Source organism: Microtus oregoni, unplaced genomic scaffold (genome assembly GCF_018167655.1).
Source record: "Microtus oregoni isolate MIOR12 unplaced genomic scaffold, Mior012 000045F_ref0000178, whole genome shotgun sequence".
NCBI classification, from domain to species: domain Eukaryota; kingdom Metazoa; phylum Chordata; class Mammalia; order Rodentia; family Cricetidae; genus Microtus; species Microtus oregoni.
The window spans coordinates 7,919,012-7,984,702 of NW_024543219.1; the positions used below are offsets into that span (position 1 = coordinate 7,919,012).

General features: G+C 50.0%; 4 protein-coding genes across 9 annotated transcripts in view; 3 read left to right on the plus strand and 1 right to left on the minus strand.

Annotated features, from left to right (window-relative positions):
• Positions 1 to 22,130: 22,130 nt before the first annotated feature.
• On the plus strand, positions 22,131 to 33,562 carry LOC121434866 (dehydrogenase/reductase SDR family member 4). Its single transcript, XM_041633888.1, has 8 exons — positions 22,131 to 22,441; positions 23,489 to 23,666; positions 28,397 to 28,498; positions 30,662 to 30,732; positions 30,825 to 30,876; positions 31,139 to 31,273; positions 31,704 to 31,759; positions 33,289 to 33,562. Exons 1-8 carry the CDS (start codon positions 22,311 to 22,313, stop codon positions 33,401 to 33,403), a joined length of 840 nt encoding a protein of 279 aa, XP_041489822.1. The 5' UTR covers positions 22,131 to 22,310; the 3' UTR covers positions 33,404 to 33,562.
• Positions 33,563 to 34,366: 804 nt separating this feature from the next.
• Carmil3 (capping protein regulator and myosin 1 linker 3) lies at positions 34,367 to 51,570 on the plus strand. Of its 6 annotated transcripts, none has more exons than XM_041633886.1 (40): positions 34,367 to 34,716; positions 36,250 to 36,344; positions 36,615 to 36,665; positions 36,769 to 36,828; positions 36,912 to 37,027; positions 37,216 to 37,313; positions 37,540 to 37,610; positions 37,710 to 37,783; positions 38,011 to 38,086; positions 38,165 to 38,253; positions 38,779 to 38,873; positions 39,100 to 39,186; positions 39,396 to 39,505; positions 39,637 to 39,714; positions 40,185 to 40,261; positions 40,339 to 40,443; positions 40,534 to 40,603; positions 41,118 to 41,199; positions 41,294 to 41,390; positions 41,574 to 41,628; positions 41,702 to 41,874; positions 42,072 to 42,140; positions 42,322 to 42,415; positions 42,506 to 42,604; positions 42,929 to 43,057; positions 43,215 to 43,328; positions 43,727 to 43,902; positions 44,630 to 44,717; positions 44,855 to 44,989; positions 45,222 to 45,285; positions 45,641 to 45,849; positions 46,310 to 46,404; positions 46,987 to 47,302; positions 47,585 to 47,713; positions 48,510 to 48,576; positions 48,680 to 48,769; positions 50,207 to 50,325; positions 50,481 to 50,655; positions 50,829 to 50,939; positions 51,053 to 51,570. In XM_041633886.1, the coding sequence occupies exons 1-40, from the start codon at positions 34,677 to 34,679 to the stop codon at positions 51,076 to 51,078; spliced, it is 4,104 nt and encodes a 1,367-aa protein (XP_041489820.1). In that variant the 5' UTR covers positions 34,367 to 34,676; the 3' UTR covers positions 51,079 to 51,570. The 6 variants fall into 6 exon arrangements, with proteins under 6 accessions (XP_041489820.1, XP_041489816.1, XP_041489817.1 ...); XM_041633882.1 differs by having other exon boundaries at positions 50,829 to 50,948; positions 51,050 to 51,569; XM_041633883.1 differs by having other exon boundaries at positions 34,368 to 34,716; positions 46,307 to 46,404; positions 50,829 to 50,948; positions 51,053 to 51,569.
• A 1,820-nt stretch (positions 51,571 to 53,390) lies between these two features.
• Cpne6 (copine 6) lies at positions 53,391 to 60,637 on the plus strand. Its single transcript, XM_041633887.1, has 17 exons — positions 53,391 to 53,865; positions 55,114 to 55,305; positions 55,653 to 55,832; positions 56,251 to 56,325; positions 56,486 to 56,560; positions 56,715 to 56,798; positions 56,889 to 56,978; positions 57,316 to 57,420; positions 57,625 to 57,711; positions 58,200 to 58,259; positions 58,520 to 58,653; positions 58,731 to 58,785; positions 58,868 to 58,919; positions 59,229 to 59,362; positions 59,482 to 59,718; positions 60,147 to 60,321; positions 60,439 to 60,637. The coding sequence occupies exons 2-16, from the start codon at positions 55,138 to 55,140 to the stop codon at positions 60,282 to 60,284; spliced, it is 1,674 nt and encodes a 557-aa protein (XP_041489821.1). The 5' UTR covers positions 53,391 to 53,865; positions 55,114 to 55,137; the 3' UTR covers positions 60,285 to 60,321; positions 60,439 to 60,637.
• A 2,296-nt stretch (positions 60,638 to 62,933) lies between these two features.
• The window catches only part of Nrl (neural retina leucine zipper), a 2,859-nt gene continuing 101 nt past the window's right edge, over positions 62,934 to 65,691 (minus strand). Inside the window, exons 1-3 of the mRNA XM_041634174.1 lie at positions 65,261 to 65,691; positions 63,864 to 64,236; positions 62,934 to 63,203 (exon numbers count right to left, since the gene is read on the minus strand). The exon at positions 65,261 to 65,691 is cut by the window's right edge and continues 101 nt beyond it. Of these exons, the coding sequence (XP_041490108.1) occupies positions 63,904 to 64,236; positions 65,261 to 65,641 (714 nt within the window). The 5' untranslated portion in view covers positions 65,642 to 65,691 and the 3' untranslated portion in view covers positions 62,934 to 63,203; positions 63,864 to 63,903. The remainder of the gene's footprint in view (positions 63,204 to 63,863; positions 64,237 to 65,260) is intronic.

A 65,691-nucleotide genomic window follows, 5' to 3' on the forward strand; every position in this document is an offset into this window, starting at 1 on the left:
AGCGTGCTAGAACCTGCATCAAAGTTTGAGAGATCTCAAGCCAGAGCTTGGCCAAAGAAATGGGGGCTGTCCCAAAAACCCTGAGGGAGAACAGTCCATGTAAGCTGTCTGGAAGTCTGGGAGTCAGGGTCCTCCCAGGTGAAGGCAAAGATGAAGTAGAGTTAGGGTGTAAAGGGACAGTAAAGAAGGCATCTTTTAGGTCCAGACAGTAAAGTGTGAGGTGGTCGGAGGGATGTTAGACAGGAGATTATATGGGTGAGCCGGAATGACTGCCTCATTTGTGAGGCCGAGGTCTTGAACCAAGCAGTAATCACCAGAGGGCTTACACAGAGGAAGGATGGGAGTTTTGTGGGGTGAGTTGATAGGAATTGAAAATCCTTGAGATAGGAGATGGGTGATGATAGGCTTAAGGCCTCAGGAGTAGGTTTCAGAAATAGGAAGCTGGAGTCTGGAAGGGAAGGATGAAGGGTCCTTATGGCAAACTAGGACTGACTGGTGGTGAGTAGCAATCACAGGAGTGGAAGTGTCCCATACTTGGGGATCTGCTGGATCAGGGAGAGTAGGGACAGGACAGTCTGGGGTAGGAACCTGTGAGGTTGTTAAAGTGAAAAGAAAGTGAGACTCAGGAAAGGGTGTGGGAATCAAAGTGAGTGTGGCCGCGAAGCAGCTGAAAATATCTCAACCCAGTAGAGGTGCAGGGCAAATGGGTATCACTAGGAAAGAATGAGAGAAAAATTGCCCTGCAAGAATTCAGGTCAGTGACAGAGTTTTAGGTGGGGAGGAACGGGTCCCATCTACCCCCATAACTGAAATGGGTGAGGGGAACCTAAGGGGAACCTGAATGAAATGTTAAAACAGAGTAGGTAGCTCCCGTGTCCAAAAGAAAAGCAATGGACTTACCTGCTACCTATAACATTACCCTAGGCTTGGAGAGGGTTATGAGAGTCACCAAGTCTGAGCTGCATCAATCTTCTGCAAGGCCAAGAAGTTTGAAGGCTGGCACAGTCTCACTTGCCAATGTTGGCAAGGCTGGACCTCCATGGCGTGTCATAGAGGATGAGCCCACATGGAAGCATTGTGATTTTTAGTGTCCATGCTGCTGGCAGATAGGGCATGGCCCCATAGGCAGCCCATGGCAATATCATAACAAATGGCCATTTAGACCACATTTGAAGCAACCTGCTGGTGAGGTTGGCTTAGACTGGGCTCCAGCAGGATGGAGCCTGGTGGTTGACTTCCCTTATCCCCCTTCTGAGAGTCCCAGTGGCCTTAGGGCAGCTGCTAAGGCTTGAGCCTGAAGCATTACTACCTGTTACAGCCTTGTCTATCGGGAAGACTCAGCTGTCTCTTCTCAAGCATTAAAAACTTCAAAGGCCATTTTCACCAATTCCTGTATAGGAGTTTGGAAACCTTCCTCAGCCTTTTTAAACTGTTTTTCTAATATGCTGACTGAGAAATAAATTGAGTAGCCAGGATGGTGACTCCAGCCTAATATATTGAACCATGGTCTCTTGTAACCGATTTTTAAAAATGGCCGGGTTTTTGTCAGCTAGCTGTGTGATCTCTAAAAGTTTGTCAAAATTAACAAATTTTTCTGAGACCATTTCCATGCCCTGAAGGAGGCAACGAACCATGATGTCCCACCACTGTCAACTGCTTTGGCCAGATTGGTAGTCCCAGTGTGGTTCTGTAGATAGCATATCCACTTTCCCCACAGGGACCATACTGTCTACCAGATGAGTCTGGTCTGCATATTGTCTAGCTGCTGCCTGAATTCTACTTCACTCCTCAAGAGTGAGAGTAGAAGCTTGGATGACATTGTATTCATTCCAGGTTAGATCATAGGCCTGGGACAGATAGCGAAACTCTTTAATGTAAACGAAAGGATTAACAGAAAAGAAGCCTAGCTGCTTTTCTATCTGAGAGAGATCTGGAAGAGAAAAGGGAACATGGACTTTAATAATGCCATCAGCTCCTGCTACTTACTGGAGAAGGCAGGGTTATGATGGGATCTGGTATGGGAGGAGATGGGGGAGGATTGGGAGGGGCTAACCCAATACATAGAGGGGATCCAAGGGTAGGGAGATGCAGTGGGGGTAAGAGAGGAAGGTAGGTAAGGGGAAAGTTAACCTTGAACTTCTAATTTGGCTAGGGCGGGAGTAGGTGAGGATGGGTAAGGAGAGGATGTGGAGAATGTTGCTCCACAGGAGGGTGTTGGGTAGTAAGGTTCCAGGGAGTGGGGGAGAGCCCAGTGCATCTGGCTGCATGGTCAAGGATGAACTATCTCGATCCCCATTCCCAGATGGCCAGGAATCTGGAGGCACTGTTTATAATATTTTATAATATCCTTCCCAGAAACATGAGTTTTGCGGACTGCAAGAGTGTTAACCTGGGTATCCCATTGCTGCAATAGGTCACAGCCCCATAAATTCACTGCAATATTAGCTACATATGGTCTCAGCCTTCCTTTACGTCCTTCTAGCCCTATGCATTTAACCCACTTCATGCTTTGTTTTACTTGAGATATGGTTCCAATTCCTAGGAATTGAATGTCTGCCTCTTGAAGAGGCCAATCTGGATGCCAAGATTCTGGAGTAATGATAGTCACATCCACACCTTCGTCTAGTAATCCCTCAATTACAATGTCATTTATACGTACTCTGAGCTTCGATCTTTGATCATTTATAGAAGTCTGCCAAAATATGTTTCCTATTTCCTATTCAAGTTTGGACTCATCCTCCAGGTCTATTCCATCATCCATAACAGTATGCTTTTTACAGTAGGCACTGGATTGTTTAATTTTCCTGGTGAGGCATGTTCTCCATAGTGACCGGAAATGACTGGGCCTTGTTTGACATTGGGGCCTGTAAGAGGCCCCCAAAGGGTTTCCCAATAGTATTGGGTTGCCTTGGCTGTCTCTTGTCGACCTACATTCATTAGTCCAATGTCAGCCTTTCCCATGCCTCCTACATATACCAGAAGGCTGAGTGTTCCTATTCTTGCCATTCCTAGCGGAGATATTATTTCTAAGAATTACTTGTCTACAGTCCCTTCTTAGATGTCCTATTCTTCCACAATTAAAACATTTGGCATTTTGGTGTCTCCTCATACCATTGGAAATTGCTTCTCCTACCCAAGCTTCAGTACTATAGTCAAATATTTCAACTTTCATTGTATGCAAGATCTATTCATCTATGGGTGCTGATCTGACCTTTAAAGGTCTAAGGATATTCTTACATTCTAAGCTGACATTTTCAAAATCCAAGGATTCAATTAGTGCACATCTAGCTTCAGGGTCTGTCACTCCTAATTGAACAGTCAATCTTTGTAAGAAGTCAGTAAAGGGTTCTCTCTGGCCCTGTTTAACCCTAATATATGACTCAGTCCTCTTTCCTAGTTCCTGAATCCTGTCCCTAGCATTTAAAGCTGTTGTACTACATATGGAGGAGGTACATTCATCATGGCGAGCCTGTCCCTGGGGATCAGAGTAATGACCCTCACCAAGAATTTGATCTTGGGAAGTCTCAAACCCTTTTGCTTTCCCCTGTTGTTCTAAAATTTTTGCCTCTTCTCTCAAATAACACTTCCAAAGCAGCTGAGGTCCATTTTCTAGGACTCCTGAGATTAATTAAAGCCAATTGTGTGGGGCCCCTTAGTGCTTGAAGCCCACATTTTCACCATTTCCCTGACAAATGGTGAATGTGGCCCATAAAAAACTATTTCTTGTTTTTATTTCTTTTAGATTGCTCATACATATTGGTTCCCATGCATATGCTTTGACTACCTTAGGGTACTTTGTGCCAGATGGTCTTTCTGAAGAAACTACCGGATATGCAGTTGAAACTCTGTGTAAGTCACCCAGGGGGTCTAGCCCATTCTGATGAGGCTAAATCCTGTCCTTGTACCTTCTGTCCCTGCTCATCAATTTCAGTAAATTCCTCAAGCTTTTCAAATCTTTTTACTACTGCCTTTTTAAAGTCTAAATCTCCTGTAATGTCTCATCCTTGGACATATTATAACTTTTTAACAGATTTAGATAGTTAGATCAACAGCACAAAATCTTTCAAATAATTTGTCAAATTGATGCTCTCCTTAGTATTAAGCCATTTTTAATGAGATAATGTTGAAAACAAAGCTAATTCCTAGAATCAAATAAAGGGGAGGAAAATACCGTAAGTCCTGCACAATACCTTCCATAATATAAACAAAATAATTACTGAACTCCTGAATCTTATTTTTTGTAGTTTTTCAGATCTTACCTGTTGTAATCACAATGAACTGGAATAGGTGTAATCATTGTTATTGGCCAGCAGGTGTCGCAGTTGCAGCCCTGTGGCCGAGAGATGCTAGCAGCAGAGAATAGCACGTGTTGCTTACTTAGGTACTGAAAAACATGCTTTGTTTAAGAAATTAAGAGCAGTTATTAAAGTAATCAAATGAGTCTGAGAGTTGGGGCCCCGGGGTGGGGCGGGGGAAGAAAACCCAAAGTTTTCTGTCAGTGCAAGTTGGGAACTTGCAGATCCATGGGGATTGCAGGCAGCAGTGTGTGTTTAATGCACAGAGAGGAGCATGTGGGTCATGAGCTGGACTCTGAGCAACAGCCTGCTGCATCTGAGGGCTGGCTAGAGCCATTGGCCAGAGAGTCAGTGCCCAATGTGCCACGTGGCTGGCGGACCCATCCATCCCAAAAAGTGTCCCAATGTTCAGGCACCAGCCAATGATGGAAGTTACAAAATAACCCCACACTAGTTCAGAACTAAGTATAATAAAGGGTTATTTATTTAGGGAAAACTCACAGATCACTGTCCTAGATCACAGTCCTCTGCATGAATGGGGAACAGGAACAGAGTCTAGCAGCCAGAAGCAAGAGAGTGAGTGCAGGCTTTACAGCTGCATTTATAGTATAAAAGACCATGCCCAAGTGGGCTGGTATCTTGAAAGCTACTGGATGAAAGAGTGGAAGGAGCCCCCACAGAGGCTGTGTACAAGATTAACTCAAAAAACAAATCAGTAGCCCTCATTTACACAGATGACAAATGGGCTAAGAAAGAAATCAGAGAAATATCACCCTTCACAATAGTCACAAATAGCATAAAATATCTTACAGTAACTCTAACCAAACAAGTGGAAGACCTTTATGAGAAGAACTTTAAATCTTTGAAGAAAGAAATTGAAGAAGACACCAGAAAATGGAAAGACCTCCCATGATCTTGGGTAGGTAGAATTAACATAGTAAAAATGGCAATCTTAACAAAAGCAATATACAGATTCAATGCAATGCCCTTCAAAGTCCCAGTAAACTTCTTCAGAGACCTCAAAAGAACAATACTCAATTTTATGGAAAAGCAAAAAAAAAAAAAAAAGCCAAAACAATCCTGTGCAATAAAGGATCTTCTGGAGGCATCACAATCCTTGACTTCAAACTCTACTACAGAGCTACAGTACTGAAAACAGCCTGGTATTGGCATAAAAACAGGAGGACCAATGGAACTAAATCAAAGACACACACCTACGAACACCTGATTTTTGACAAAGAAGCAAAAAATATCAAATGGAAAAAAGAAAGCATCTTCAACAAATGGCGCTTACATAACTGGATATCAACATGTAGAATAATGAAAATAGACCCATATCTATCACCATGCACAAAACTCGAGTCCAAATGGATCAAAGACCTCAACATAAAGCCAGCCACACTAAACCTCATAGAAAAGAAAGAGGGAAGTATACTAGAATGCATTGGCACAGGAGATCACTTCCTAAATGTAACCCCAGTAGCACAGACACTGAGAGAAACAATTAATAAATGGGACCTCCTGAAACTGAAAAGCTTCTGTAAAGCAAAGGACATGGTCAACAAGACAAAATGGCAGCCTACAGAATGGGAAAAGATCTTCACCAACCCCTCATCAGACAGAGGGCTGATCTCCAAAATATACAAAGAATTCAAGAAACTGGTCATCAAAAGAACCAATAATCCAATTTAAAAAAATAGGGTATAGACCTAAACAAAGAACTCTCAACAGAGGAATCTAAAATGGCTGAAAGACCCTTAAGGAAATATTCAACATCCTAGTCATCAGAGAAATGCAAACAAAAACAACTCTGAGATTCCATCTTACACCTGTAAAAATGGCCAAGATCAAAAACAAGATAACAACTTAGGCTGGAGAGGTTGTGAGCAAAAGGGAACACTTCTGCATTGCTGATAGGAATGCAAGCTGGTACAACCGCTTTGGATGTCAGTGTGGCGATTTCTCATAAAATTAGGAAACAATCTACCTCAAGACCCAGCCATACCACTTTTGGGTATATATCCAAAGGATGCTAGATTGTACCACAAGGACATGTGCTCAACTATGTTCATAGCAGCATTGTTTGTCATAGCCAGAACATGGAAACAACCTAAATGCCCCTCGATCGAAGAGTGGATACGGAAAATGTGGTACATTTACACAATGGATTACTACACAGCAGAAAAAATGACATCCTAAATTTTGCAGGCAAATGGATGGATCTAGAAAGCATCATATTGAGTGAGGTAACCCAGACCCAGAAAAACAAATATCATATGTACTCACCCATAAGTGGCTTTTAGACCTAAAGCAAAGAAAACCAGCCTACAAATCACAATCCCATAGAACCTAGACAGCAATAAGGACCCTAAGAGAGACATATATAGATCTAATCTACATGGGATGTAGAAAAAGACATGATCTCCTGAGTAAATTGGGAGTGAGCATGGGGACCATGGGAGAGTGTAGAGGGGGAGGGGAGAGGAAGGGAGGGGAGCAGAGAAAAATATATAATAGCTCAATAGAAACCAACATCTGAAACACAAAAGGGTTTGTACTTTTGACCTTGAACTTAGTCTAAGAGAGAGAGAGAGGTGTGTGTAACCATCACTTTCCAGGATGTGTCCTGGAGAAACAGAATGAAGAAATACGAGCAAAAGAGACATTTAAGAGACTAATATCAAGCCCACTCCCACGGAGGACAATTCTGACTCCTTCCTACGAAAAGCACGGGTGTGCTTATGAGTCACAAGCCCAAGTCAACCCTGTGAGTGCAAAAAAAAAAAAAAAAAAAAAAAAAAGTTGACAGTCTGGTCTACAAGAGCTAGTTCCAGGACAGGAACCAAAAAAGCTACGGAGAAACCCTGTCTCGAAAATCCAAAAAAAGAAAAAAAAAATTAAAGCATGCCTGTGTAGTTCTATGCTATAGTCAAGGGAGGCTAGTGCCCAGGCGTTTCCAGCTCTTCTGCACCACCCAATACCTGGATTTGGAGAAACACAGAGATGAGAAAGTGACCAGCAGAAGGGAACAAGCCCTGCCGCAAGTACCCTAATCATGGCAATGGAGCAGGTGTCCTCTAGTTGCATTTTTTGAGATTGGTTGCATAGATTTTGATTTCAGCCCAGTCACTTACAGTTGTTCTTTGACCTACTTGGATTTTTTCTTCATTCTTTTTTTTTTTTTTTTGAGACAGGGTTTTTCCGTGTAATTCTGGCTATCCTGGAACTTGTTCTGTAGACCAGGCTGGCCTCAAACTCAGAGATCCACCTGCCTCTGCCTTCCAAATGCTGGGATTAAAGGTGTGTGTCATCACCTCCTGGCTTTCTCCTTCATTGTGGTAAAATACTAAATGACACTGATATTTCTAGAAAATTATAAATGCTCAATGATTGATCTTACTGTGAATGATAAAAGTATTCCCCAAATGCCACAAAAGATTGTAACTCAGCTGGTAGAGTGCTTGCCTGATATCTCAAGGTCCTGGATTCTCTCCCCAAGGCTGCATCAAGCATGTTTGGGGCAGGCACACCATGGGTCTATCCCAGCACTCAGAGCCGAAGGCAGGAAGGAAATAAGTTCCAGATCATCCTTGAATAGAGAATTCAAGGCCAGCCTGGGCTACATGAGACCATGTCTCAAAAACAAACAAAAATTTAAAAGAGTAATACAAAAATGTATGTATGCTTCCTGCATTAGTTTGCTCTCCACTATTGTATAAACACCGTGACCAAAAGAAATCTGGGAAGAAAAAGGCTAGCTTAGCTTACACGTCTCAGTCCCAGTCATTGAGGGAAATCAGGGCAGAGGAAGAAATTGTGGGGTAAAGCTGCTTGCCAGCTTGCTCCCTGTGGCTTGAACACCTGTCAAGGTGGCACCACCACCGTGGGCTGGGCACCCCCACATCAACCATTAATCATTTGAGGTTCCCTCTTTTAGGGTGATCATACTTTTTTGTCCAGTTGACAGAAACTAGCCATCACAGTTTCCCTTAACTATGGTCACGACACTGGAACACTCACAAGGATGGAATGTGGGGTCTCGCTCAGAAACCTGTGCAAGTATCTGGCCCCCATTCCCCCTCTGTCTTTGTTCTTTACCTCCTTCCTCTAAGGCTGTTCAGAGTTCAGGCTTCACACAAACGGCCTTTTCATGAGCTTTCCCCAGACTCCTCCAACTAAATTACCCTTTTACCTCCGCATTGCCGTGCCCCTATATTTTATTTTCTGGCAATTTTACCACTCTCTTCTTTCTTCTTTGAAAGTTCTACTGAAATATCGACTTAGAAACATCTAGATAAAGCAACTGAATAAAATAACTCAAATACATAAGAGAAATTAGGGATGAGGTCCTCAAACAGTGCCCAGAAAATTAAGTATTTTGGGGAACCTGGAACTGTATTCCACATAAAAACAAACATCATGTGATTCGAAGTTGAGAGGTGTGTGTGGGGGGGGGGGGGTGGGTGGGAGAGAGAGAGAGAGAGAGAGAGAGAGAGAGAGAGATTACAAGTGTGGACCACCATGCCTGGCATGACCCTAAAATTCTTGAAGCAGAAAGCCTCTCTAAGCATGCCACAAACTCTGAAGGCATAAATGAGAAGTATTTTTTTTAATTTCCATAATGGAATTAAAATGGCATAAATTCAAAACAACTAACAAAAATATTTTCATATGTGATAATTGTTATGCCCAGATTCTGGAACCTAAATCACCACCATAAGACCAACTCTGATGCAAAAACAAAGAGTCTTTATTCGGGTGTTAACTCGGGTCCCTCCATCCATCTGAAGCAACAACCGCAGCAGCAGCAGCCAAAACAGGGCAGGTGAGACCCAGAGCAGCAATAAATGGGGGTTTATATGGGGTAGAGGCTCAGAGAATTCCAAGTCTCAGGGTTTGTGATTGGCTGCCCCCTAGTGCCAGGAGGGGGAATTCCAGGCTTGGGATTGGCTGCCTTCTGATGACATAAGGGGCATGCCAGGCCTGAGGGGAACTCCCAACTGCCAGTAACTGCCTGAGGTTCTGATTGGTCCGTTTTCCCTGCTCAGGGATTGGCTGGTTTTGAGTTGGGGCAGAGACGAGATGGCTCTGTTTCTAGAGCCAAACTGTGTTTCTTTCTCTGGTTCTTTCTACCTTTTTAACCCTAATTTTGGAGCCAAGGCAAATATTTTTTATGTACTGAATCTATAGACTCAGTGCATCTCTTGGTCCTAGTTTCAGGGTTCAGAGGCTTCTCTCGGGCTCTAGGTTTGGATAGTGTCTCTTCCCCTGGCCTTCAGGGTATGTTTCTTTCTCTGACCCTGAACCCAGAACCAGGCTGTTTGGGGGTTGTGCTAGGACTGAATCTGTGGGGGCCTGGGCCTCTCAATAATGAAATGACTAGTCATCTTTACAAAGAATTTATAAACATAAACAATCTGTAAATAATCCAGGCATGGTGGTGCACACCATTAGTTCCCACTGATAAAACAGAAGCTGCAGAGGATAAAAAATAAAAAAAAGAAAAAGAAAATGTCACACAGTTAGTTTCTCTTAAGGAGCTATATAGACTGTGGCTTAGGTTAATGATTTAAAAAAAAAATAGAGTCCCGGAAGCCCAGCCAATTCAAGTTCTTTTAATCTCGATGTTCACAGACGTGTTTGCAGGTTTCAGTGCACATCATAACTAATAAATAAATAAATAAATAAATTTGACTTAAGGTTAGGCTGAGATGTTTTTTCTAATGGTTTTTAGGTAAAAAAAAAAAAATCTTGGAAAACAATTTAAAGGCATACTTAGCAAGAGATTCATTGAGGCCAGGGAGCAGGAACAATGGTAGCCTGGCTATTGCTGGCTGACGTATCTTTCTTGCTAGGATGGGTTGTTGATCAAAGATGGTGATTAATTCCTTGTATCCATTTCTGCCCTCAGCTTCCTGATATAAAAACTACTGATGAGTGGGTATGCTCGCTGAGGATTTATAGTAGAGTTGACTGGGTTTTTTCTCATAGGGAGAAGTTTAGGTTTGTGATTCTTCTAAGATTTCCTATAAGATTATCTCTTGAGATAAATAATAAATTAATTGATTCTTTCTTTATAACCACAAAATGCAGTCTTCCAGAAAAATAACTGGCTGAGAAAATACCTTGCTTGCTTGCAGTCTGTTAATCTATAACAAGTTGCTTGGATATGACTGTATGTGGGTTCCTGGAACCACTCGCTTTTCTCCGTAATACGTAAAATATTTAACCATGTAATGGATTTGGAAAACATGTTGTTTTTTGCTTGTATTCATTGTAATATTTCACTTGAAAAATAGAATGTAGCCACATTGCAATTTTTACATTGCTTGAAAGTATCTACAGGGGTAGATAAGCTGTATGGGGAAAAAAGACCTGAGAGAAGAAAAACACCAGGAAAGACGCAGAAGGAAGACATCAAGAGAGACAGAGGGGAGACATCAGAAGAACAGAGTAGAATTAGCAACAGGAAGAATAATAATGAAGAACTAAGCTTTGCTTCCCCAGAAAAGTCCTCGTGTGTCTGTTTGTCTGTCTAGGAGTTAGCCTGCTCTGCATCTCTTCTGCGGTTTCCCTGACCTGCTGAAGGCTAGGTGAAATCCTGACATGTGCGAGATGACTGTGTGTTTCCCTTCTTTGCTGGCCCCAGAGAGTTACATTTACCTCCTCTCACCAGCCCTAGAGAACTGCTTCAGATGGAAAAGTCAAATTGAGTGATTAATTTGTCAACTCCATGGCTCCTCCTCTAACCCTGAGCTGCTGGAGGCTGGTCCTCAGGGCAGTGGAAGTATGGGGTTATGTTTGGTGTGTGTGGGTGTGGGTGTATATGTGTGTGTGGTATGTGTGTAGTGTGTGGTGTGTGTGTGTGCCTGTGGTGGGTGTGGTGTGGTGTGTGTGTGTGGTGTGTGTGCTGTGGTGTGTGTGTGTGTGGTGTGTGTGTGTGTGAGTGTGTAAGTGTGTGTGGTGTGTGTGGTGTGGTGTGGTGTGTGTGTGTGGTGTGTGTGTGTGGTGTGGTGTGTGTGTGTGCTGTGGTGTGTGTGCTGTGGTGTGTGTGTGTGGTGTGTGTGAGAGTGTGTGAGTGTGTGTGGTGTGTGTGGTGTGGTGTGGTGTGTGTGCTGTGGTGTGTGTGTGTGTGGTGTGTGTGTGAGTGTGTGAGTGTGTGTGGTGTGGTGTGGTGTGTGTGTGTGGTGTGTGTGTGTGTGGTGTATATGTGTGTGGTGTGTGTGTGTGTGTGTGTGGTGTGTGTGTGTGGTGTGTGTGTGGTGTGTGTATGTGGTGTGGTGTATATGTGTGTGTGGTGTATGTGTATGTGTGTGGTGTGTGTGTGTGGTGTGTGTGTGTGTGGTGTGTGTGTGTGTGGTGTGTGTGTGTGTGTGTGTGTGTGGTGTGTGTGGTGTGTGTATGTGGTGTGGTGTATATGTGTGTGTGGTGTATGTGTATGTGTGTGGTGTGTGTGTGTGTGTGGTGTGTGTGTGTGGTGTGGTGTGGTGTGTGTGCTGTGGTGTGTGTGTGTGTGGTGTGTGTGTGAGTGTGTGAGTGTGTGTGGTGTGTGTGGTGTGGTGTGGTGTGTGTGGTGTGGTGTGGTGTGTGTGTGGTGTGTGTGTGTGTGTGTGGTGTGGTGTATATGTGTGTGTGGTGTGTGTGTGTGTGGTGTGTGTGTGGTGTGTGTATGTGGTGTGGTGTATATGTGTGTGTGGTGTATGTGTATGTGTGTGTGCTGTGGTGTGTGTGTGTGGTGTGTGTGTGTGTGGTGTGTGTGTGGTGTGTGTGTGTGTGGTGTGTGTGTGAGTGTGTGAGTGTGTGTGGTGTGTGTGGGTGTGGTGTGTGTGTGTGGTGTGTGTGTGTGGTGTGTGTGTGGTGTGTGTGTGTGTGTGTGATGTGGCATGTGGAGAGGGTGGGGTGTTATGCGTAGGGTGGAGTGTTAACTCATGGATGAGAGACAAAGGTTGACACCTTGTGTCTTCCTCTCTCACTGGCCACTTTAGTTTTGGGACAAGGTCTCTCATGGAACCTGGAGCTCACTGATTGCCAAAACTAACTAGCCCCTAACCCCCTGGGACCCGCCCTCTTCACCTCCCCAAGTGCTGGGCTTGTATGTACAAGCTAGAGACCCTATCTTTTAAAAACAACAGAACAGCCAGGCAGTGGTGGCTCACGCCTTTAATCCCAGCACTCGGGAGGCAGAGGCAGGCGGATCTCTGTGAGTTCGAGGCCAGCCTGGTCTACAAGAGCTAGTTCCAGGACAGGAACCAAAAAGCTACGGAGAAACCCTGTCTCAAAAATCAAAAAAAAAAAAAAAAACAGAACAAAACCCATGGCTGCTGGGAATCTGAATTCAGGCCCTCATGTTTGCATGGCTTACTTTGCTGAGACATTTCTCTCATCCCCTTCTTTTTAGACTGATTCTTTAAGTTATCCAGGCAAAACCTGAACCCTTGATTCTCCTGCCTTAGGCAAGCCACTGTGATTATCAGTCCGTGCCACCAGGCCAGATAAACCGCTCTCCTTTTTAACTCAAAGGGCAGAAAATATATGGTGCCTTTGGTTTTGTTTAAAGTATTGAAATAGCATTGTCTGTGTAGTGAAATTGGAATGAGAAAGCAGATCCCTTTAATGGGGGGACTCATGCACCGTACCCTTCACTCCTGGGGAGCTCTTGCAGAGATGAAAGGGTAGTCAGTTCTGCTGGAGAAATTTGATCTTCCCAACAGAGAGGACACACTGAAGCAGACAGCTTTGTCCTCTGGGGAGGTTTGTGACCAGCCGATTTATCTGTACCCTAGGCTTCTTATTCTGTTCCCAGTGCAAGGAAAGGCAGCAGAAACTACTTTGCATGATAATGTCAAATGTTATCTGCAGAGAGGCCAGACTGGCCACCTCTAGGGAAATGGTTCCCCTTTCAATATGGATTGAAATGGCTGGGTCCCTGAGAATTGGCCCTAATTCTTGAGGGATGTGCATGTGGAGTATGCATGGTGTGTGTGTGTGTGTGTGTGTGTGTGTGTGTGTGTGTGTGTGTTATTTGGTCCAAAAATTCTTTGCAGTAAAATAGAATGCTTCAAGAAGGGGGCACTTTTTTTAACACATAGCATCAAAGGGATCTGCTTGAAAACACCCATGAAACCAGACTCAGACTGCCAAAGCCTACCCCAGAATTCTCTGGATAGAGCCTCCTTGAATAATTCAAACTGGCAGGAACTGTAGTGGCAGGATTCTTGCTTCAGAGCGCTCTGAAGCCTCTCCTTCAGCGGGGAAAGGACAGACCTTTGGAAGACTTAAGAGGGCTGGGGATAGAGTTCAGTTGGTAGAGTGTTTGCCTAGTAAACCAAAAGCCCTGGATTTAATTCCCAGTGCTATGTAGAGCAAGCATGGTGCTCTAAGTCTACATCTTATCACCCGGGCGGCAGAGGCAGGAGGATTCACGATCAAAGTTAGCCTCAGCTATATAGCAAGTTCAAGGCCAGCCTGGGTTGCCTGAAACCAGGGCAGGCGAGAGGGTCAATTTCCAAAAAAAGAAAACACCTGTGTACTCAGTGGAGGAGACATGTGGTAGGTGGTAGGAAGGAATCTGAACAGTTCACTGCAGGAACCCCTGTGAGAGGAGAAGGAAGGACGCGGATGGGGACGTGGGGGTGTGCTATGGAGAGCTGGCAAGCTCCAGCACAGCCAGGACCTCCAAAGTGAAAGTGGTCCCTAAAGAAGCCAGTGTTAGGCAGAAATTCAGTGTCCCCTTAACACTGTCTTGTTCAGTGTCGCTGAGAAGACCGTCACCTCCACTCAAAGGATGAAGTGAGCCTGAAGGAGTTAACAACTGGCTGAATGCTCGCAGCTCAACAGGACCCCACAGTTGGGCTCTGAGTCCTGCCCAGAAGAACTGAACACCACACCTCCAACATCAAATGCTGCCTGCATCTCCGTGTCTGCCCCAGGGCCCATCTGAGCAGGAGGACAGGAGAGAGCATAGTTCTGAAAACAAGGCTAGAAATCTAGCTGTGAGCATAAGGGACCCTGTGAGAATTTATATCCTGCACCCTACTTCTGTGCTGTGACTCCATGTCTTCAATGGTGTTCTTGGCACAATGGCAGCAGGAGAAACAAAGGAGAGGATGACTGGGCAAGTAAGGGTGTCACCATCTTACCCTGCCCCAGAGCCTCATCTCAGCTCCCACATGGAAACCACACAAGGACCAAAACCCTAGAGTTTCCAGGAGTGGCCAGAAGCAGAGAGCACAGAGGCACCGCCTACCGGACAGCCCCCCACCTCCAAAGGCAAGGAAAGAAAGCTGCCCAGAATACTAGGGGGAGGAGTCCATGCCTGACCCCTGAGAGCCTTCTACATGGGGCTGTGAGACACCCTGAAACAGATCACATGGAGGCTGGATAGATGGTTGTCAAAGAGTGCTCCCAAACAACTGCCTAAATTTAGGCCGTGAGAGAAAAAAATTTAAAAGAGGAATTTAATGAGTTATACAAAAGAGCTTAAAATGGTACATAGGACAATATTTTGCAAAGCTAATAACCCATCCCTTAAGTAGAAAATAACTACATCCATCTCTGGCAATTATAGATCCAGCCACTGTTTTGTTCGGGGAGGGGGTTATTGTGTTAAAGAAGGTTACGTTTGTTATTTATAGTTTGGAATGATTTATTTTTGGTCTTTTCAAACAGGGTCTCACTGTAGCCCTGAATAACCTTAGATTCATGGTGATCTTCCTGTTTCTGCCTCCTAAAGTCAGGAGAACAGGTGTATCCCATTGTCTAGCCATTTGGTGGTGCTGATGGTGATTGTTTAAAGCTAATTGGTTACCAGAATATTAAAAATAAAATATGTTACCCATCAAAAACCCAGCAAAACTGTTCACAGACCTCAAAAGAATGGTATTCAACTTCATATGGAAAAGCAAAAAACTCAGGATAACCAAAACAATCATGTACAATAAAGGAACTTCTGGAGGCATCACAATCCCTGACTTCAAATTCTACTACAGAGTTACAGTACTGAAAACAGCCTGGTGTTAGCATAAAAACAGACAGGAGGACCAATGGAATTGAATCAAAGACCCGGATATTAATCCACACACTTTCGAACACCTAATTTTTGACAAAGAAGCAAAAAATATCAAATGGAAAAAAGAAAGCATATTTAACAAATGGTGCTGGCATAACTGGATATCAACATGTAGAAGAATGAAAATAGAGCCATATCTATCACCATGCACAAAACTCAAGTCCAAATAGATCAAAGACCTCAACATAAAGCCAGCCACACTAAACCTCATAGAAAAGAAAGTTGTAAGTAGTCTTCAATGCATAGGCACAGGAGACCACTTCCTAAATATTACCCCAGTAGCACAGACACTGAGAGAAACAATTAATAAATGGGACCTCCTGAAACTGAAAAGCTTCTCAAAACAAAGGACACAGTCAACAAGACAAAAATATAGCCTACCCTGAGTGAGGTAACCCAGACCCAAAAAGAAGATCATGGGATGTACTCACTCATAATTGGTTTCTAGCCATAAATAAAGGTCACTGAGTCTATAATTTGTGATCCTAAAGAAGCTAAATAAGAAGGTGAACCCAAAGAAAAACATATAGTTATTATCCCTGCTATGGGAAATAGACAAGATTGCTGGGCAAAAAATTGGGATCTTGGGGGTGGGGTGGGATGGGGGTGAGGGGAGAAGGGGAGAGAAAAGTGAGAAGGGGAGGATGGGGGGAACTTGGGGAAACGGGATGATTGGGGATAAAACAAGGTTGGATAGAGGAGCAGGGAATCACATAACTTAATTAAGGGAACCACCTTAGGGTTGGTAAGAGACTTGAACCTAGAGTGGCTCCCAGGTGTCCAGGGCAATGTCCCCAGTTAGTTCCTTGGGCAGCTGAGGATAGGGAACCTGAAATGACCCTATCCTATAGCCATACTGATGAATATCTTGCATATCACCATAGAACCTTCATCTAGCGATGGATGGAGATAGAGACAGAGACCCACACTGGAGCATCGGACTAAGCTCCCAAAGTCCCAATGAGGAGCAGAAGGAGGGAGAACAAGAGCATGGAAGTCAGGACCACGAGAGGTGCACCCACCCACTGAGACAGTGGAGCTGATATATTGGGAGCTCACCAAGGCCAACTGGACTGTGACTGAAAACGCATGGGATAAAACCGGACTCTCTGAACATGGCGGACAACCAGGGCTGATGAGAAGCCAAGGACAATGGCACTGGGTTTTGATCCTGTTGCATGTACTGGCTTTGTGGGAGCCTAGCCAGTTTGGATGTTCACCTTCCTAGACCTGGATGGAGTGGGGAGGACCTTGGACTTTCCACAGGGCAGGGAACCCTGACTGCTCTTCGGACTGGAGAGGAAAGGGGAGAGGATTGGGGGTAGGGGGAGAGGGGCGGGAAGAGAGGGAGGGAAATGGGAGGCTGGGAGGAGGCAGAAATTTTTTTTCTTTTCAATAAAAAAAAAATATAGCCTACAGAATGGGAAAAGATCTTCACCAACCCCTCATCAGACAGAGGGCTGATCTCCAAAATATACAAAGAACTCAAGAAACTGGTCATCAAAGAGCAAATAATCCAATTTAAAAAAATGGAGTACAGACCGAAACAGAGAACTCTCAACAGAGGAATCTAAAATGGCTGAGAGACCCTTAAGGAAATGTTCAACATCTTTAGTCATCAGAGAAATGCAAATCAAAACAACTCTGAGATTTCTATCCTACACCTGTAAGAATGGTCAAGATCAAAAACATTGATGACAACTTATGCTGGAGAGGTTGTGGGGAAAAGGGAACACTTATGCATTGCTGATGGGAATGTAAGATGATACAGCCCCTTTGGATGTCAGTGTGGTGATTTCTCAGAAAATTAGGAAACAACCTTCCTCAAGACCCAGCAATACCACTTTTGGATATATATCCAAACGATGCTCAATCATGCCACAAGGACATGTGCTCAACTATGTTCATAGCAGCTTTGTTTGTCATAGCCAGAACATGGAACCAACCTAAATGCCCCTCAATCAAAAAATGGATAAGAAAAATGTGGTACATTTACACAATGGAGTACCACACAGCAGAAAAATATAATGACATCTTGAATTTTGCTGAAAAATGGATGGAGCTAGAAAACATTATTTTGAGTGAGGTAACCCAGACACAGAAAGACAATTATTACAAGTACTCACTTATAAGTGATTTTTAAGCATAAAGCAAAGAAAACCAGTCTACAAACCACAATCCCTGAGAACCTAGACAACATTGAGAGATATACATAGATCTAACCTACAGGTTGTCTTGTCTTTTTGACAAGATCTCCTGAGTAAATTGGGAGCATGGGGACCATGGGAGAGGGTTGAAGGGGAGGAGAGAGGCAAGGGGAGAGCAAGAAAAAATGTAGAGCTCAATAAAATTCAATAAATAAAATAAAATATGTTGTATTAACATCCAGATTCCTAGCTTTGTTTTAAAATTCCATGGGACCTACAATCCCCCTGAGCTCCCACAGCATGCTGAGATTTACCACAGGTTAGCCCATTATATGTTCTGTGCATCATTGAGGTGGGTGGTAGGTAAAAATAGCTCTCAAAGAAAACAAGCCTTTTATCCCAGCACTTAAGATGGTCTCTTTGAGTTTAAGGCCATGCTGGTCTACACAGTAAGCTCCAGAATGTCCCCAAAAGGAAAGAAAAAGAGAGAGGGAAAGCCCATTAAAACTGATTAAATCTTTTCAAAGGGAATTTGACTTTCACTAGTTTAAGACATTTGATCCAGACTACAAATACATGAGCACAGAACAAAATGAAAGATATATTCAAATATACATACATACATACATACCTGTGGCAGTTCAATTATAATATTGTTTAAAATAGCAAAACCCTGGAAACCACTAACATGTCTATCCGTAGGAGACTGACTAAATATTACATTGTGCAGACAATCCACACAGCAGGGTCCTGTGCAGCTATTTTTAAAAGTAAGGAGTACAGTAGCTCTGTCACAACATTCCCCAAGAATATATTTTAAAAAGTGAGAGAAGAGGTAAAAGAAAGAAAAAAGTCTGGAACAATGTGAAGGGATGGTATGCACAGTGTCATCCCACTTGTTAGAATGATTTTAACACATGTGGGTGTTTTGCCTGCAGGCATATCTATGCACCGTGTGCATGCCTGATACCCTCAGAAGCCAGAAAATGGCATCAGGTGGTATCAGATTCCCTGGGACTGGAGTTACAGTTGTGAGCTGCCATGTGGGTCCCAGGTATTGAACTCAGGACCTCTGGAAGAGCAGCCAGGGCTCTTAACCGCTGAGCCATCTCTCCAGCCCCTAACTTCTACTTTTCACACCTTTCCGTTCCTTTCAAAACCATGACATATAGCATAGAACGGGTATTTTAACGATTAGAAGCAGGGACTAGAAAAATGTAGCTCCTGTGTAGTGTGCTTACCTAGCATGTACGAGACCCAGGTTTGACTCCTCAGCACCCTAAGAAAACAAAGAAAAACCAAAGATACAATACTGTTAAAAATAAAATCTTAAGTCAGAGGAAACCACTTTCTGCGGAAGCTAGCTTGTGTGAAAATCCCATTAAGGCTAGGAAGGTAAGATGTAGCTCTACCGCACCGGCAGGCAGTGCAGGCTGTCATGACTCCGCCTGATTTCACGTAGGAAAACGCCAAGGCTCATGGCTCCATTAGAAACCAACAATGAGTTAATGAATATTTAAAGCACCTCACACTTGATAGCACTTAGTGGGGCCTCGATACATAAGGTGAGCAACTCTTGTCATCGTCCCCGCTTGGCAGTTGTACCATCCGCACCTCAGCCCTTCCACATTGCCCAGTCCTGATTGGTCTCAATCAGGCCTTAGTCAATGACCAAAGTAGGATGCCCAGTGCAAAAATCCATGCAAGAAGCTCATCCCAGGTGAACTCTCTTCTGAGCCCCCGTCATGCCATGAAGAAGATGGAAGCGTAGGTATCAATCTCAAGTGTTTCCTCAGGAGAAGCAGATGGTACCACCTCCTTTGCATCCTAGTTCCCTCTTCCAAGAGATTCTCCTACACAAGCGTGTATTCCCCAGAAAGATGCCCTAACCCACCACCTTCAACAACCTCCTTAACGAAGAATGGAAGCTTAAGACCCCACACTTCTTGCCTTCCTTCTGTCCTTTTCTCTTTAGAGACCCCCTCCCTAACATCCCCTGTGCTCTTCCAAAAGGGACACTCCGCTACTAGGATGTGACTCTCTTCTCCCTGAGTATGTCTCCCTCACCCCCTCACCATCCATCACCATCCTCTCTCAGATAAGCTCTGTAGGCCTGTCCCACCAAGCCAGGCTTTGGGAGTTCCTACTCCAGTCCACCTTCCCCAGGGGCCCAGCTCCACACACAGTTGAGAGTGTGGGAAGGGTTCCCATGGTGCATTAGCTCCCAACAGTGAGAGAAGAGGAGTGTGGCGCTTTCCAGCCCCTGATCAATAATTCATGAGGCTCAGACTGAGGGGCACCAGTCAGTTCTTTTTCTCTGACATGAGGCAAGCTGCCTTATCTCTTCAGGATGCGCTGAGCAACCCCGTAAATCCAGTTCTTGCTGGATACATCTCTTGCTATCCATATACAACCCCCAGCACACTGGCTTTTTGTTTTGTCTTCTCAACTGATTTATTCATATATGAAATGGTTCTGTTTTGTTTTTATTGTTGTTGTTGTTGTTTTAGACAGGGTTTCTTTGTGTAGTCCTGGCTGTTCTGGAACTCACGCTGTACCAGGCTGGCCTTGAACTCACAGAGATATGCCTGCTCCTGCCACCCGAGCACTAGGTGCAGTGTGCCATCACACCCGACAATTAAATGAATCTTCAGTAAACACGAATGCTGTTAACAGTAACCCCAGGACTACTGCACAGCCTCGCTAACTGTGCAAGCTGCGTATTTTACCAACTAGCAATGTTTTTCTAAAGCCGCACCTCTGAGGTGGGCACGTGGCCACTTCAGCCCACTTGGCAGCAGATGGAGGCTGAAGTCTTGGACTTAGACTTTAGAGCTGGTGAGTTTCATTCATCGTCTGCTTCACAGATGAAGCGTCGGGCCTGAGGCAGCCATAAGAATGATTGCATGGTGACAAATCCCTGTGTATTTAGCAATTCGCAGTTGATAAAGCACTTTCACGTTTAGCAACTATTCATTGAGCGGGAAGGGAAGGGAAGACCTGAGGCTTCGTGATCACGGAGAATCTGAGCACTCCCAGGTCTCTGTATTTCCACCACTGGTTAGGGGCTCTTGAGCATCTTTGTTGCCACCACCTGTAAGGTAGCAGATCTTCCCGGATGGAACCAGGACCTCCATTCTTTTCCACTGGGCATCACAGGGATCTTTTCAGGCTGTCTGAAGATGGAGGACTCAGGGGTTCTCAACCTTCCTAACACCGTGACCCTTTAATACAGTTCCTCATGCTGTGGTGACCCCAACCATAGAATTATTTTCATTACTACTTTATAATTTTGCTGCTGTTGTGAATGTAATGTAAATATGGTATTTCCGATGGTCTCAGGTGACCCCAAAGGGTCGCAACCCACAGGTTGAGAACTACTGCACTTTGCACCAAGGAGAAAAGTGGTGTCAGGCCTAGGCCAGCTCATAACCCCTCCATTTGTCTCCTAACGTCCTCTTCCGTGACTGTGTGGACCCTGTGAGGAGCATGCCTCACCTGCACAGGCAGTCTCAAGACATTCACTCATCCTTCGTGTGTGCGATCTGTGCGTGCGCAGGTGTGATGTGTGTGTATGTTAAGAGCAGAAAGTTAGATACACACAGTTGGTATAACAAAACCTATATTTTATTATGCTGAGGGTCATCACATGAGGCTCACACTCTAAGTTCCTAACTACTGTCCCAAGGTTGCTCACCCGGGTGACATATCTGGCTGAAGTCAGGTCTAGTCTCTAACAGAAGTCTCCAATTCGAGGGTCAGGATCCTGGGAGATTCTCCAGCCCCAGGGCAGATCAAGGTGGCCTCTCTCCAGGTGTGCAGAACAGAGTCTTGCTTTTGGTCTCTGCCTATATCCTGTCTAGTGGACGTTGTGGGGTCCTAGGACTGCCTGGTTATCTAGAGTGAGGAATGTCAGTGGGTTCCGGTTATCAGGTGCAGCCTTGGGAGAAGTGGGGTTCTAAGCTATTTTTCTGACTAAGCTATTTTTACCAGTCAAAGGGCTTTTATTATTATTATTATTATTATTATTATTATTATTATTATGATAGTGTGCTTGCTGGTGGGGAGATGTGCGTGTAAACACCAGGGGTCAACATGGAGTGCTCCATCTTACCCTTTTCGTGAACCTGGGTCTTTCTCTGAGGCTGGAGCGAACAGGCTTGGCAAGGGCAGCCAGCCAGAAGCCTCAGCCCTCATCCTGACCCTCTCCTCAAAGCTAGGATCACAGCTGTTAACCAACACACCCTCTTTATGTTGATGCTGAGGATCCAACCCCGGGCCTCATGCTTGTCCAGTAAGCACTTTACAAAATGAATTCTCTCCGCAGCCTCACATATAAACCCAGACTTTTTTGAAAGAAGAATTATTTAAGGTTTAAAGAAGAAGGAAAATAAAAAGATTCAAAGCTTCCTCTACCGAAACTCGCCCACCACCACCACCACCACCACCCCCAAAAAATAGCCAAAAAATGGCATATGTGTGAAGAGCAGCTGGGGCACAGAAAAGTCTGAGTGTTCCTGCAGAGAAGAGCTGTAGGCTGGTCTACAGGAAACTTGGACGGAGAACTCGCATGGAGTCCCAAGTCGGGCAGAGGTTAATGATTGAGAGGGTGCGGGCGCCAGCAGGCAGCAGGGAGCGCTAGCAGCCTCAGCGGTTCCCCGTCGCCCGGGACTCTCCGGAACAAGTTCTGGAAGTCGGGGCAGGCAGTCTGGGGAGACAGGACGCTCGCTGCACGACCGGCCTCCCGCCTTTCAACTGTCACCTCCCCTAGCAAAGTTCAACCCAACCCCCGCCTGACCCATGCAGAAAGCGGGACTGCTGCTAGGTGGCTGGACTCGAGCGTGGAAGTTGGTGAGGATGGCCAGCTCCGGGGTGACTCGCCGAAACCCGCTCGCGAATAAGGTGGCCCTGGTCACGGCCTCCACCGACGGGTGAGTACGGGAGCCAGAGTTTCCATCCAGAAACAAGTATTCTTCAACTCCTGAACTTTTGTCCACAGGCCTCGAATACGGCCAGAGGCCTGCCCGGGGGAGATAAACGAAACCCACAGTGGACCTGAAATCTCTTCAAATCCTCGACGTGGCCCTGCCACCAGCCAGCCCCTTGCGTGCCTTTGGCATTCAGACGGCTGGGTGCTGCGCGGTGGACCCAGGTCCCCAAGCTTATAGGCTGCCCCCAATCAACAGCTCCACCTAGAGTATGGGAAGACCAAAACAGCCAGTCAAGGTTTCACTCCATCTGATAGCTCTCACCAGTGTCCAGACCCCTTACCAAATGAAACCCAAGATCCTGTGTCCAGATCTGTGCTTAGGTCTGTATATTTTGGCCACCAACCCAGCCTGTCTCACCCACCACTCTTAGCTATCCTGTTTTTCATCTCACAGTACTTTGATAGATAAAAGTTCCTTGAAAACCTAGATAGAATACAGATGTATATGAAAAGCTAACATCTGGCAATTGTAAAACATGACATTGATATTTGTGTTTTGAGTCTTGCTCTTCCATAAAGGCCCCCATATCTAAGAATGGATAGAATAATGAGGTTGTAGTCTGGTAAGAGAGATATTTAGGGATATGGGCTCCTTCAAGCAAGAACCTCATGCCCCTGCCCAGCAACTAATGTGTACTCCTGGCGTTTCTCTCCCCTCTCTCCCAGCTGGATACAATAACCAGTCATGAGGTTTGTTGTAGATCATGACAGGTCATGGGGACCTGGGGTGAAAGATGAGATCATAATTAAATGATCTGAGTTTATCCTTCTGTCTGCACCATTAAATCTACTCTATCTAATAGGACTATGCAAAGCTTGCTGAGGGGTGGTGGTGCGTGCCTTTAATCCCAGCACTCAAGAGGCAGAGGCAAGTTTATCTCTGTGAGTTCAAGGCCAGCCTGATCTACAAAGTGAGAGAAAGCCTGTATGCTCTCACTCTTTATCCTGCTGTAGAGGCCTTGACAATGTATCTCTTTTTACACTGTAGGATTGGCCTCGCCATCGCCCGACGTCTGGCTGAAGATGGGGCCCATGTAGTCATCAGCAGCCGCAAACAGGAGAATGTGGACCGTACAGTGGCAAAACTACAGGGAGAGGGGCTGAGTGTTTCTGGCATCGTGTGCCATGTGGGGAAGCCAGAGGATCGAGAAAGGCTGCTAACCACGGTGAGCAGGAAGGATATGGGCTCGGGGCCAAGAGGTGGCAGAAGGGAGGCAGCTTGTACCTCCACCCCTGAATTTAAGACAGCACTGATGAGATACAGCCCAGCACTGACTCCTGCCAGCATCCTAGTCCCACACCCAAACTAGTCCACCAATAATCTTTTAAAGATTTATTTTATTATGTTTAATTGTGAGTATGTCAGGGGGAGTGCTTGTGGGTGCAGGTACCTGGGGAACCCACAGGAGAGTCTTGGATCCTCTAGAGCTGGTGGTTACAAACCACCTGACGTGGATGCTGCGAACTGTACTCAGGTCCTTTGTGTGAACAGTGCGTAACCACTGGGCCATCTCCCCAGCCTCTCACCAATGCATTATTGTGTGACTTTTCTATTACATCTGCATCCTCAAGTCTAAGAACCACCAGATTCTCCCAGCAAGAGAATCAGAAGCCACTCTGGTGCTTCAGCCTTGCAAGATCCCTTAGACATCCCCCCAAAAAATGGCTGGTCCTGATTCTCTGGGATGACCTAATAAACGCTGTCCTGTTCTTTGCCTTCCAGAACGAGCTCATGGGTGCTCGTACGAGGCAGCTCACCATGTCTCATACACCTACCAGGAGCCATTTCTTTTCTGCAGAGCCTTAGGCATGTTGTTGTTGTTGGTGGTGGTGTTTTGTTTTGTTTGTTTGAGGCAGGATCTCATGCTAGAGCTAGTGTGGTATGGAACTCACTTTGTAGCCTACTGTAGCCATGAACTCGCTTCTCCAGGGCTGGGAGTACAATGTGAGCCAACATGCCCAGGCAAGGACTCTTCTCCCTGTATTTACAGAGACCGAGTCACATAGCAGAAGGACTCCTCTCAGGGTCTCTCAGCCAGGAGGGAAAGATCTGTGATGCAACCCAGACCTTCCCTTCTTTCGATGCCACAGACTTCCCCCATTTATGTAGTGCCAGTCCTTGGGTACTCAAATAGGCTTTAGTCTAAGCCCATGTCAGGTGTGACACTTGGCACCAGACTCCAACTGTGTATGAATATGCATCATGCTGCAGAGAAGGTACATCTTCCCTCAAGACTCAGGGTGAGCACTAGTCCTCAAAGTACAAGGAAGGACTTACCAGCACAGAGAGAGCACAGCTGTGAACGTGTCGGACAGCTGGCAGAAAGAATTTGGGCAGCCTTCTTGGAAGAGGAGGACCTTAAACAACAGTTGACTGAAGTGGGAAAGATAGAATAAGATGGTTCCATTTTTATTATTTATTTTTATTTTATATGCATGAGATGTTTTTGCTTGCATGTATGTATGTTCCATGTACACTATGTGTGTTCCATGCCGTGGAGGTCAGAAGATAGTGCCATATCCCTTGGAACTGGAGTTACAGAGAGTTGTGAGAGTCCATGCAAGTCCTGGGTACCAAACCAGGGTCCTCTGTAAGGTCAACCAGTGATGATAATTTCAGTTTTAAAGAACTGTTGACAGATATTTAATATGCTCCTCAAAGGACCAAATATGAGTCCAGAAAAGTTGTATTGCCTGTCATAGACTTCTGGAAGAGCCTGAGATTATAGTCTTGATTCTAAGAAGTAGAGGCCAACTAGTGACATTTAAAATGAACATGGCATGCACATGTGTGTGTACACACACACACACATGCACGCGCACACACAGCAGTGCTTGAGTCAAACCCAGAGCCATGCACAATTTCATGTCAAAATCCTATGGTATTGGGGGGTTCAAGAGATGGTTCAGCCACTGAATCTCTTGCTCTCTAAGCAAAAGGACTGAGGGTCAGGCTCCCAGGCCCACATAAGTGCCAGGTGTGTCTAGGGGCTCACCTGTGATTGCAGCTTCAGAAGACAGAGATAGGATCCCCAGAGCAAGCTCTGGGTTTGACTGACAGGCCTTGACTCAACAGAATAAGGTAGAATAGCGACCAAGGAAGGTTCCTGACATCGACCTCAGGCCTCCACACATGTGCACCCACATATAAACTTGCAAATGCACGTGAAAAGAAGAAAGACCTTATTAAGAAAATATCCTCTGGCCAGGTGGTGGTGGCGCACACCTTTAATCCCAGCACTTGGGAGGCAGAGACAGGTGGATCTCTGGGAGTTTGTGACCACAGCCTGGTCTACAAGAGCTAGTTCCCAAGGACAGGCTACCAAGCTACAGAGAAACCTTGTCTCAGAAAAACAAAAAGAAGTAGGAGGAGGAGGAAGAAAAGAAAATCCTCTGGCCACCAGCAGGTCCACTTAACAAATCCTGCATCCTGCAGCCCTGGCCCTGAAGTCAAGCTTGAGTTAGACCTCAAGGAATGAGTGATAATATGCAGACAGGATGAGGCTAGGGCTCCAGTGAGCCTGGTAAATGGACAAACAGCCAAGGACTGGAGGGAAGAGGGGAACTCTGCCAGTCCTCAGCCAAGAGCTAGAACTGTGGGAAGTGAGCTGCTTGGGTGGGACTCAGCGACTTCCACGGCCACCCAAAGGAGTGTCAATGACTATGCAGCAAATAGAATCTATGTGAAGCTTGGAGCAAAATGAAGATTATTTAAAGAAGGATAATCTGGCGATGGTGAGGATTAACACAGAAGATGACAAGAATATCAGTAAGGAAGCCATTGGCTATCACCCAGGACAAGGGCAGTGACAAAGAGATTGCTCAAGAAACAGTGGGAACGAAGACTTTTCTAACCACGTGCCAAGAAATGAGATCTAGAAGAGGCGAGTCACATACATACATAGTATACACACACATAGACATGTGCATGCATACATACATTTAAAAAATCACAACTATTGGGACGTCGTACAGCAGATGTCAGGTGGAGAGTGATGGGGTAGCCCTCAGCAGTTCGAGAAGTTCTCTTTCTGTGTCTGCTGTTCCACAACCATGGTTATTGATCCTAACTTCCCGCCCTGCACCACAGTTCAGCGGTAGTGTGCTGAGACAAGGTCTACAGATCCCCCACTTGTTTTAAATGCGTAACTGTCAAAACAGACAGGTCCAAAACACATTGTGCTGATCATACCTGTAGAACAAACTCTGAGAGACATCAATGTGGTCTTTTCTCACTCAGCATTTGTGGGGGGATGACTTTTTATATCGGGGTTTGAGACAGGGTCTTGTTCTGTAGCTCATACTGGCCTCAAACCTATGATCCTTTTGCCTCAGTTTCCCCAGAGCTGGGGTCACAAAAATAGACTATCATCTCCCATTTCTCATTAACTTTTGTGGTTCTATGATGCTCGGTCAACACACAGACTTCTCCCTGTCTGTGCTGACAGGCATGAAAGGGAGGGAGACAAGTCAGAAGAGGGAGAGAACCCTCTGGGCAACCCATCCCCCACTCCCCCTCCCTGACTTTCACAGAGCATGACATAATCACATCCCTTCTGTTATGTTCTTGCCAGTCACATGTCATCGGGCTTTTTGCACAGAGCCAAGCCAGGTGGCTGAGACTTTGGGTGACAATACCAAAATCTAGAATGCACGAGCAAGTATCAGTTGGGAATGGTTTTAAAGGACCCTGTGATTTTAAATTTTTGTTAAATGGACACGTTGACAGCCTGGGTATTCCTTTAACGGTGTAGAAACAACTGAGCTCAGCACCTAGTTAGCGGGAATAATTAGTTAAGAGGGGAAGCCAACAGATGGTGTGCATGGTTAAGAACACCCCTCCTCTGCCAAATTGGAGGCACAAAGTTGATTGACGGCCCATTACATGCTATTTGCCCAAGGCTTCAAAATTGCCAGGTATGGGCAAACACAAAACCTGGTTTTAAGGTGGCTTCTAACTACTGACAATGCTTGTTGGCATGTCCTCCCAAGCCTTCACCACACAACTCAATGAGGAGGTGAGATGTCTCCTTTCCTGACTTTCTCCGTTTAAGCCTCAGTTTCCACCTCGCCTCCTCTGTACCACTGGGCCGAAAAGAGAAAGGAAAGTGGCATCAAAGCTTAGTGTCAAAGTCTGTAAGCCAGAAACTCTTCACCATCACAGCTCTCCTGCACAGCTGCCTTCAACATCGCAGCTCTCCTGCACAGCTGGCTGCGCCATTGCAGCTCTCCTGCACAACTGTCTTCATAATGTTCCCAACTGGCTTGGGAGAGGGGGTGCTCCTAGGAATCAGCTCTCTGCTAGAGTTGGAGTCTGACCTCAGTTCAGCCACCACTGTATCTGAGGGGATAAAAATCCCCTCACCTCTCTAAAGAAGTGGACCACCCTGCTCTTAAATGTCCCTACAGAATGATTACTGAGTTACAAGCTTGAAAAATGAACCTCCTCCGACCTAGGTGTCATAACTAGGAAAACGAGGAAATTGAGCTAGGATGATCCTTTGCCAGGATCTCTCTTCATTCAGGTACATGTGGACAGGCCGGCTTTGAGGTCGTGGTGACATCCTCAAGGAAAATGGTCAATAGGTACTCGAGGAAATGGGGCTGGGACTCAAGAGGAAGTCTAGAAATAGATTTGAGGTGAGAAGTGGAGACATAAGAATGTGGGCGCTCACTAGAGGAAAGTGTAAAGAAAAGAACAAAGGGTCAGAGTTGCCCTTAGAAGAGGCGGCAGATTGAAAGAAGCGCAGAAATAATAGCTTCAAATGTCAGCAGAGCTTAGGGTGGCTTTAGAGAGAACACGCTTCGAGAAAGGCATTTGACAACTGCTCCAACATTGATGAGTGCACCTCCCTCCCTTAGCTGTAGCCCTGACTCACACCTTTCTCCTCTCCAGGCTGTGAAGCTTCATCAAGGCATTGATATCCTGGTCTCCAATGCTGCTGTCAATCCTTTCTATGGAAACCTAATGGACACCACGGAGGAGGTGTGGGACAAGGTGAGAAGTTAAAGCAGCAGGGAGCTGGCCTCAGAAAACAGCCAGCACAGATGGGGCCCGCCTGGAGAGCGCCTTCTCCACGTGTGGATGCGAAAGGCTCACTTGGTAAAACCTGTGTGGCTGTTGGCTCCCCACATCCTACTCTCCTCCCCCCCCCCACTTTTCCCATTTGCTCTGTGCTAGCCACCTTGGCTTCCAGCAACCCCCCATCCCTCCCCTAGCCTCACCCACACCCTTCTTCCTGGTTTCCAGCAGAAACATGGCAGCTAAGAGGCCAACAATACCATGCTTAAACTTACCCACCCGCCCCCTTCTCAGCTGTTAGAAAAGAATGTTTTTTCATTAGTTGGGAATGTTAATAACTGCTGTTGACTGAAATGTCAATCTTGGTGAAATTATAAAAGTTGATGCATTATAGCATACGGCCTTTGGATATGACCTATTTTTTTCTCTTTCTACCCACACTGCTAAGACAATTCTAGGTGTCTCAAAGGTGCTAGGATGTGGGTTTTCAGGTGACCCTGTCTTGTCACATCGTATTCATAATGTAATTCTCCCATCTACATACACCCTTCAACGAAAAGTTTTAACCTAAGGTCACTATTCCCACATGATTTGGATATGCTAAGTTCTTATGATTCCCCCATGGATTTCTCAGCATGAAAGTTTAAGGATAGCAAAAATATTATAGTTTATCAGCTTTTCAAACATAAAGACCAGAGTGCCAAAATGTTCTTCAGTGAGCTAGTTTCTGCTTATTTTTGAAAGTAAAAGGCCTCTTTTGGTAAAAGTTAAATAAAACCAGTTTGTAAATCAGTACTTTTTATTTGAAAGGTTTTTTTAATTTTTTGTTGTTTTGTTTTTGTTTTTCGAGACAGGGCTTCTTTGCATAGTTTGGTTGTCCTGGAACTTGCTCTGTAGACCAGGCTGTCCTGGAACTCGCTGAGATCCACCTGCCTCTGCCTCCTAAGTGCTGGGATTAAAAGTGTGCACCACCACCATCCAACTGAAATTGTTTTTTTAAATTTTTATGTGGATGTGTTTTGCCTGTATGTGTGTCTGTGCACCGCATACATGCAGTGGTCCCAGAGGCCAGAGAAGGATGTTGAGTGACTTGGATGTCAAACCTCCAGAGTGCCTATCATCACAGAACCAGGGAAAACAAGACCATGGTGTGAGCTTACTGACCACTCAGTCCAGCTAAATCCATGAGCTCTAGAGTCAGTGACAGGGCCTGTCTCAAGAAACAATAATAAGTTGTAGTAGCGACTGAGAAAAATACCCTGCACTGACTTCTGACCTCTACATGGACACACATATCCCACAAACAAGATTAAGTAAAGCTGGGCATGAGATCCCAGCACTAGTGAGGCTGAGGCAGGAGAATTGCTATGAGTTCAAGGCCAGCCTGAGCTACAGAATAAGTTCCAGGATAGCTGGACTACAGAGTAAGAAAATAAAACTATACAGATATGTGAAGAGGTTAAATCAGGCAAAAGGTATATAACTTGACTCTAGGTAAAGGATGCTGGGTAGTCCCTGTATTTCTGTCTCAAATGTTTAAGTACAATTAAAATTTTTAAGAAGTTGGCACAGGAACACAGAAGGTGAGCAACCCACTACTCAGAACAATGTAACAAAGTCATACGTTTAAATGTTAATTTTGAGATATGGGAATTGTAATTGCGGAGTATACCCGGCTCCCGGGGAGATGTTCCCTCATTATTCTACTTCCTGGTAAGACCCATCCCGATGGTCCATCCTGGAGATCCTCTACTCCCCCAGGTGTCTCAGGTCAGGCTACGTATTCCCTGAGAAGCCCAGCCCACTGCAATGTAGGCCCAAGCAATGACCCAGTTCCAGGTTTCCTTCTTAGAAGAAACACAAAATCCAGCTCAAAACCAAAGCATTTCTGAGAGGTCAAGCTGACTGTGGACTGGCTGGGTAGGAGAGATGCTTGATCACCTGACCTCATGTGTCCTCTAGTAAGACGAGCTATGAGCTGCACCTACCCAACCATGACCTGAATCTTTCCCATTGTTTGGTCGGTTATCCCTGAAATCTCTCGACTCCAACAGGCATTTCCAGAGAACCCACGTAACTCCCGCTCACGGTGGCCTTGCGAGAACCCACTCACCCTGTCTTCCTTTCTGTTGGCTTCAGGTTCTGAGCATCAATGTGAAAGCGACAGCCATGTTGATAAAAGCAGTGGTGCCGGAGATGGAGAAACGAGGGTAACCAATACAGAGAGGAGGCTTGGGTGAGATGGGCCCCACGTGGGCAGTGGTCTTTATGCCGAAAAGGGTCAGCTCTCTTTCCTTTTCAGAGGCGGCTCCGTGGTGATTGTGGGATCCGTGGCAGCCTTCTCTCGATTCCCTGTAAGAACCTACCCCTTCTACTTTGGCCTCCATCCTCTGCCACTCACCCCTCCAACTGCCCAAGGATGTATTTTAAGTTCACTCTACCAAGTCCCCTTCCACAAAACAGACACCTTGCTTCCATGAACTCTAGCCTACCTGAGACTACAGGACCATTTCTGACTGTGACCCTTCTTTACAGGAGGTGCTCCCACCTCTGTTGTACAAAGAACCAAAGATGACCTGCAAAGTACTGAATTGACTCATTCTCTTCTTCCCCTAGGCTCTAGGCGCTTACAATGTCAGTAAGACAGCTTTGCTGGGTCTTACTAAGAACTTCGCTGCGGAGCTGGCCTCAAAGAACATTAGAGTGAACTGCTTGGCACCTGGACTCATTAAGACTCATTTCAGCAGTGCGGTGAGAAGGGAGAGCACTGTACCCCTAGACCCTTGGAAAGATAGGGAAACCCAGTGCCTGAACCCCTACCCCTTCCCATCCCTGTTGCCTGTGCTTGTGCGTATCCCCCTTTCTTTACCAGTTACCTTCCCCAGACCAGACTCTCACATCCCCCTCTCCTCCTACATGGGTTCTACCAAGGTGAGGAATTCAGACTGTACCCATATTGTATTCTGTCTCCTAAAGTGGCTGAGAATTGAGGAGACCAAGCAAAATTGCTGAATAAGACCTGACGAGAATGACTGTAGAGTCCCGCGGTGGGGAGGGCAGGTCGTAAATAAGAGATGAAAATGTGAACCCTCCCAGATGCTGTGGAGACAGACAGTCCCCTCCCTTCTCTTCCCATGCTTTCCTCTTCTTACACATAAAAAGATTTCTCTTCTTCCTACAGCTATGGAAGGATGGATCAAGAGAGGACGTCATAAAAGAATACATGCAAATTAGAAGGTAAGCTGACACGGTGGGGGGGGGGGGGAACGGGAATTAGCGTGGATAAAGTCAGAGTTCAGCCCTGGCTCTCAGTCCCACGGATAACACAGCATGCTCCTCTAGACTTCACAACTCAGAAGCCCACCACTCCTATGGCCTAACCAAGGACACTGCTTCCACTGCCAAAAGCAAAGCCGAGGTCTCACTTGCTGTCTGCCTCTACCTCGAACCTGTGGAGACCAGAACCCAGAGGACAGTGGTGTTTCCAAGGCTCAGACTAATGACCCTACAATCCAGAGAAAATGTCTATGAAGCTCACTGAGCCCAGACTCAGCCTGAAGGAATTTCTCTCTTTCCCAGTGGGCTGACTGAACTACTCAGACATTTTTGCTAGGTCTCTATCACTGCCCCTCTTCCTGCCTTCTGGCTGCTCTAGCTTGACCCCTCAAGGACAAATGCTGGCAGTGTCCTGTAAACATTCCATCCGCCTTCCTCCAGTTCTCCCAAAGTCCTGCTGAAGCTGGGCCTAGTTAACATCTTCTTGACAAGTCAGAGCATTGCCATCCTAGAGACTCCAGTGGGTGATACACCCCAGTGATTCTGAGTCCTAGTGGCACATTTGAATCGTCTGGGGATGCTTTGACAAGCGCAGTTGATTAGGGCACACTCCCAGGGACTTCTCTTTAATTGGCCCGTGGTGGAATTTGCACATCTTTTTTCCTTTCCTTTCCTTTTTTTTCGAGGCTCCCACGCAGCGGCAGTGTGCAGCTGCGTTGAGGAAATGCTCGTCCAGGCCTTCTACTCACTCACGGTCACCTCTGGAGCACACAGAATCACAATCCAAACAACGCGATTTTGCACATTCTTGTATCTGATCTTAAAAGGATAAAAGTAGATTCCTAAAAAGCTCTGTACATTGAGCCTGTACAAGTGAAATAACCTGATCATGCCATTTCCCGTCACAAAGACTCTCTGACTCTGGACTAGTATACATACATGTTGAAACAGTTTCTTCTGAAACATGAAATAATTGTTCACCGTTTTATCAATTCCACTCTGCATCCTGGTATCTAAAAACAGTGTTTCTTATTTAAATATAGTATGGTTTTGCAGGAATCAGTATTTATGCTTATATAAATAGTAGCCACATAATCATAACCACCCTATTTAATAGGTTAAAAAAACTGTACACTGATTCGGGAAAATCACCTAATTCTTTTTAACATTTTTTTAATATGTGTGGGTGGGTTGGTTTTTGTTGTTTGGTTTTATTTTTTTTTTTTTTTTTTTTTTTTGCCCCTGGTTTTATTTTTTTCAAGACAGGATTTCTCTGTGTTCCTCTGGCTGTCCTGGAACTCCCTCTGTAGACCAGGCTGGCCTCGCACTCAGAGATCCGCCTGCCTTTGCCTCCCTGTGTGCTGGGATTAAAAACCTGTGCCGCAGCTACCACCGGATTCCACCTGATAATTCTTAAGCAAATTTCATGCGCTGTGGGCCAGTTGAGAGAGGCTAACTGGATTTACATTTGCTCTCTACCCGTTTCCCAGGCTAGGCAAACCAGAGGACTGTGCGGGCATAGTTTCTTTCTTGTGCTCTGAAGATGCCAGTTACATCAATGGCGAGACAGTAGTGGTTGGAGGAGGAACCCCTTCTCGCCTCTGAGGACCAAGAGAGACTGCCGAGGTTAACTCCACCTGGTGGGGGTGGGGGTGAAATCCACCTTGCCTCTGTCACCCTTCCTTGCCGCTAATCTTTTTTTCACCCCACAAAATCAGCTCTACCCGATAATAAATTCCTGGCTTCTCTGTGGTCAAAATGTGATCATATGAGCATTCCTGTTGTTGCTATGGCCTTGTAAAAGGCTTTGCGTCGGGGCGGGGAGGAGGGGTTAGGGGGATAGAAAGGGACTTGCTGAGACCGTGGCTACCTTGATAAAGACCAAGTCCCCCTCCACCGTCTCTGGAGAATTTGAGGGGAGATAGAAGGGGCCCGGGGTGGAAGGAACAGAAATGGAAATTAACCATTTACAAATAAGGTCCAAATAAAACGAAGATGATCACGTTGCTCTGAATCAGTGTGTGCTCATTTCTCAATGTGAGGCGCTTCAGAGTATCTGAAAAGTCTGGGCAGTGCGGGATCTCTGGATTTCCCCCAAGCCTCCTCCCTGTCTCCAAGGCCTGAGCTTGATGCTCAAGGGTGGCAGTGTCTGCCGAGCTGCCAGCTTGCGGGGGGGGGGGGGGGGGGGGGGGGGTGAGGGTGGCTCGGGAACTCCCAAGTGCTACTCTTAGCTTCACACCCCTAGGGACGGTGCCAAGGACGCTACGGGGATCCCCGAGATTAGACAAGCGAGCAGAAAAGAACCAACTCCCTCCCTCCCGCTCGGACAGGTCTTCTTGCAGATCGCCCTTGATTCAGAGTTCCCTCCAGGGTCAGCAAGGACGAGCTAGACCGTTCCTGGGCAGGAAAGAGGGAGAGGGCGGGGCCATACAAGGATGACCCGGGGAGGGGTACCAAGGCACATAAACAAAGAAACTGAAGGTTCTGCTCCGGGTGGCCGAGGCGTGGGTGGTACGGCAAGTGGAAGCGCTGCACCCCGCCCCTGAGATAGCTCGGACACCATGCGCCGTTCACTGGGCTTCTCACGAGGTAGCCCGCGGAAGGGGTCGTCGCGAGCGCGCGCGGGGTCTCACGCGGCTCGGAATCTCAGCGCGCATGCTCCATTGGCCAACTCTCCGGGAGGGGCGGGAGACCCAGCGCTCAGTAGCCGGGGGGAGGAGCGCTCGCGCAGCCGCCCCTGACGGGAGCGGGCTCGGCCGCTACTGCAGCGCTCAGCGCCGGGCCCTGCCGGAGCCGGGACTAGCATGTGCGGCGCCTCTCGGGAGGCGGCGGCGGCGGCTCCTCTGCAGCAGCAGCAGCAGCAGCAGCGGCGGCCGCCATGGCCAAGGCCAGCGTGGAGCTCACCCGCGAGCTGCAAGGTACGAGGTTGCCTTCATCTCCGGACGCCCGGTCCGCGAGCATCCAGACCCAGTGCTTTCCTGCGGTACACCCCAGCCCGGCGCCTCCCGCCCCTTCACGCATCCTCGCTCTTAGGCAGTCCCTTCCTCTGCATCTCAGTCCCAGCTTTGCTTTCCGTGGAGCATCCTTCCCTGCCCCACTCGCCTCACCCTATCAGAACCTTCCTGTCCCGGAGCCGCCCGTCCCGCTCTTCGGTGACAGGTGCAGTTCCCTGGCGCTCTTGAGGGCTGACTCTCTGCGTTCTTGACCCACCCCTCCGCAAGGCAGCTAGTCTTCCTTCCCTCCGGAGAGTCCCAGCTTTCCCCTCACCCTCGCCGGGCGGGGCTAGGCGTTGGGAGCTGCCCCTGGTCCTGACTGCTGCTTATCTCAACACCCTCCCTCCTCTCGGCCCCGCCCCGGAACTGGCCCTGGAGAGGCCCCTGGGAGCCTGGCAGCGCCCAGGCCAGTGGGGCAAAGGAGGGAATCAGGGCACAGGCCCTGGACTGAAGCTAGAACCAAGAGCAGGGTTTCTACGTCTCATCTCCCAGAGCCCCAGTCCCAGCCTGCCCCCTTCTCATTACCCACCACTCAACACCTCCACACCTCTCTGGATCAGTGATTTTCAGACGTATCTCCTCTAATCCCCCCACCAACGCAGCACTGCCACAACCCTGACCCTCAAAGGCAGGAGCATAGGCTAGCCCATGCAGAAAACAGGACGCTCAAGGATATTCAGAGCCCTGTTGCACTTTGGAGATCTCTCACACCTACGCATGCATTTAGAAGCACAATCGTGAGATGTGTGTACACACATCTTACAGAAGCTGCACCTCCACCACATATATGCATACTCTGTCATGCACGTGTAAGCGCGCGCGCACGCACACACTCACACAGAGGGGTAACTGGATGGTTCTGTCAGAAGATTGTATGGGTTCACTGAAACATTAAATCCTTCTCTTACCCTACCCTCCACACACAAATTGTCTGGCACTCTGCCCCTTTCATATGCAAGCCAGCACTCATTCACACTCTCTGTCCCCACTAATGCCATATTCAGGTTCTCTGGCATCATCAGAAGAAAAACATACAGCCATAGTAAAAAGCAGATTCTCACGCCCAGACCACCTAGGATACAGTCAGGGGACATTCCCACCCCCACCCCAACCTCCCCCCCCCACACACACACACACACTGACTCACTATGTGTATGTTGATGTAGTGCATGCGTGGGAAAAATCCTTCACACCATCAGAAGTGTAAGATACATGCTCCCACAGACAGTGTCAGTCAGCAACCGTCCCCTGAGTCAGGGACACTGGGAGCCAGAGTTTCTCCTCACCGTCCTCCAGTAATAATAAAGTCATCCAGAAAAGAAGTCTCTGCCCCATGCCTCCCTATCCAGAGCCTGTTTGCCTCTGTTTCTCACCTCTCATCTGCCCCTTTCTCTCTGGAGAGTGGGGTGGGAATGGGGGGGATAAGAGAAGTTTTGAGCTGGTCCTACCCATCTGCAGACAGCATCCGGAGGTGCCTGAGCCAGGGGGCTGTGCTCCAGCAACATCGTGTGAAACTGGAGACAAAACCCAAGAAGTTTGAGGACCGAGTGCTGGTGAGAGCATTGGTCTTGGGGGAAGAAGAGATATTCAAGGGCAGCTGAGCTGTAGGGAGGTGGGCAAGAAAACAGCTGGAGATGGTGCTGAGGAGACAAAGTCTAAGGGTGAGGACAGAACCAGACCAGGCTGGTGCACAGGAGCTGAAGGTAGGACAGGAAGAATGTGGGGGGCACAGGGGGTCTTGGAGCAGAACTGAGGAGCTAAAAGATGGCAAAGGCACCGTGGCCCAAAAGGCTGCCCTAAGCTGTTGATGCTCTACGCTGCAGGCCCTGACCTCCTGGCGCCTCCACCTTTTCCCCCTTAAAGTTCCTGCCAAGGTAAGTTGGGCTAAGGAGTCGGGGGGGGATGCCTGGCATGTTCCTGTCATGTCTAGTGATAGGCCCTTTCCAGGAACTAAGCACCCCACCCATGCCCCACCAGGTGGAGAGCTCGTTCAATGTCCTGGAGATCCGTGCCTTCAACACACTCAGTCAGAACCAGGTGAGCCGCGGGGCTCAGGCCACCGCTGGGCCAATTAGAAGAAGGCGTGGATCTCTAAGGCTCTGCCACTCCCTCCCCCTCAGATCTTGGTAGAGACTGAGCGTGGCATGGTGAGCATGCGACTGCCATCAGCTGAGAGTGTGGACCAGGTGACACGACACGTGAGCTCTGCCCTCTCCAAGGTCTGCCCTGGCCCTGGGTGAGTGGCAGATGAGGGGTCTCCCAAAGGGCTAGACTACAGGCAGAGTTCTCTCTCCTTCCTGTTGATCTGGGCTCCCAGGACCAGAATTCTCTCTCTGCTCTTTCCTGGAGACTCCCACACCATAATGCAGGGAGAACCGAGAACCTCTTTACCTCTCTCTCTGGAGTGATTTGTTCGTCTTCCAGGTGTTTGATCCGGCGTGGAAATGCAGACACCCCAGAGGGGCCCCGAGACACATCTCCCAACTCTGAAACTTCCACATCCACCACCCACAGTGTGTGTGGTGAGCAGGGGCAGACATGAGAACGTGGGTCTTGGCGCACCCTGCCCCCTATCCACAGCCCTTTGTGCGTGGGTTTTGCCTGTCCTGAGGACCTCAGGCTCGAGGTTTATGGCATGGAAGGAACCTAGGACACTAGCACTTGCAATGACCTTGACCATATCTGAATTCTAAGCCTATTTCCCATCCCCCTCACCACCCTGGAGCCAGCCCATCTCCTGCCCTGCAGGTGGCTTCTCAGAGACCTATGCTGCCCTGTGTGACTACAACGGACTGCACTGCCGTGAGGAGGTGCAATGGGTGCGTTGGGCAGGGACTTGGTAGGGAGTAGGTGGGGCCCAAAGGGAGGGGACGGAGGAGGGGCCCGAAGCGGATGTGAGCCACTCCCACCTCTCCAAGGATGTGGACACCATCTACCACGCTGAGGATAACCGAGAGTTCAATCTTTTGGATTTCAGCCACTTGGAGAGTCGGTAAGCAGATGGGCAGAAACTTAACCCCCAAATTTCCAGCCTTGGCCTTGCCCCTCTCAAGGTTCCCCCTTCTGGTCTGACCCACAGCCCCTGCCTTATCCCTGCAATTCCAACCACTTACCCCACTGCCATCCACCCATCTAGCTTCCCCCCACCCACCCATCCCATCCTTAGTCCCCTCATTCTTGCCCTGGTTCATCCTTTCTTGTCCTATCCAATATCCCCAGAGATTTGGCCCTAATGGTGGCAGCCCTGGCCTACAACCAGTGGTTCACCAAACTCTACTGCAAAGACTTGAGACTGGTAAGAACTAGGACCCGGGGAAGGGGAACAGAGTTGTGTTCTTCTTGGTTCCTGATTGCAGGACCCCTCTGTCCTCAGGGCTCAGAAGTGCTAGAACAGGTGCTACATACCCTCAGCAAGTCGGGGAGCCTCGAAGAGCTGGTGCTGGACAATGCTGGCCTTAAGACGTGAGGCCAGGCTCCTCCGTGGGCAGTACTTTCTCCATATAGTCTTAGAGTCCCGGAACACTAGAGAACCTATGAGACCCTGGGCTAGTTCATCTAGTTCCTCACTTTATAGAGGACGCTGGTGCTTAGACAGGCACGAAGCAAACTGGAAGTCAAAGTGGGACTCAGATCAGATCCCTTATGTCCCAGCTCCTGACTTCTCCTCAGAACACACTTCATGTCCCACCAACTCCCAAGCAGGGTGGGCTGCTCCAATCTTAAGAACCCAAAGTTGGGCTTTGCCTCAGCATGCCATCCTGAAGTATGGAATGCCCATAGGTATGGAATACAAGATGCAGCCCCACCTTTTACTCCCACGAACTCCTGTGTGAAAATCTCCCTGGTCAGCCCCAAGTTGCTCCTCCACCTTGGGGTCCCCTGACAGGATAGCCCTAGTCAAACAGGCAGATAGGAGATGGGAGGGCAGCCAGGGGCTGGAGACCTGGGGCTCAGCTCAGGACAAATCCTTCCTCCCCTTCCCTGAAGGGACTTTGTCCAGAAGCTGGCCGGGGTGTTTGGGGAGAACGGGAGCTGTGTGCTGCATGCCCTCACTCTGTCCCACAACCCCATCGAGGACAAGGGTGAGCCCTAGCCCTGAATCCTATCCCCACTGCAATGCAGACCCTTATCCCAGCCCAGAGCCCAACCTAGGTTTGAATAGGGCCTTTGCAGCCTGAGGATTGCCCCAAGCCCAAGCACCTCCATCCTTGACCCCAGGCCTCCACCCAAATCTAGCCCCAGCCTGACCACACTGTATGTACCCACTAACAGCCACTCACCAGCTCCTTTTCTCTCTCCACTCCCCAGGTTTCCTCAGTCTGAGCCAGCAGCTCCTCTGCTTCCCTACTGGCCTCACCAAACTGTGCCTGGCCAAGACTGCCATTTCCCCTCGAGGTACTCACACTAGGACCCCAGGCCTCTGACCCTTCCTGAATGCTGCCTGAGATGCTGAGCCCTGGAGGTGGACCCATTCGCTCACATACCATCCCAGGGACTGGGAGAGGGGAAAGAATGATACTGGGGAGTGGGGGGGTGGAGCCTCATGGATTAACAGGATGAAGTGGGGATGGGGGCCAACCCAGCCCAGTGCCCGCTGTGCTCAGGGCTCCAGGCACTGGGCCAGACCTTCGGGGCCAACCCGGCCTTTGCCAGCTCCCTTCGATACCTGGATCTGAGCAAGAACCCTGGGCTGCTTGCCACAGATGAGGCCAATGTGAGTCCATGGAATGTAGCCTCAACCGTCTATAAACGCATGCTTGGAATTCATGGGAGTTTCTATCCCATGGCCCCTAAGGGTAGGGGGCTGCTACCCACCTTTCCCTTCCTCTACCCTTTCTTCCCCAGGCCCTCTATAGTTTCCTGGCCCAGCCCAATGCCTTGGTACACCTGGATCTGTCAGGGACTGACTGTGCTGTGGACTTGGTGAGGGGTTGGGTGATGGAAGGAGCTGGACAGGGGGGTTTTAAAAAGTGGGGGTTAAGGGGGCCTTCCATCTCACCCTCTCCCTCTGAGTACAGAGATGGACAAAGCTCCAAGGACGACTTCAGGTTTATAGTCTATACCGTGTGTGCTTCATTCAGATCACTAGACCATGCTGGCTTTACCTAAAAATAGACCCTCACTCCAGTCCTGGCAAAGGGCTATGTCCACTAGCAGAAAATGCTAACTTGAGAAAATGCTCCTGGAAGCCAAGAGTGGCCCTGTTTTACCAATACTGCCTGTGAGTCTCCCGGTAGCCCTGCCTTCCATAGAAGAGCAAACTGGATCTTGAAGAAACTGAATGAGCATTCTCCATGGTGGTCTCAGAGAGAGAAATGCCAGGGACTTGACAGGGATAGGAAGGGTCTCACGCTCTCCCCAGGTCTGTTAAGGTCCACTGTGTCTCTCCACAGCTTCTGGGCGCCCTCCTTCATGGCTGTTGCTCCCACCTCACCTACCTCAACCTGGCTCGAAACAGCTGCTCCCACAGGTGGGGGAGAGGGAGCAGGGAGGAAGAAGTAATGCGTGTCCATAGCCCTTCCATCCTGACTCCCGAGGTCTCCACAGGAAGGGCCGGGAGGCCTCGCCAGCCTTCAAGCAATTCTTCAGCAGCGCCTACACCCTGAGCCATGTCAGCCTGTCAACCACAAGGCTGCCCCTGGAGGCCCTCAGGTTGGGTGGGTGAAGAGTTGGAGGATGCCCAAGGGAGCCATGGAAGTGCGAGGGAGGGGTAAAGTGGGCCTACTGACCTTCCTACTGCAGGGCACTCCTTCAGGGCCTCTCCCTCAACAGTCACCTCAGCGATCTGCACCTGGACCTTAGCAGCTGTGAGGTGAGCTCTGCTCCTATTTCCCAGATGTCGTCCCAGTGTCCCCCAGTCAAGACTTAGCTCTGAGTTGCCACCCCATCTCTCTCTGTCTCTCTCTTTCTCTGTCTCTCTCTCTGTCTCTCTCCCTCACACAAACACACACACACACACACACACACACACACACACACACACACGGAGTAAGAAGCAGAAAGAGGACACCTATCTGACCTGACCACACCCCTTTCCCTCTCAAACTGGCCAAGTTCAGACTCCAGAATCTCTCTGCCCCTAAAGCTTTGGGTGGCAGATACCAGGCTTGCCCAGCAGAGGGCAAGAGCAAGCTGTCTTCGGAGCAGCTTCTTTTGGCGGAGGGAGGGGAAACCCCTAGGGATGGATACTATGCAAAGGTGTCTCCCTGATTTTACACCCAAGACCTGGTATGACTTTAAGTCTTACTGGTATAATATCTAAGGACTAATCATGCTCATCCCCTACCTCATCTTTCACCCCCACGCCCCGATACCTGTCCCTCCAGCTCCGCTCAGCAGGAGCCCAGGCCTTGCAGGAGCAGCTGGGGGCCGTCACCTGTATAGGCAGCCTAGATCTGTCTGACAATGGTGAGTAAGACTCCTTGAGCACTGGGGTGAAGCCCTGAGGAGCCCTCTGTTGGCCTTGGGCCTCACGGCCAGGACTCTCCCGTCTGCTGAACAGGGTTTGACTCAGACCTCCTGACACTGGTGCCTGCACTTGGCAAGAACAAATCCCTCAAGCACCTGTTCCTGGGAAAGAACTTCAATGTCAAGGCCAAGTGAGCCCCATTCTGTGCTCACAGACCCTGCTCCATCACCCGTCACTCCCCATGGCTGGCTGTGTTCCCCCCGACCCCCTCCCCTCCCGGTGGCTTCCTGGGTTCCCTCTGGCCACCTCTCTCTTTCTCTAATAGCATGTCCCTGTCCCCCTCCCCTCCTCCTCTGACCCCATCTCCCTGCAGGACTCTGGAAGAGATCCTTCACAAGCTGGTGCAGTTGATCCAGGAAGAGGACTGTGTGAGTGACCAGGCCTGGGAGGGAGCTAGGGTGGGTGGTGAAGACTGAGCCTAACTTCCTTTTGCCCTCTCAGTCCCTGCAGTCGCTGTCCGTGGCGGACTCCAGGCTGAAGCTTCGCACCAGCATCCTCATCAATGCCCTGGGCAGCAACACCTGCCTGGCCAAGGTGGATCTGAGTGGCAACGGCATGGAGGACATCGGGGCCAAGATGCTGTCGAAGGCACTGCAGATAAACTCTTCCCTGAGGTGAGGCCCACGTCTCCACCCTTCCACCTAGATCCCCAACCCACTGACATATACACGTTTCCCCCCTTGGCCCCCATGCCCTCCTCTTCTGGAACTGTGACTCTGTCAGGGAAAAGGGGGATGCAAGAAGGTTACCCCTCTGGCCTTTACCAAGGACCCAGAGGGAGTGCTAACAACTGTTGTCCACCCTCCCCCAGAACTATCCTATGGGACCGGAACAATACATCTGCTCTGGGCTTCCTGGACATTGCAAGGGCCCTGGAGAGGTGAGTGGACCAGCACTGTATCCTGATACAGGCCCCAGCCCCTCTGTTCCAGGACGAGAATTAAATGACCCTAGGTACATCCCAGTTCCCAGACCTATAGGATAGGGAAATAATTAGCAAGTGGAGGCTGGGGAAGGCTCCCCTCTTTACCTCCACCCCCAACTCTACTACCGTTTCACAGCAACCACACCCTGCGCTTCATGTCCTTCCCCGTGAGTGACATCTCTCAAGCCTACCGCAGTGCCCCTGAGCGCACCGAGGACGTATGGCAGAAGGTGAAGGGCCGTGTTGTAAGCAGTGAAGACAACAAGGGGCAGAGGCAGCCATACCCTCAGCCCTGACCCTTCCCGCTCCATCATCTCCAGATCCAGTGGTGCCTGGTGAGAAACAACCACTCCCAGACATGCCCCCAGGAGCAAGCCTTCAGGCTGCAGCAGGGCCTGGTGACCAGCAGCGCCGAGCAAGTAAACATTTCCCTCCCAGGAGCATGGGGCATGCAGGGTACAGATGCCACGTGCTGGAAGCACACGGATGGGCATCACGTGGTGCCCCAAACTGGACTGAGCAAAAAGACACTCTGATTATGAGCCCCCAAATATACACAGGCAAATAGCAGTCAAGGGGTAGCCCCAGCCCAGGGGTGCAGAGGACTCCTGGGGCTCAACTAGGTATTCAGGAAGGGCATTCCGAGGAAAGAAGCAATGCAGAGATACCACCACGTGAGTGCTGGCAACGTGGCCCACAGGGTCTGACCTGAGACCCCTGCCACTCCTGCCACTGTGCTCTAGATGCTGCAGCGGCTGTGTGGACGAGTGCAGGAGGAGGTACGAGCCCTGAGACTGTGTCCCCTAGAGCCTGTGCAAGACGAGCTGCTCTATGCCCGGGACCTCATCAAGGACGCCAAGAACTCCCGGGCGGTGAGTCCTCCACAGCCCCACCCTCCCCTGTAGTCTGAAAAGCCAAGAAGGTCACCCAGTTCTTGACAGACTGGGAATATCTAAGCACTGCTCCGTGAACCTGTTCCTCCTAGCCTGGGGGCCTAGTGGGGCCTGATTCTGACCTCTTCCTTTCCAGCTGTTTCCCAGCCTCTATGAGCTGGGCCACGTGCTGGCCAACGATGGACCTGTGCGTCAGAGACTGGAGTCGGTAGCCAGTGAGGTATCCAAAGCTGTGGACAAAGAGCTTCAGGCAAGTTCTGGGAGAGGAAGGAGACCATTGGTGGGAACCCAAGGTTGACTAAAGCACGAAGGGCATGAAGGAAATAAAGTTTAGGCTCCCCCAGACTCCCCTGTGCCTGCAACAAGATAGACTTAGAATTATTTTTTCTGTTAGCTGACATCTTGGATCCTGACTTCCAACCCCTTCCTTTCTCAGATTCTGACATCTGGGCTGACTCTCCTCTGTCAGGATGGTAGGGTGGAAGGGCACTGACCAAGGCAGAAAACCCTGAGTCTCTAAGGTTCTGGGACTAACGGCTGTGTGACCTTAACTAGGTCCCCCCGTCTCCTCCTGGGGAACTAGATAAAGGACTAAAGACTTGCACGGTGCTCCTAGCCCTGATCTCTCCCTGCCTTCCTCCTCCTTAGGTGATTCTGGAGTCCATGGTCAGCCTCACACAGGAGTTATGCCCTGTGGCCATGCGGGTGGCAGAAGGGCACAACAAGATGCTGAGCAATGTAGCAGAACGTGTCACTGTGCCCCGGAACTTCATCCGAGGAGCGCTGCTGGAGCAGGCGGGACAAGACATTCAGAACAAGCTGGAGTGAGAGGCAGAGGGTGGCAGTGGGATGAGGCTGGATTTGGCCCAGAGCACTTAGGCAGTTTGGAGCTCTCCGCAATGAATAATGAATGGCTAGCCCTTCCATTTCAAAGGACAGATCTTAACTGTGCAACCATGCTATTTAGGGTCTGATTGGTGCTTGCCCTAGAAACCTGGGTACTGAGATGGGTACCTAGGCATAAGGGGTCAGGTGTTCCCGAGAGTAGGTATCTACTCCCATGACCTACACATATACCAGGAATTACCTCCTAAAAGCAAAACACAGCCTCCTCAGAGGCATAGACAAAGAAAAGTATGTAAGACAGGAGTATAAAGATGTTCCCTTCTTCCTAATTGTCACCACCTCTCATCTGGGTGTAGGCACCACCACTCACTAAAGCAAGGGAGAAATAAGCAGCCCAAGGCTTGTCAGCTCCCAGTTTACCTAGCTCGGTGCCACTGGAGCGCCTGACCTGGAGCCTCCTTGTTCCTGCTCCTCCTTGAGTTCCTCTTTGTCCACACACACCTCGGCCGAAATGATCACTCTCTGGGTCCGGCACATATGTTTGTAGAGATATGGCTGTACCGGACCCAAGGTGCAGCCAACAGCAGCTATGCTCTCTGTAGGCAGCCAGGCCAGCTGGCCCATTCTCAGACATCTGGGGAAAGGAGGGGTGGAGGCCCAGGGGTCAGGCAATAAGTAGCTGAACAGCCCCACTTATACCTACAGTGAGGTGAAGCTCTCCGTGGTCACCTACTTGACCAACTCCATAGTGGATGAGATCCTGCAGGAGCTGTACCACTCCCACAAGAGCTTGGTAAACATTCTGAGCCCAGATAGACTCAGGCCTTCCCTCTACCCTGTGCCATCCTATCTCCCCTGGCTCTTCTCCTCCAGAATCTGGAGAGTGAGCAGGTTCTTCGGGATTCTGTATTAATGCCTGTCATTCTTCAGGCCCGGCACCTGACCCAGTTAAGGACACTGTCAGATCCACCAGGAGGGGCGAGCCAAGGACAAGATGCATCTTCTCGAGGCAGAGGCAGGAACCACGACCATGAGGAAACCGACGATGAACTCGGGACCAACATCGTGAGCCCGTCTTCCCTCTGCCCTTTCACCTGAGTCCTCTCCCTGAACCTGCGCAATGTCTCCCCTCACTCCCTGAACTCACTCCACCTCACTCTGCTCAGCCTCTCCTCTTCCCTCATTCCAGATCCTCAGCCACCTGAGGCAGGGTGGAGTCTAAGGCAAAGACTTCCAGGGGAAGGGGTGAGAGAGGTCAGACGAAGGTGGGGCCCACTTTTTGTCTCCATTTCCACAGGACACAATGGCCATCAAAAAACAGAAACGCTGCCGGAAGATCCGGCCAGTGTCTGCCTTCATCAGTGAGTCTACAGCCTCTAGAAAATGCCATGGTTCTCAACCTGTGGATCACAACCTGTTTAGGGAGGAGGGACAAATAACCCTTTTAGGGGTCACCTAAGACCATCTGAAAACACAGGTGTTCGCAATATGATTAACGACAGTGACAAAATTACAATTGTGAAATAGCGATGAAAATAATTTGATGATACGGGGTCACAACATGAACTGTCTCAAAGGGTCGCAGCGTTAGGAAGGCTGAGAACCACGGCTCTAAAGCCTCCCACATTCTACCTCTCCCCAGGCCTAGTCCCCTTTCTTTTCTCTGCCTCTCCATCCTGACTCTCCTGTTAGTCTTGGAACACATTGCATCCACAGGCGGGAGCCCTCAGGACATGGAAAGCCAGCTGGGGAGCCTGGGCATTCCTCCTGGCTGGTTCTCGGGACTTGGAGGCAGCCAGTCCACAGCAAGTGGCTCCTGGGAAGGTCTATCCGAGCTACCTACTCACGGCTATAAACTAAGACATCAAACACAAGGGAGACCTCGGCCTCCCAGGACCACCCCACCAGGACCTGGCCGGCCCAGTGTAAGTCCCAAAGACCTGACAGAAGCAGCTTCGCATGGCAATACCAGAGCCGGGGCTCTAAGCTTTAGGACCCAGATTGGCAAGAGCCAGAAAATACTTAATAAGAAATCTATCTTGTGTGTGTTTGGTGGCATGAACCTACAGTCACAGCTACTCAGGGGGCTGAGGCAGGAGGCTCACTTGAGCCCATAAGTTCACAATCAGCCTGGACAATGTAGTAAGACATTCCTCCCCATCTGAAAAGGGGGAGGATGCGGAAGGAAGGAAGGAAGGAAGGAAGGAAGGAAGGAAGGGAGAAAAAGGGGAAGAGGGATAAATCTATTTTGCCATGTAGTGGCTGTGACATTGAAAATATCTTGTTGTGCTGAAGTCTAAACTTTCCTGGGGCCAAGTCCAAGGGGGAAGATCCTGGGAAGATTTGAGAGGTGGGACTTCCTGCACCTGACTTTCCTTCCAGCAGGTACCTGGGCCTCGGCAGGAGAACGGGATGGCAACCCGCCTCGATGAGGGGCTGGAGGACTTCTTCAGCAGAAGGGTCATGGATGAAAGCTCCAGGTATGAGGCCCACTCCCCACCCTCAGCAAACCACAGGCTCAGTGAGGGATTCTTTGTCCTCCAACAACCGCGTCCCCTAACCGGTCTCTCTGGGAAATGTCCCTGTATTCTCATCCTGACCTCACCCATCCTCGTGCTCCCAGGCTTCGGAATCCCCTCATGATGGCTGAAGAAATATGGAGCCAGAATTTATTGCTGGCTGATGTCTGGGGTTAGGAACAGATCAGGGGTGACAGGCACCGGGTGGAGTGCCCTTTTGCAATATGAGACCCTGAGTGGTCTCTCTCACTGTTGGCAGATTCCCCTGGGACTGGACATAAGTGATGTCATTTGGGGAAGCTGAAAGAAGGAATTATGGGAGAGGATCTAGGAAAATAGAGTCACTTTGGGCTCAAGAAGCCACTGATGGTTTATGACAGAGAAAGTTAGGACAGCGTTCCCTGCCGAGTGCCAAGCCGCAGTACAGGAGAGACTAAATGGAGAGGGATCGGGATACTTGTTACACTTAGAGTGGACCAGCACCAGCTCCACCTTAAGCCCTGCATCTGGCACTTGTCACCAACCCACCCCAACTCTGCCCAGCTATCCCCGGACTCTGAGGACCATGCGGCCTGGCCTCTCGGAACCACCACTGCCTCCACTCCAGAAGAAGAGGCGACGAGGCCTGTTTCACTTCCGCCGGCCTCGGAGCTTCAAGGGGGACAGGGGACCAGGGTCGCCTACGGCTGGACTCCTCCTCCCTCCGCCCCCACCTCCACCGCCAACTCAGGAGAGCCCTCCCAGTCCAGACCCCCCAAGCCTTGGCAATAAGTCATCTCCTTGTTGGAGCCCAGAGGAGGAGAGCAGCCTTCTTCCTGGATTCGGAGGAGCCCGGGGGTCTACCTTCTGCAGGAAGATGGTAAGCTAGACAGAAGTGCCAGTCTCCCCTTCTCCTGGCCCACACATGGTCCACTCTCTGAATACAACCCACTCTTCATGTGAGAACACTGGTAATTCAGATTCCCTTTTCTTGAGGATGATACAGAACATGGTGCATACAATGAAGAAGATGTTGGAAGGGTTCCCCCTAGAGTCAAGGCAGGGCTTCCCCCAGAGCTGGGTCTCATGGGGCATCAGACCTCCCACAACGCCCCTCTGTCTAGAAAGCCTCTTGTGTCTTTAACAAGAAACTTTGTTCTAGGGTCCAGAGAAGTTGGAGCCAGGGGAGGCAGCCCCAGCCCCTGGGACAATGCAGCAACCCAGGGTACACGGCGTTGCCCTTCCTGGCTTGGGGAGAACCAAAGGCTGGAGCTTTGATGGAAAACGAGAGGTGAGGGGTCCTGGGGTGGCAATGTAGGGTCCTGTGAGTTCCTTTCAGCACCCCACTTCCCTCATCCCTGTGGTCAGTAGACAAGGCGGATTCTTTCCATGCTGTTCACACTGAACCCAGGGCTCACTTTACCTATTAGAATTGTGTTTCCCAACCTGTGGGTCGCGACCCCTTACACAGGGGCCATATATCAGATACCCTGCATATCAGATATTTACATTATGATTCATAACAGTAACAAAATTACAGCTATGAAGTAGCAACAAGAAAAATTATTCAATTTTTATGGTTGGGGGTCACCACAACTGTATTAAAGGGTCACAGCATTAGGAAGGTTGAGAACCACTGTATTAGAACTCGTAAAACAGAGGATAGAGTCGTAAAAATACTTGCTTTTAGAATCCTGTTTCCCAAACTTCTGTGGCTTGTGTTACAGCCTTTGCGACTGACTTTTGCCTGATTCGTGAGCACCTGGTTAAAATTTCACTGCCTTTTTATTTAAATCAGCCCACTTTTTCAAATTTAGTCTGGACCTAACCATGATCCTCTTTAAAATCACAGGCATTTTGTAAGATCCATGTTCTCCTGCAGCACACTCAGATAGCAGTGTGTTCATTGGCGCAAACCTTCTTATGCCCCCAACGTGATATGGGTGCTGAGCTTTGGAAGCAAAGTCTGAGTACATAGGAACTCATAACCTGTGACTGACAGGAGCGTCTATGGCCAGCGCCTCTTTCAGCTGCTGTCTCCATGTGAAGGAGACTTTTCTCACAACCTGACTCAGATGTCCTTTTAGGGCTCAGGCCCAGACCAGGAGGACAGTACCCAGGCGTGGCAGACACGGCGTTCTTCAGATGATGCAGGTGATGTTGGCTGACCTCGCTCCTTTAGTCCCTCTCTCTTCAGTGCCTCCTAATTCTCCCATCTCTTCTCCCCTTCTGCTTCCTATCCCCTCCCCGACTCCAGGGCCTGGAGCCTGGAAGCCACCCCCACCCCCACAAAGCTCCAAGCCGACCTTCAGCGCTATGCGCCGGGCAGAGGCCACGTGGCACATAGGTATGTAAAGCTCTTTCTTGGCCAACAGTGCTGAAAGTTCAAAGAGCCAAAAACCATACACCCCCCCACACACACACACACCAGCCCTGCAACCCAGGGGAACCAGTAGGAAGTCAACACCGTGAACATGTTTAAAAATATTTAGAGAACCATCCAAAAAGAAGACTAACAACTTATTCTAATTCAAATCCAGACTCTGCAGAGCACAGGTAGCATCAGCGGGGTTAAGCGGATGTGAGGAAGGCTTTGTGGATGCTTCTAAAGAATTCTCTGAGGCAGGTGGCTCCCCTGGCCGCTGTCAACAGGGATGTCCTCTATAAATAAGGCCTTGCTGGGAGAGAGGGCAAGCCCAGCTGCCAGCAAGTGGCGGCTAACACGACCACCCTGCTTCCCAGCCTGTCCTCAGAGTTCTTAGGGATGCCCCAAAGCAGAAGCAGTGCCTCTGCTCGGAGGTCAGAGTCTTGCGCACTAGTGCCACTCAGCCACCTGTGACCTCAGGCAGTCACTTACTTTCTAACTTCAGGATCAGGAGCTGGGGAAGGGAATTACTCTGAGTGTCACATTTCCCCCTCCTGAGTCCAGAGGACCTGAATTCAGCCTAAGAAGGCACTAAAGAAAAGCTAGATGGCCCAGCCTCAGCTCAGGGTCCTAAAGGCCTGGGATACAGCTCCTGGCAGTATCAACACAGACCCAATCTCCCTGGAGACCCAGCCCCCTCCCTCCTCCACCCCTACTCCTAGGCTAGGGCATAGGCCCAAAGATAAAGGATAAACAAGCAGGCAAGTCTGGTTTGAGGACTCCCTACACCCCGTTGTTGCATCCTGTTCCTTTCTGTTCTGTCCCCTCCTTCTCCTGTAGTGCTGGCATAAGGCTTGCCAGTACCCATATGCCTATCCCATCCTCTGCCCACTGTTGGAGGCAGCTTTACTCATTTTCCATCTCTGGCACCGACTAGATGAAGCATTCAAAGCAGGGCCTCATCCTTCCTTTAGTAAACCATGGTAGCCAGGTCCTGTGTTGCGTACTCAGAGACAAACAGCATCTGGCAGGTGTTGCTTCTGTGCTCATGTGGTTTAGAGTCCCAGACGAGTGTAAGAGGGCATCTTACCCCAGTCAGACTTGAGGACAGTGCTGAAAGTGCCAGGCTGCGGCCTTGGCAGGTCCCTGGATCACTGCAGCCCCGAGGAGGCAGCTGCGCCTTTGGAACCAGGAGTTCTTCTATCCTGACTCTGCTCCAGTAGGAAAAGAACTGAGCCCTGTTGGCCCTGGGCAACCCTGGGACATGGGAGAATAAAAGAGGACACGGAAAGCAGAGATGCTGGAGCAAAAGAGTTTAGATAGGGCAAGTCCTAGCCTTGCAAGGCACCATGGGAAAAGTAACAGGATGGCTCTGGACAAATGCCTTTTCTGTAGCTTCTCACGTCTTTCCTTTCCCAGCTGAAGAGAGTGCTCCCAACCCCAGCTGCCAGAGCCCGAGCCCAGCTTCCCAGGATGGAGAGGAAGAAAAGGAGGGAGCCTCATTCCCAGAGAGGGCAGTCCCCGCTAGGAATGCCAAGGTGAAGGATGGAAGATGGACGGAGAGGGTATTTTGAAGGGGTTAAAATTCTAAAAGACCTGGGAATGTCAGGCTGAAAGCCAGTGGTCGGTGAGGAGGCTCCTCTGAAGGAATCAGAGACTAACTGACCCAGCATCTTTACTCTGTTATCTACAGGACCCCCCCATAGGTCCACGTCCCCCTAAGCCAGTGGCTGTGCCCAGGGGCCGCCGGGCCCCCCAGGTGCCAGGAGGCAGAGAAGAGCCTGAGCCTGGCAGTGCTACCCCAGGAATCAGCAAGCCCCGGCTGAGACTGGGCTCACAGCAAGACCAAGAGGAACCGGAAGTGCAAGGTCTGCCACCCTACCTGATGGGGGCTTGGGAGAACTCTGGGGGTTTAGGCCCCCACATCAGATCTCCTTCCAAGGCATGGAACCGGAATAAGCAACAACCAGGAGTCAAAGCCCGGATGAGTACCCAACTGGTGAGGCCCCCTGTGTGCCAGGCTTGCTATGACTCCTTTCAGGGCCTTCGGATCTGGGGCGCCGAACAGCCCCCCTGAAACCCAAGAGAACAAGGCGAGCACAGTCCTGTGACAAGCTGGAGCCTGATCGAAGACGGCCCCCTGACCCTACAGGTGCCTGTGGTGAGACAACAGGTCCCCTTCCCACTGGTCCCTTCAATCCCCAGCACTGGGTGGCTGGCTCTCTTTGCCCAGGAAACAGGGTTCCCTGGATTTATCCCCAGCAGGAACCAGTGAACCAGGAACGGACTGACCGCCACTGACTGCCCTCCCCAGCCTTCCTCGACATGTGCCTCAGAAGGACTCAGGCCCTCAACCCCTGCTCCCTCAGCCCTGGCCAGCCCTTGTCCTACAGGGCAACACACTGAGTAGGCCTAGGGGAGCAGGAGTGGAGCCTGGAAGGGAGGGAGCAACCTGAAGCAGGGAGGCCCTCACACCTGCCTTGCCTCACCTCTGTAGAGAGCTTGGGGCAGAGGCTGTCTCTTCCCCTGGGGGAGGGTAGATCTCTGCCCCTCCATGCCCAGGGGTTCTCTGCCACTTGTATAGAATAATAATAAAAAAGAATCACTGTCTGTTTCTATTCTCTATAACATTGCACAAGCCCCCAGGGTTGGCCTCAGCAGAAGGCAGTGAGGAACAGCTCACATGTGTGGGGTTGGGGCTCCCAGAGGAGAGGAGGAAATAGCAGATCTGATGACGAAGAGTGGCAAGTGGCCCGTTCTGTGCAGGGCGAGCCTGTAAAGGGGGCTGCTGTGACAGAAAGCAACGTCGTGTCTTTCTGGCTTTGGGGATCATGGTGGGATTAGAAGACCCCAGTCAGTGTACCAGAGAAGACTGGGAAGCTTGTGTGCATGTGTGTGTGTACATGTGTGCACCTGTGTTCACACCTATGTTCACTAACATTAAATGCTGTATTATCCTATAGGTACCCTTTTTAATATTACTGTTATATTTATTTATTTGTGTGTATGCATATGAGCACACGTGTGTCACAGATTTCACTTGTGGGAATCAGTTCTCTCCTTCTAATGTGTGGGTCCCCAGGATCAAACTCAGGTCCTCAGACTTAGTGACAATAGCCTTTTCCTGCTGAGCCATCCTCAGTCCTCCTTTAGATACTCTTTGCACATGTATCAGTGTTTGGCGTGTATGTATGGATGGATGGATGCAGGCAGGCAGGCATGCCTGGCACCTGTGGAGGCTAAAAGAGGGCATCAGATCCCCCTGAAACTGAAGGTATGTATGCTGTAAGTCACAGTAGGGGTGCTGGAAATCCAACCCCGGATTCCTACAAGAGCAACAGGTGCTCTAAACTACTGAGCCATCTCTCCAGCCCCTATAGATATTACTTTTTTAAATTCTTTTATTTTATGTGTATGGGTGTTGTGCCTCTGTGTGTCTGTGCACCCTATGTATGCAGTGCCCACAGAGGCAAAAAGAGGGCTTTGGAGTCCCTAGGACTGAAGTTACAAGTGGTTGTGAATTTCTGTGTAGGTTCTGGGAATTGAACCCGGGTCCTTTGGAAGAGCAATCAGTGTTCTTTAACTACTGAACCCTCTCTCCATCCCCACCTGTGGATACTCTTAATAATCAAAAATCAAAAAATCAAAAACAATAGAGTAGCTTAGAGTGAACAGGTCTCTATGACATGAAAAGAAAATACAATACTTTAACGATTTCTGGTGCATCCTGACAAATATGATTTTGAAATTCAGAACTGCCTCCAGCACCTTCTGGAAGCCTTCCCCTACTCACCCAGATTGAACTTCCTTCCCTCATTATGCCTCCTTTTCTCCCGGAGCATAACTGTGTGTGTCATACTTAACTGCATCTCATATCATCCTAACATGTCTGTGTAGGTCCCTCTATCTCATATCCATCTGCCTGCTTGGGAACAGGAGCTACGTCTTAACTACCTGACTAGCCCCAGTGCCTGGCACAGTCTCCAGCACTCGGGAGGTAGTTCATAAATGGTTTCTACCTTAATAAATGAGCAGCTTAGGGGACAGAGATTGAAGGTGTCCCTGTGAACGCGGCTGAGTGCTCCTCCAATGGCCACGCCCAAATGTCTCCCCACACGGCTAATAGCAGCCCAGAAACTGCTCACTTCCCCTGACCTCACAGAGAATAACTACTTCTGTTGCCTTACGCTTTGTACCTGGCCCAGCCCCCCCCCCCCCCATAAGGATGTGACCATAAGGTACATTGTGGCTCTAGGAACATGCCTTGGTGGAAGTCAGTCTTTCAGTAACTGCACTACGTGTGCTACCCTGCCCTCCATGACTGAAAGAATGAAAACCTGTCCAATGCAATCATGTGCACATTCTGTCTTTCCCTAAGAAAGGGTAACTCGGGGACTGGATCTTTTCCCTGAGGTTCAGTGTGGGGCATGTGGTTTTTAAGGAGCATGCGGATATCAACATTCTGTTGTATCCAGGTTAGTGAGAGTAGGTGTCTGTGTGTATGTCACAAGTACAGCCCAGGGTTCTTTCCTGTGTAGCTACAAATATCCTTAACAAGTATGATGCTGTGTGAACGTGCTATGAGAGTGTGCTTCCCACGGTGCATCACTGGGGCTAGAACTGTCATGGTGTCACTGTGAATTTATGTGCTGGCGCCTGTGCGTGTCAAGCTATGTGTGAGTCGTGGGTGCATGTGTCGCCGTCCTTGCTCTGTGTGGCTGTGTGTGCATGTCCCCCTGAAATGTGTGTGTGTCTCTGTGATGCTGGGTGTGGGTGTGATGTGAAGGAGATGTGTGTCACTGTGTCTGTGGGGGTCCTGCCTTGGGTCTGCCCCCAGCCCGCCCTCCTTCCCTAGTTCTGTGGCTCCCTCCCAAGCACTGTCCCTGCCCCTCCCCTCTTCTCCCTCCCAATCAGTCTGTGCAGGGGGGGAGCTGCTGCTGCGGCCCCCCTCCTCCCCATCCAGGCCCCATAAATAGCAGCAGAGCCGGAGCCGGAGCCGGCGCCAGCGGCTGGAGCAGCAAGGAAGTCAGGGGCAGGGCCGGAGAGCTGGAGAGAAGAGACCCCAACTAAAAGCCCAGGTGAGCCCACCCTTCCTCCCTAATCCAGTCTGAGCCCTCCCTTCCCCGGCTCAGTCTCCACAACAACATCTCCTGCAGCTGTCAGAGAAGTCACCAGCCAGCCCTACCTGGTCCCCTCTCCACCCCATGCCCCTGCCTACCTTAAGACAGCCACATTAACTGAGAGACTTGTGGCTGGAAGACAGAAAGCACCCCAAGTCCAGACCCTCCCTCCGGTATCTAGAAAGATATGTCGTCGGGAAGCTGGTATCCAGCCAGGGACTGGTCCCTGTTCTGACAGAGCTACAAGATTGTCACACCCTCCTGGAGATGGACACAGGACAGAGGGGGACAGACAGAGGGTGGGGCACTCGGGCACACCAGTGGACACTCACTCAGGAAGCAATGGCATGGATCAGAGAACTTCACCCTGAGATCTGGACAGGCACAGAGAGATGGGATGGACCAGCCATGAACTCGGGTCAGCAGACCCCCGTTTGCTGCTGACTGAGGCTTGGTGACTCTGCCGGGGGAGGGTGGTGCGCATGCATCCCACGGGCAGCATGGTGGGGGCCATGGCGCCCCCAAAACCCTGTCGCTAAGAGACGGTGCCTGTGTTGCCAAGAAGTGTGAGAACAGGGAGGGGGGAAGACTGCAGGCTCGTCAAGCGCCTGGGGAGCTCACGGCAGAGCCCCAGTCCTGACTCTCACTCCCCAAGCCCACCACCCCTCCTTTTCCATCAGCCACCCATACAGTGAGTCGGGGGGCGCTAAGACAGTGGGTACAGTTGGGCACAAACTCCTTCCACTGATAATCTGGTTCCTGTCCACGGCAGACTTCTTCCCTAAGGCCCATCCTCTTCAGACCTCCAGGGGCCTCCCCACCCCCTTGCCCCACCCCCTTGCCCCACTTTGGTTCCCTAGTGCCAAGACTGAGTGCTGCACTGGCTCATCCACCAGTTGGGAAACAGCCGAAGGTGCTGAGACAGCAGGAGGCATAAATCAATCGATGGCCTAGGAGCCAAGACTGCCAGGAACCCACTTCTATCCCAGCCCTCCAGTCTGTTCCAGCCCCATCCATGACACCTAGGCTGGCAGAGTGACAGAGGCGCAGGGCTCTGGACTCCTCATCTTTGCTGTTCAGAGCTTCAGGGAAGTCAAGCAGAGGGCAGGGGAAGTGGGCTGCCCTTAGGATCCCAGGACCTCAGGAAGAAGAGCAACGGATAGGTCCAGGACCCCCAAGAGACAAACTCCTCCTCTCCTTGTCCAGGCTGTCTGTTCTGTCCACACGGTCATGTCGGACCCTGAGATGGCATGGGTGCCTGAGCCCCCAGCCATGACCCTGGGGGCCTCGCGGGTGGAGCTGCGGGTGTCCTGCCACGGCCTCCTGGATCGAGACACACTCACCAAGCCGCATCCCTGTGTGCTGCTCAAGCTGTTCTCTGATGAGCAGTGGGTAGAGGTGCGGGCAGCTAACCTTGTTAAACCCAAGAAGGAGGGAGGGTGAGTGGGCAATGGGAGCCTCATGGGAGATGTGAGGATTCCAAAGGACCTTCTCTAGCCTTATGGATAACCTTGAATGTAAGTGTGATATCATTATAAACCCAAACTTTTTGGCCAGAGACTTACAGAGCCCCCAAAGGGCTGAGGTCTAGTAGTCCAGCAGTACCCCAAATTCAGAAGTCAGCTAAGAAAGACAGGAGCTGGTTGACAGGGACAAAAGGACCAAGGCAAGTCCACGTGGCCAGGGAAGCACAGGGAAGGCACAAGTGGCCTTGGTTCCCAGAGGGCCTATCCCTCCCGCTACAGGTGGAGCGTACAGAAGTGCTCCGCTCCTGTTCAAGCCCCGTCTTCTCCCGGGTGCTGGCCCTTGAATACTTTTTTGAAGAGAAGCAGCCTTTGCAATTCCATGTGTTTGATGCAGAGGATGGAGCCACCAGCCCCAGCAGCGACACCTTCCTTGGCTCTACAGAGTGCACCTTGGGCCAGGTCTGCACCCCAGTTCAGTCCCTACCTCACCATCAGCTTCTGCCTCTGGAAGCCACACTAAGAGAAAGGAACTCTGAAGCTAGTTCTGAAGCATGTGCACCCTTGGACAAGATTCTTTAATGTACTTCTTCCATCTGGTGGGGGGGGGGGTGGCAGGTTATTCTCATAGTGCTCCTTTTGTTATTGTTACTGTTGTTGTTGTTGTTGTATTTGGTGCTGGGGATTGAACCCATGGCTAAACTACACTCTCCCCTCCCAGCACCTCTCTTTAGGCTGCTGTAGAAACTGAATCCACACTAGTCCAATCAAAGGGTCAACATCCTGGACACTCTGTGGGCATTTCTTTCCCACCCTCACACCCTTGTCCAAGGCAGATGCATGCCTTACAGCCAGGCTCCCCCTCCACCTCTGTCTTTAGATTGTCTCACAAACCAAGGTCACTAAACCATTACTGCTGAAGAATGGGAAGACTGCGGGCAAGTCTACAATCACGGTAGGCAAAGCCACTGTGCTCACCACTGGGCCAAGGCCAATGTCCCCATATAGACATCCACTGTGACACTGGGCTTACAGCCACCTTCATTTATGGGAAGCCTATATGGCAGCCCTTCCGGTGGGGAGAAAATCCTTAACACCGTGTCCCCCTTTTACAGATCGTAGCCGAGGAGGTATCAGGAACCAACGACTATGTGCAACTCACCTTCAGAGCCCACAAGCTGGACAACAAGGTTGGAACCCCGGAGTGCAGGCATCCGTGCCCCATTAGAGAGCCACGGACATCCCACTAGACAGATTCCAGGGTCCCGAGCCAATTCTCTTCTCAGTGTTACTCCCTCCCCACCCTCCTCGTAGACTCATGAACTCTTTCCCCTGCACCTCCAGGATCTGTTCAGCAAGTCTGACCCTTTCATGGAGATCTATAAGACCAATGGAGACCAGAGTGACCAGCTAGTCTGGAGGACTGAGGTGGGTGCACAGGGCTATGGGATGGAGGTGGGCAGATTTTGGTAAAGACATTCATACAGGAAGTGACAAGATCCCTCCTGCCTCTCCAAGGTGGTAAAAAACAACCTGAACCCCAGCTGGGAGCCATTCCGCCTGTCCTTGCATTCTCTGTGCAGTTGTGACATCCATCGGCCTCTCAAGGTAAAGCCCCCTTGGAGCACCCAGTCTGCTGTCCGAGACCCTCCCCAAGATACTGCAAACCTCCTCCCTCTCCCTCCTGTGATAAGCACCGCAGCGTGTCTCTGCCGGATAAATAACAGCTCACAGCTCAGAGTTCAGCTTCCCACAGAAGTGCCTTTATCTGAGGCCAAACTCCCTGCCAGAAATTGAGCTAAAGAATGACTTTTAGCAGGTGGCTTCTGCTTGGTTGAGGACCTCTGTTTGGGCCTAGACAGTGTGAGGCCCCTACTACCTTAAGTCAGGAACCTTTGGGGCCACTACAGAGTGCCCCTAAACTGCTTCTTCCCTCTTCCCTCAGTTCCTGGTGTATGATTATGACTCCAGTGGGAAGCATGACTTCATCGGCGAGTTCACCAGCACATTCCAGGAAATGCAGGAAGGAACAGCAAACCCTGGGCAGGAGGTGCCAAAGACCCCATGGGAAAATCTTGAAGGGGGTTGGTTGCTGACCATATGGCTGTAGGTGACTGCAGACAGAGAAGGTGGAAAATGCCCAGGCTTGGCACAAGGACAGGGTCATGAGTGTCTTGCCTTGGAAGCATCTGCAGGAAAGGACCAGAAGGTCTACTTGATGGACGTCTGACTTTGCGGTGTGGGGTGGGTCTAGATGCAGTGGGATTGTATCAACCCCAAATACCGGGACAAGAAGAAGAACTACAAGAGCTCGGGGATGGTTGTTCTGGCTCAGTGCACAGTAAGTCACAGTTCACAACTCAAGCACCCATGCCCTTCCTTCCTTCTTAATTTTAAAAAAACTTTCCATTTATTTATTGGGAGTGTGCTTGTGTGGACACATCGGCACCACTGAGCCCATGTGGAGGGCAAAGAACAACTTTTGGGAGTCAGCCCCCCCCCCCTTTGCACCATGTCTGTCCTGGGGATCAAACCCAGGTCTTGAAGCTGGGTAACAAGTACCTTTACCTACCGAGCCTTCTCTCCAACCATTTATTACTTGCATTTATGTATTTGTTCTGTGTCTGTCTGTCTGTCTGTCTGTCTGTCCCTCCCTTGCTTTAAAGACTTGCTCTGAGAACTGGAAACCTTTGTCCCATCCCCATCCTCAGCTGCAACCTTTAAAACCCTAGTCCCCCACCCCCGCCCCACTTTCCCCATGAAGCCTTGCCAAAGCTTCCACCCAAAAGGACCCTCTCACCTACCTCATTATCCCTGCCCCTCTGCCAGGTGGAAAAAGTGCACACTTTCCTGGATTACATCATGGGTGGCTGCCAGATCAGCTTCACAGTAAGCCCCCACCCCGGGTGGCAGAGGGATGGCATAAGAAAAAGGGAGGGCCCAAATCCATGCAAACGAAAGAAGCCAGAGTCTCCCTGCCCTTAATAACTGGGCATCTGGTGTACCTTGCATCCAACACCCCACTCAGCTATGAGGCTGCCCGTGGGCTCCCCTAGATTCACCCTGGTTCTCTTACACATTCTAACTCTGGCCTAGCCTGTCTGTTGGTTCTCATGGCTGCAGCATGACTCTTCCCCACCTTCTCCCAGGTGGCCATCGACTTCACTGCCTCCAATGGGGACCCAAGGAGCAGCCAATCCCTGCACTGCCTCAGCCCCCGACAGCCCAATCACTACCTGCAGGCCCTGCGCACAGTGGGAGGCATCTGCCAGGACTATGACAGGTAACAGGAAGGGGGCAGGGTGTGGATCAGGAAGGGAGGCCTTGCCCAGGACCTTCACAGCTTTCTCCTCTCTACAGTGATAAGCGGTTCCCAGCTTTCGGCTTTGGAGCTCGAATTCCCCCAAACTTTGAGGTAGGCTGGGTACGAGAGACAGGAAGATGGCAGGGGAGACAGAAAGGAGAAGCTCCTTCACTGCCTTGCCTCACCCTTACAGGTGTCCCACGACTTTGCCATTAACTTTGACCCAGAAAATCCTGAATGTGAAGGTAAGCTGGGGGAAGTTACATCACCCTGCGCCACTACAGATGCTTGTGACCTCCTCAGGACCACAGACTCTACCCTAGCACACTCAGCTCCCAGACCCATCCCTTCCTCCCATCCAAAGCCTGTCTTCATTTGGGAAGAGCGCTATGACCCACCTACCTCTCCTGGCCCCAAGGACCATCTGTCTCTCTCTCTCTCTCTCTCTCTCTCTCTCTCTCTCTCTCTCTGCTTAGTGAGGAGCTGGGAGCCACTCTGCTGTGCCTGGAGCCCCTACTGACTCTGCCAGCTTCACCTCTTTTCTTTGCCTACAGAGATCTCAGGGGTTATCGCCTCCTACCGCCGTTGCTTGCCTCAGATCCAGCTCTATGGTCCTACCAATGTGGCCCCCATCATCAACCGCGTGGCTGAGCCAGCCCAGCGGGAGCAGAGCACTGGCCAAGCCACGGTGAGGAAGCAAAACAGATAAGCAGGTGCTGCCCTGCAGGGTCAGGACCTGCGTTTGGAAAGAGCATCGGAGCCCTTTCCTACAGAATCAAGCCGTATTTCCCTTCTGCTCACCCCCAGAAGTACTCGGTACTGCTCGTGCTCACTGACGGTGTGGTGAGTGACATGGCCGAGACCCGAGCGGCCATTGTGCGAGCCTCCCGCCTGCCCATGTCCATCATTATTGTGGGTGTGGGCAATGCTGACTTCTCTGACATGAGGCTACTGGATGGAGATGATGGTCCCCTGCGTTGCCCAAAAGGGGTACCTGCAGCCCGTGACATCGTCCAGTTTGTGCCCTTCAGGGACTTCAAGGATGTGAGTATTTGGTACTCTCCTCCAGTGAGAAAGGCCTTCTCAGCAATTCATGCCCCCCAAATCTGTCTTTCTATTTTACTTTTCTTTTTTTTTCTTTTTCCTTTTTTTGTTGTTTTGTTTTAGTTTTAGTTTTGTTGTTTTTCAAGGCAGGGTTTCTCTGTGTAACAGCCCTAGCTGTCCTGGAACTCATTCTGTAGACCAGGCTGGCCTCAACTCAAACCCATAGAGGTCTGCCTGCCTCTGCCTCCCAAATGCTGGGATTAATGGCATGCGCCGCCACCAACTGGCCCAAATCTGTCTTTCTCATCCTCTTGATGTCCTTTGAAGATCACTAGAATCCAGCACACCACTCTGAAGCCCCACCAGTAGCTCATTTGACTCAGATGCTCCCACTCTCCAGCCCCTAACCAATCTCCTTCCCTCCGCAGGCTGCTCCCTCTGCCCTGGCTAAGTGTGTCCTGGCAGAGGTACCACGGCAGGTGGTAGAGTACTATGCCAGCCAAGGGATCAGTCCAGGAGCTCCCAGACCCTCCACGCCAGCTGTGAGCCCCAGTCCCAGCCCATGACTGCCTCTCCACAAGCCAACACCCCCTCATTCCTTCAGTAAGTTCTTGGGGATCAAAAGGGAGCATGCAAAATGGGTCCGAAGTGGCGCCTCTGAATGACCCATCTTGGCTGCTGTGGCTGGCGTGATGCTTTTGACTATCCTGCTCCTCTCAGGTGCCTGTGCTGACCCTTGTGACTCCGGTGACCAGTGTCTCTGCCTCTTGGACCAGTGGTGCCCTGTGAGTCTTGGAAGTGAGTGGTGGGCCCTACTGCCATCTCTTCAAGCCCCATACCCCTCAACTCTGTGGACCCTCAATAGCTTCCTTCAGTGATTGTGGCTTTATGGGTGTTAATAAAGGGATCTACCCCAGTATTCCAGCCTCAGATGCTCGTTGGAGAATCCATCCCTCCCACATATACCATAGAAAAGGGGGCCAAATCTCCTTCCAAATCTGAGCCAGAGCTCCCCAAGCATGCTGTTGTCTCTGCAGCCCCCAACTGTGTGCCAGTGGGAACTAAGGAGCCCCTACTCTCACCTCCCAAGCCCAGGGGGGTCTAAGCACCATGGGCGTTAATTGCAGGAGATGGGGGAGGGTAATGAGGGGCTGTCAAGAGGGCAGGCTGATGCTTTCTTAGATCTGTCTCCAGAGAGGTCCCGCTGAGTACCCCAGGGGCTGAGCCCCAGCCCCCACACAGCTGCAGGGCAGGCCCTGGAGGGATGGTGGAGCGGTGAGGGGCGCAGCAGGTCTGCTAATAGTGCGGAGCACAAAGAGGACACTGAGGCCTGCAAGGCCTGGTTTCCCATGCGTGCTCCGTGCACCACACATTGGGGAAGTCCAGTTGGGTACTCTTACTGCTAACATGGCAACCGCAGCCAGTATTGTTCTTTAACACATCACATTGGCTCCTTTCAATGTGTATTGTGATAGCAAGCCAGAGCGGTATTTCTCCATCTATCCGAGGAAGCGAATAAGGCTTGATTTTTAACGCTTCAGGGTCAGAAAAGAGTCAGAACTGGAGCTGCCTAGCCACAACACCCACACATATCATCACTACTGTACCTCAGCTAGCCACAGGGTCTAGACATGCCACCTTGAGACCTCGTAGATGCCTGCTGGTTTATGGGCACAAGCGTCTGAGGACAGTGTCTCTGCCCTTGTGTGCCGTGCAAATAAGGAGGGGTTGCAAGAGAGCCAATGGCCTGGACTGAAGCTCCAAAGGACAGAAGAGGACACAAATGAAGTTCAGAGTAAGGGAAAGGTAGGAGATGTGCCACCTGCCTGCAACCCTAGCACTCGGAAAGTGAGGGCACGGCCAGGGGTGGTGGTGCACACCTTTAATCCCAGCACAGCCGGGGTGGTGGTGCACACCTTTAATCCCAGCATAGGCGGGGTGGTGGTGCACACCTTTAATCCCAGCATAGCCAGGGGTGGTGGTGCACACCTTTAATCCCAGCACAGCCGGGGTGGTGGTGCACACCTTTAATCCCAGCATAGGCGGGGTGGTGGTGCACACCTTTAATCCCAGCATAGCCGGGGTGGTGGTGCACACCTTTAATCCCAGCATAGCCGGGGTGGTGGTGCACACCTTTAATCCCATCACCCAGCACACCAGGTGAAGCAGGCAAGTCTTAGTTGATCTACAAAGTGGGTTCCAGGCCAGCTAGGGCTGCACAGTGGGACCCTGTCTCAAAAAAGGAAAAAAGGAAGGAAGGAACGAAGGAAGGAAAGAAAAAGGAAAAAGGATTATGAGTTTGAGGCTAGCCTGGGCTACATAGTTAAAAAAAGAAAAAAGGAACACAGTGTAAAGGAAGAAGAATTGAGATCCTAGGTGAGCTCCCTTTGCCCCAGCCTCTCCCTGCAACAATGGATGTTGAAGAGGAAGATGCTGAGTGTTCTCATAGGGAGGAACCCAAGCTAAAGAGGAAGGCCGCTGGCCAAAGGGCAGGCAAGGGAAATGAATGAGCAGGGGTCTGCCGGCAAGGACTGCGCTTTCAGTCTCCTGCATAGCCGAAGGATGAGCTAGGCTAGAGGAGGGGACCGTGCGAACAAGAAATGTGATGGGAAGAGAAGAGACAGCTGGTCAGGGGGTGGGTAGTGGGGGCAGAAAGGAAGAAGGACATATGGGAGCCCCGTTCCCCCACGCAGGACTGCTTCTCCCATTTATTATGCCCCTTGGAAGACAGATGACAGTGGCTGATGAGGTGGACACTCCCAGCTCAAAGCCTCTGCTCTGCCCAAAGGCCCTCCCCATATGTTGCTGAACTGGAGGGCTGGGTTACCATGGCAACTGTGAGACCTGGAGGACAGTCACAGAAGGGGCCTAGCTAGGGCCACTGCTGCTCCGGGACTTTGGTTGCGGTGGTGGTTGGTGGTAGGCGAGGCTCCATCTGGACCACTCCCCACCCCCTCCAATCCACTGTCATCCGCACTCTAGAACTGAGAGGAGTACACTGCTCAACTCCGCGAAGGGTCTCTCTCTGCACAAATGAGACAAGCAATCTACCACTGAGATACAACAGACTTCCCCAGACCCTCCCACCTCACTATTCCGTCTCCCTCCTCCCAGCAGACACACAGGCCGGTAGCTGAAGCAGTGATGGAGAATTGACTCTTTTTAAGTTGCAAGAACTTTTAACCGACAACATTAGTTTTCCTGGGCTTCAGGTTTAATTCACAAAAGCCACCCTTTCTCGGCTCCTGGTTATCCTGTGAGGTCACACTTCAGCTCTGAGAGGCAAGAGGTAGCAGGAGCACCCTCTGCAGTTGGAAGGCCGAGGCAGCCTAGAGGGAGCCACAGAGAGCCGGTACAAATGAGAATTTCCAGAGAAGCCATGCTGTGTATCTAGCGCCTGAGCTATAGCCTGGAGGCTGAACAGGATGTGTCCTTCTGGTCCCGTTATCTTGGAGCCTCTTTGGAAGACCATTTAGACTTGCTCACTGTGGAAGATGCCAAAACTAAAACAGTGTCAGAAGCCATCCAATCCAAATGAAAGTTAGATGAAGTAACTGACATCCGATGGCAACTGCTTTGTTTAAGGTAACAGACCTACAGCCTGTGACACAATTGAGACCGCTGCCCAGGTCTCCAGGCTTCCAACCAGGGTGTTTACTCTGCCACTTTGGATTCTAAAGGTCACTGGCTTGAGCAGGAAAAATCATCTTGAGTTGATCTACTACTCTGTTTGAAGAAACTGAAATCTTGAAAATTCAGTAGTCCTCAAAAGGGGAGTACCGAGCACCAGTTAAAATGCAGCTTCCTTGTTAATTACAGCATCAGTGCATTACAGGTTGAAAACCTTGAATTAAAAGCTAGGCTGAAGGAGGGCGCTGCACCCCTCCCTCTCCTCCTATTGAGCACGCCACCCACCCACCCTCCACACTTTTACCCTCAGTATGCACACTAGCCCCTGCAGAATTCAGTGCCCTAATCATGAAAAGTCGTGGCCTGCAAAAGGGAAGGGGTCTCATCTCCAGGAAAGGGCGAGCATCTAAGCTCAGGCATGCCACGAGGATCAGTAGTTTGGGAACATTTGTATCGACACACAGGACCTCAGGTAGCGACTTAGTGAGTGGTATACTCGGTATAGTGCCACCTACCCAGACACCTCCAAACCGCCACACCCCCTGCCCTAGAGGCTCAGAGGAAGAGGTGAGCGTGGTCGTCGGACCCAGGGCCGCTGGAGGTCAGTCGGTCACAGCGGGCCTTGTAGAGGTCGCGCTCGCGAGCGAGTCGGGTCACCTCGGCCCGCAGTGCGTCCAGCTGGGCGGCCAAGCGGGCACGCTCGGCCTCCAGCCCACGCCGCTGCTGCAGCCGCTTGGAGCGACAGGCCTGAGCGTAGCCGCGGTTCTTGAGCGTGCGGCGCCTCTGCTTCAGCCGCAGAGCCTCGTCGCGCCCGCAGCCCCGCAGCTGCCGGTTCAGCTCGCGCACAGACATCGAGACCAGCGCCGCGTCCGAAAATCGCTCGGGCAGCTGCGGAGGAAGAGTGCAGGGACCAGATCGGTGCAGGTCCCACCCGGCTAGACACTCGAGTCCCCACACCAGTTAGGGAATCCTTGGGATTCCAGGGAGCATGCACTTTCACCTACTGCATGCTCGCTCTTCCTATAGACCCCACCCCAAGTTCCGTTCCGACACGTCCTGGACTCCAGGGTTGCGCGCGCGCGCACACACACACACACACACACACACACACACACACACACACACCGCCTTGTGGCCCCTCCAAGTGTCGCAGTGTGAGCTCCGCCCCCCGCACTCTGGAGAGCCAATCGCGCCTCCGGTCGTACCCTTCAACTGTACGCAACGTCCTGGGAGACCAGCGCCCAGACTCTGCCCTTGCCACAGACGACACGCTTCCCTGTCCTGAACTGCACAGCCCAGTGACCCTCAAGGATTTGGATTACATCCTAATGCCCTCAACACCCCCATCTGTGTCTATAATTAATAGGATGAGTCCCAATCCTTTCTGAGAAGGTTAGGCGCTGGGGCGGGGGGGGGGGGGGGGGGGGGGGAGGGGGGGGTACGGCGCCATGAAAAAGCTAACTTCAACCACAGCCTTTATCCAGCTAGATTCCACACATCGTTTATCTATTTGCTTCTACATAATCGCTCATCCCCCACCACGCTCTTAAACTCTAATCCCTTTTCCCTTTGAGGCCCCTTCTAATCTTTTGTTTTGTTTTGTTTTTTGACGGGGTCTCTCTGTGTAGTGTAGCTGACCTGGAGCACATTTATTGAACCAAGCTGGCTCCTAATTCACAGAAATCTGCCTGAGTCTGCCTCCAGAGTACTGGGATCTTGTGGTTTCTTCCTTATCTTCTCTCTGTACCCCATAATTCAACTATTCCCTTCCATTTTGAAAATTCGATGTCGTTTTCTCAAGGATCATCCTCTGTCTCTTCCCAGTCCACAACCCTCTCCAGGAATCCTCCCTCTCTTGATTGTCTCCTTCCCTTCTTTTTCCTCCCCTCAGACCAACCTATTGGTCACTTACCTGGGCATGCTGGGCTCCTGTCTCTCCTGGGCTCCCTGAATAGTAATCCTGGGGCCCTTCTACAGGGACTGGGCCCTGGTTCTGAAGCAGCTCCACAGCCTCATCAGGACTCAACCCCAGCACTTCATCAGCCCCCAGCTGCTGCTGCAGAGTGGCCAACCAATACAGCTCCTCCAGGCCTGGCCTGGGGCCCTCACTGCTGCCCACCAAGCCCGGCTCACTGAAGGTGGGTGAAGGAGGCACCGAGCTGTAAGGGGTGGAGCCCAGTGAGGCTGTGGGGAGTCCAGGTCGGCCCTCTGGGGGTTCCCGCTTTATTTCAAACTTCATCAAGTCAAAGTCATTAACGTATTCCATAGCCAGGGGACTCCGGGCAAGGGCCATTCTGGGAGTGAGCTGAGAGAGGTGTTCCTGCAAGGAAAAGGAGAGGTTCG

Excerpts from the sequence above, each read along its gene's own strand:
- Carmil3 (XM_041633881.1), top strand. The coding sequence starts at position 34,677 with ATGGCCAAGGCCAGCGTGGAGCTCACCCGCGAGCTGCAAG. Across the intron at positions 37,611-37,709 it reads GCCGTGAGGAGGTGCAATGG|GATGTGGACACCATCTACCA; the intron begins GTGCGTTGGGCA and ends CACCTCTCCAAG. Across the intron at positions 42,605-42,928 it reads TGACCAGCAGCGCCGAGCAA|ATGCTGCAGCGGCTGTGTGG; the intron begins GTAAACATTTCC and ends ACTGTGCTCTAG.
- Cpne6 (XM_041633887.1), top strand. The coding sequence starts at position 55,138 with ATGTCGGACCCTGAGATGGCATGGGTGCCTGAGCCCCCAGCCATGACC. Across the intron at positions 57,421-57,624 it reads CAGCAAACCCTGGGCAGGAG|ATGCAGTGGGATTGTATCAA; the intron begins GTGCCAAAGACC and ends GGGTGGGTCTAG. Across the intron at positions 58,786-58,867 it reads GAATTCCCCCAAACTTTGAG|GTGTCCCACGACTTTGCCAT; the intron begins GTAGGCTGGGTA and ends TCACCCTTACAG.
- LOC121434866 (XM_041633888.1), top strand. The coding sequence starts at position 22,311 with ATGCAGAAAGCGGGACTGCTGCTAGGTGGCTGGACTCGAGCGTGGAAG. Across the intron at positions 31,274-31,703 it reads AGACTCATTTCAGCAGTGCG|CTATGGAAGGATGGATCAAG; the intron begins GTGAGAAGGGAG and ends TTCTTCCTACAG. Across the intron at positions 31,760-33,288 it reads GAATACATGCAAATTAGAAG|GCTAGGCAAACCAGAGGACT; the intron begins GTAAGCTGACAC and ends CCCGTTTCCCAG.